The following is a 72,089-nucleotide window of genomic DNA, read 5'->3' on the forward strand; positions in this document are numbered from 1 at the left end:
GATGATGATTCTGTATAACTATACATATATATATACATATATATATACATATAAGTGTATATATATAGATACATATATATATGTACATATATATACATACATATATACATATATGTGTATATATATATATAGATACATATATATATGTACATATATATATATATACATATATGTATATATATATGTACATAAATGTGTATATATATATACAGATACATGTATATACATACACATGTAAATATATACATGTATGTATATATATATACATATGTATATGTATACACATATATATATATATATATATACATATATATATATATGTATGTATATATATATACATATATATATATATAGATACATATATATATGTACATATATATATATACATACATATATATATGTATATATATATGTACGTATATGTATATATATATTCATATGTATACATACACATATATGTATGTATATATATTGTAAGTTTCTGTGTTGCGGTCCTATCTCTTGTGCTAAAGTTTCACTGCTGCACCTACCACCAAAATAAAAAGTAATACTAATATCATTTAGAGAGAACATTTCTCCCTCCTTTTGGAGGATATTTATCCATTTTCGAATTAATTGTTTAACTAGCTCTCTCTCATTCTGTTCACTAAGCCAATCGATAAACTGTGGCGGGGTCAAAGCTCACACTTCCGGTCAAGGACAGGAAGTTCCCCTTCAGAATAAAAGCAACATCTCAGGTTTCAATCGGCATCCATTTTAACTATAAACAATAAAACATCATTCATTCTCATGCATCATACAGTTAATCATTACATTTGTCATCAACAAACAGAATAATAAAACAGTGATCCTCTCTTGTGCTTTATAATACATTCCTCAGAATATTCCTCAAATTAATTATCATAACTTTCTTTATGTATTAATTTAAAACAGACTCATTTACATATGCAAGTATATATAAAATCCACTACAACTCAAAAATATACATATGGATATATATATATCGCCGGAACGCAAAGCTCTCCATTTACTAGTCGGTCTACGTTCCAACCCTCACCTATGGTCACGAACTCTGGGTCGTGACCGAAAGAACGAGATCTCGGATACAAGCGGCCGAAATGAGCTTCCTCCGTAGGGTGGCCGGGCTCAGCCTTAGAGATAGGGTAAGAAGCTCGGACATCAGGGGGGAGCTCGGAGTCGAGTCGCTGCTCCTTCGTGTCCAAAGGAGTCAGCTGAGGTGGTTCGGGCATCTAGTCAGGATGCCTCCTGGACGTCTCCCATTAGAGGTTTTCCGGGCACGTCCAACTGGTAGGAGGCCCCGGGGAAGACCGAGGACACGCTGGAGGGATTATATCTCCCGGCTGGCCTTGGAACGCCTCGGGATCCCCCAGAATGAGCTGGAAAGTGTTGCGGGTGAGAGGGAAGCCTGGGTCGGCCTGCTGAACCTGCTGCCACCGCGACCCGACCCCGGATAAGCGGGTGATAATGGATGGATGGATGGATATATATATATGTCTGTTACCTGATAGCCTCTCAACTGTCCTGCAGTTGAGAAGCAGCAGTCAGTCTGACTGCTGCTTCTTCAGCTAGCTGTTACCTTGCTGCCCTCTAGTCAGTGTGTAGCTAACGTTGGTAGTTGACTGAACTGCCTCCTCCATTTCTTCGCCTTATCCATCACCACTTTTTCACTCAACTCCTTTTCATCATTCAAGCAAGCCCTCAAAACCCACCTCTTCAAACTCGCCTTCACCTGCTAACCCCTGCACCCTACCCTCCACTACATGACTCATTCCGCATAGCTTCTCCAGTTTTCTTTTCCTTTTTTACCCGAAATGTTCTGTTGGTTTGCTCATTGTCTTTCTATTTAGTTTTGTTCTGTTCGTCTATGTAAAGCGTCTTGAGTGTCTAGAAAAGCGCTATATAAATTCGAAGTAGTATTATTATTATTATTATTATTAGCATGCTGTGTTAGTGCCGGTTATTTGCATGTTCCCGGTTACTAACACGTGCCGCTCTTGTATGAGAACCATGTATGCTGTTCATCATCTTTATTATTAAATACTTTTTATTATAAATCATTGGATTCTGGACTTTCTCTTTGCCCGAGTCGCCCAAAGGTTAACTGGACTTAACCCCCTATCACACCAACAAACTAGCCGAGACCAGGCTAAGCTGGCAAAATTTGTCTTCGAAGGACAGCTGGGGCCTGTCAGAAATAACACCCCCGTTCAAGGGCAGATGGGGCAACATCAGACCATTCCCGGGAACTGGACATTTCGATGGCTTTGGACACATTGATAGTCGGCTGATCACCCTCCTTGGAAGTCAAGGATAACTTCCAGGGCACCAAAAACCAAGCCTGCCTGGGCCTGACGGCATCACGAAAGGGGTATTGCTTCAGTGGGACCCGAAAGGGAGGAAATTGGCACATATGTTCTCCACGTGGCTGATCTCAGGGACTCTGGCAGGGGCCTTGAAAAGGTGTCGGACGACACTGGGATAATGAGATATCAACCAATGGCGCCCATTACCATCGGGTCTGTAGTCTTGAGACTTTGAGGATTCTGACGTGTTGGATGGCTAGGGCCTGTCTTATACATCCTCGACAGAGGGGGTTTATTGCATCTGTGAGGTTGAGCAAGACGGAAAGGTGCTCCCTCGGGGTAGTGTTTGTCGATTTTGCGAAGGGCTTCGATACCGTTTAGGACAAGCACCTACTGAGCGCTCTAGAGTGGAAAGGGTTAGACCAGCACATGCATGAGTTAGTCAGAAACTTGTATGAGAGATGTGTGTGACAAAAGGTGCGATGTCTAGAAGGAGATACGGCGGACATCGCAATGAAGGTGGGAGTGAAGCAGGGGTCTCCATGTCCCCTCTTTTCTTTACATTTCTTTGGAGTGAAGAGAGCGTGTGTTTTAACTAAACATCTTCACATTAGCAAAGACTACCCAAATATATAGTGCACAGTTTATTTGACGGTATCGTCCCATTTGAACTGGCATTTTGTTTGAGTTTTCTGATCTCTAAGAAGTATTTCAATAGTTAACGCTAATCCTCAAATTTCCTCAAAGTGGAGTCTCAAAAAAATTCAATCTCACCACATAATCATACCACACAGCTATTCATGTAAGAATTAATATTCAAACTTAATACGATTGCTTCCATTTATAGTAGGAGATTTGATACCAGAGGGTGAGATTGATTGCCTGAAGAAAATTGTAGTTAGTTGTGGCACCCATTCACTCTGACAAGACAATTGCTTATCTTGACGTCAAAGTTTCTGAGCACAGACAGAGACAACTTGAGCTTAACCCAGACAGAAAGCGGTTACCCACATTAGGTGATTTGGGCCTCTTGTAGGAGTATGGGCGATGAGATTTGAAGTTAAACATAGCTTAGATTTGGAAGTTACAAATGTCTCCAGAGTCCAGATTGATGTTCTAAATAAGAAAGTTGTGTTAGCCAAAATGTCACCACTAGAGGAATTAATTACAGAAAAGGAATGCCAGTTGCATGTGGTTCAACTGCTGGAATGTCTTAATTTGCAGAGATTCGGCAAATGTGCATATTATGAGATGAGTTTCATTGTTTTCATTCATTCTATGCTTGGTATTGATCTTTTTAGAGCTTGAGTTGACTTTGTCACCAGGTAGAGAGGTTGTCCTTGTTCAGCTTGAAGAACTGACTGATAAGTTACAGTGCCCTGTATAAGTATTGAGTAGGACCAAATTTATTTTTTGTTTAGAAATAATTAAAGCAAAGAACCTTCTCTATTTGTATAACACTTAATGGGGATGAGAACATAACAATCATGTTAAAAGGACCAGTTACCTTCAGAGTCCTTTTTGGAGGTGAAGACGATGCAAGGAAAATATTCATTAAATCAGGGATGCCGATATCTGTAGATAAATTGGCTCTTGAAATAAAGACTTTATTTGGAGTGATGGAGCAGTTCAGGTTCCAGTACAAATATATGGACATTGGGAATGAGTCCCTCCAAAATGTCTACTCGCTCCACAGCGCAAGAACCAATGGATTCAGCATCAATTGACTGACTCCCATAGGAGCAATGATACCATCATATTGTTATCTCCTGAAGCCCAGTCTTAAGAGCCTTGCATGATCACAGATAAGTACACAGCATATCGAAAGGATGATCAGTCTGAAGAAGTTGCTGAGGCCTTGGTGCAGACCCACCCATGTTTGCGTGAGAAAGGAAATCACACTGTATATTGTGGATGGAAGCACTATATAAAGATCAAGATGATGAACTTCCGCACCAAACTTGGCCGAGCTGGACACCCTGAAGACCTTGTCAACTCACTTAACAAACGGAAAGATCAGGGGAAACCGGCTGCAAACATAAAGAATCCCCCGGAATGCACAGGTTAATTTATGTCCAAGCCATCCAAGAGGAGAAACCACAGAAATCCTAGAGGTGGAAAGGGTTGCTCTATTGCTCGAGGTAAAAAAAAAATTAAATAATGGAGGCAGTGATCCAGGAAAATGGCTGCCATTTATTTAAGCCTGACTATCAGCCACTGTGTTTTATGAATGACTACCAATACTCGTGCAAAATAGAGTGTTCACATGCACACTTGTGTTGAGTTCTTCTACGTCACTCAGACAAGTTCTAACCTACTGGAAATCAGGGGTGTCACCGTGGGCCACATCAGCATCATGGTTGCCCTCAAAGGGCTAGTTGTAACTGTAACAACTGTATAATTGTAACTACTCCCGAACATAGTTAAATAACTGCAAATTTCTCTTATTATAAACAGATCCATTTAATTTAAATATATTTATAATAACCCACATTACTGTGAAATACATTAACTTTGTTCAAAGCGTTTTTGTCACAGTTGAGAAGGACATAAATCTATTCCAACAAATAAATGTGAGCTGCTAAGAACATGTGTGACAGATGTGGTCTGAGGCATGTATGACAGATGTTGTCTGAGGCAGTGGTTCTCAACTGGTCTGGCTGTGGGACCCCCCATTACCCCTGAATGACAAGATGCGACCCAAATTGAGGAACATTTTCAACTGCTCAAATTGATTTAATGAAAAGAAGGTGCCATTTGAACCTGAGATGTTACAGAATCACAGTATGTCAACAAGAAAAAAAACTACTTAGAAATATTCCCTTTTACAGTCAATTAAAAACCAAAAGGTGCATCTTAAGGACACAATGTAATACAACCTATATAACAACTCAGTAACTTGAGACTTTCTTAAATACTCAATAGTGCTTACATGCACAAACATGAAATAAAGTAGTTTAAAAAAGCTTTAAAGAACTTATGGCTCACTCACTGAATCTATGACAACCAACGCTGCACTACAAGTTAGTGTCTTGAGGAGCAGCTTTTATCCACAAACTCAATAAATTAAACAAAAAGTGCAATTCAAGTATACAACATTAACTTTTCTTCTGGTTACCTTATCAGTATGTAAATACTGAAAAACATTGTGCTTTGAAGAAAAATAAGCAGCACTCACCTGAGGTACTGGTGAGCGCTGATAGATGCGAGTCTGGAGGAATTAATGGGAGAACTGGGGATATTTTCTGCATACAAAGTGGATGCGATTAACGCGTCATTTCAGCGTGAAAGACGCAGCGCTAAAAATGTGCCTCATTCGTGCAAGCTAATGTGTGAGAGGCTGTATTGTTAAAGCCAATCAGCGTTGAGATGCTCCGCCTGACATCACTGATGTCATGCCGTTGTTGAATCAGAAACTATGGGAGGATAAGTTGATCGTCTGGAAGCGGCCGTCATCCAGACGCAGTTCCTGGAGAAGCGGTGTGTGGCTACGGATAATATATAATATTTATATTATGAACCCAGACACGAGGGCTTATGTTTCAAGGTTTGTATTTCCACACCATGTACAAAGCAGAAATAGTGGATTATTTTCATGAAGATAAGCCACGCCTCCTCTCCTCTGCTTCTACCACGAATGATCACAAATAATGCGGCCAGTAAAGCAACGCAAAAGTTTGCTTCTTCTTTGGTGTGAATGCAGCATGAAGGAGTGTGAATAGACGGCACTCCACTGCATAACAAATTACCATAAATAAAAGCACAGGATTTCTTTCCTAGATTAATTTTTTGGACAAAGTTGATCATATGTCTTTCAAGCAGTTGCATGCCACATGAAATGACGTGCCAGGCCTTGTGTTTTATACCTGTGGTGTAGAGAGTGCAGGAGGCAAAATCTCCACTGTCATGCAGCCAGTTTGTAATTTGGTCACGAACGAGTCTCGTGCTACCAATTTTTGCACAGACCCTTTAGCAGTCGAGGTTCCCCAATCTTGTCTCTCCAATTACATATTTTCATTTGCGTCTTTGGAGTACATTATCTTTCTTCTCCACCCTAGAATGTTTAATTTTCCAGTTTTGCACCAGTCACATGGAAACATCATCCACACGCCCATTAGCTCGCTGTGAATTTTCCAGACAATGAACAGCTCTATTCAAACTTGGGCTTAATCGGACATTACATAAACTTTGTACCTGGATAGAGTCTGTTCAATTTCTGGTCCAACTGATTTTGACATTTGCTTTGCAGGTTCTCCTGGTAATGTCTAGATATACTTTCAGGGTAGCATTATGTGTGAAAAGGGCTTACTTGAACGCATCACCATTGCACGTCCTCAATGTTATGTGCCGATTCCCTCTTCAGTTCAGTTGTAGGGATCAGTACGTTGCTAGTCTAAGCGGTTACGTATTGTATTGGCAAAATTAGCCAATACAAGCACCGTACATGTGGTTACAGCAGCCTTTCGCTTACCACTGATCTGTCAGATTATGGTAAATGGACTTTTAATTGTACAGCGCTTTTTTCTCATCTACTCGAGGCGTTATTAAACTAAATGTCATTCACCCTTATTCATACACTGATGGCACAGCCTTCGGGAGAAATTTTGGGTTAAGTGGCATAGTATAGCATTGTTTCTTTGGCTTTTGGAGCCTTTTAATATACAGGGGCACCAGTGATGAGCTACAGTGCTTAAAGCTACTGATTTAGTCAGTAAATTGTTACAAATGTGTTTGTAGACTGAACCCCTCTAGTGGTTAGACAGGAGACGGGGGTCAAGAGTGTCGTCACTGCCAATTACTACGATCCACAAGCAAACTAAATCAAGTTTGATGCTATATGATGGGAGGGGGTCAGCTGGACTCCCCAAATCACGTTTGATTTGATAAATACATTTACAGGATTTTAAATCAATGAAAATTCCAAAATGATATACAGTATATGACAGACACTACAGAGGAACACCAGGAACAACAAACATATAAATGTCTTTGACTTCATTTAAAGTAAAAGTCTAAAGATCAAAGCAAAGACTTAAAGAGCCAGATAAAAGGGGGGCCATGTTGCGATATGTTTTTCGGCTGTGGGATGACCCACTTAGCCTCTGTGAACAATGACTCCACGCTCTGATTGAAGGAATCCTTCCAGAGGAGGCAGCTGTGTGGAGACTCACCCATCTGTTCAGCAGCTCTCAGCCTGCTGGAGTCATACAAAAAAATGATAAAATCTTCTCACTAGTCCCCAAGCGTGTTTTATTGGAATAAAATTAATTAAAAGATTCATTGGAACTTTTTATGAAGTCTCTGATAGGGTCAAAGACACGCTATCGCTTTCTGGTGTGTCTGACATCACTGGACTGCTTCTAATAAAGCAGCTACCTCGCCCCACACACTTATTCATCAGGTCAAGGTGGCCGGCTGGTTCATCCAGACATAAGTATAATTATAAAGTACAGCGTATCACCATTATAAATATGGTTACCCAGAAAATAAATTTCCCATTATCCCTGCTATACATTCAATTCAAATCAGTTTATTTTGTATAGCCCAATATCACAAATTACAAATTTGCCTCAGAGGGCTTTACAATCTGTACACATACAACATCCCTGTCCCAGGACCTCAAATCGGATCAGGAAAAACTCCCCAAAAATAACCTTTGACAGGGAAAAAAGGGAAAAAACCTTCAGGAGAGCAACAGAGGAGGATCCCTCTCCCCGGATGGACAGATGCAATAGATGTCATGTGTACAGAATGAACAGCATTACAAAGTTACATAAACACATTACATGAATATGACAATGTATGAATGGAACTCCAATCCATGAAACAGAAGGAGGTAGAGAGGAGGGGGGGGGGGGGGGGGGGGGCGGCGCGCATCAGCAGGGCCAACACGGGAGGCCGGCTCACCAGGCATCAGACACCTCCAGGTCCAATGGACCCTATGAGACGTGAAGTCACAACGACTCCGGGAAGGAAGCAGAGTTAATAAGGTGCAATGGAAAGATGTAAATTCATCCATAAGGAGAGAGAGAAGAGGAGATAGGTGCTCAGTGTATCCTAAAACATCCCCCAGCAGCCTATAAGCCTATAGCAGCATATCAAGGGGCTCGACCAGGGCCAACCTGATTCAGCCCTAACTATAAGCACTATTAAACAGGAAAGTCTTAAGTCTATTCTTGAATGAGGTGACTGTGTCTGCCTCCTGGACTGAAAGTGGAATCTGGTTCCATAAAAGAGGAGCTTGATAACTGAAGGCTCTTGCTCCCATCCTACTTTTTAGGACTCTAGGAACCACAAGTAGCCCTGCATTTAGAGAGCGCAGCTCTATAGTGGGGCAATATGGTACTACAAGCTCCTTAAGCTATGAAGGTGCATCACCAATCATGGCTTTGTAGGTGAGGAGAAGAATTTTAAATGTGATTCTTGATTTTACAGGGAGCCAGTGCAGAGCAGCTAATACAGGAGTAATTTTCTTAGTTTTTGTGAGTACACGAGCTACAGCATTCTGGATCAACTGGAGGGACTTAAGAGACTTATTAGAGCAGCCTGATAATAAGGAGTTGCAGTAATCTAGTCTGGAAGTAACAAACGCGTGGACCAGCTTTTCTGCATCTTTTCGGGACAAGATGTGCCTGATTTTTAATTGTTACGTAGATGAAAAAATGCAATCCTTGAGATCTGCATAAAGTGGGAGTTAAATGACAAGTCCCGGTCAAAGATAACGCCGAGATTCTTTACAGTGGTGTTGGATGCCAGTGCAATGCCATCTACAGAAACCACATCACCAGATAATTGATCTCTGAGGTGTTCAGGGCCCAGTAAAATAACTTCAGTTTTGTCTGAGTTTAACATCAGGAAGTTGCAGGTCATCCATGTTTTTATGTCTTTAAGACATTCTTGAATTTTAGCGAGCTGGTTGGTCTCCTCTGGTTTGATCGATAGATATAATTGAATATCATCTGCATAGCAATGAAAGTTTATGGAGTGTTTCCTGATAATGTTGCCCAAAGGAAGCATATATAAGGTAAATAAAATTGGTCCAAGCACAGAACCTTGTGGAACTCCGTGATTAACGTTGGTGGTCATTGAGGCTTCATCGTTTACAAATACAAATTGAGATCGATCTGATAAATAGGATTTAAACCAACTTAGTGCGATACTTGAAATGCCAATCGACTGATCCAATCTCTGTAATAGGATGTCATGATCAATGGTGTCGAACGCAGCACTAAGGTCTAATAAGACCAGTACGGAGATAAGTCCTTTATCTGATGCAATTAGGAGGTCATTTGTAATTTTCACCAGTACTGTCTCTTTGCTGTTTTCTAAATCCTGACTGAAACTCCTCAAATAACCTATTCTGATGTAGAAAGTCACACAACTGATTTGCGACTACTTTCTCAAGGATCTTAGAGAGGAAGGGAAGGTTAGAGATCAGTCTGTAGTTAGCCAACACCTCTGGATTAAGAGTGGGCTTTTTCAGGAGAGGTTTAATTACAGATACTTTGAAGGAATGTGGTACATGGCATGTTAGCAAAGACACATTAACAATATCCAACAGAGAGGTGCCAACTAAAGGCAACACGTCTTTAAGCAACCTCGTTGGGATGGGGTCTAAGAGACAGGTAGACGGTTTAGAAGTAGAAACGGTTGAGGACAATTGGTCTAGGTTAATGGGAGAAAAGCTATCCAAATATACACCAGGGCATACAGCCGTTTCCAAGGCCACTCCTCTTGACAGATCGGCAGTAGTTGAGGGCAAGAGATCATCAATCTTGCCTCTAATAGTTAAAATCTTTACATTGAAGAAGTTCATGAAGTCATTACTACTGATGTCGTAAAGTGTTAACTTTCGAAGAGTTCCGGTAATTTGAAATGTCACTTTCTGTCGCCAGAGACGGGGTTTGTACTACAAGAGTTTTAAAATTAACTGACAGCTGCATCCAGAGTATTTTAACGAACGCACATCAAACCCACGGGACTGCACCGCCCCGGACCAACAACACTGTTCCTACTGAAATGTTTTCTTTACTTTTTAGTTATTGGCTTTTACTTGTAATTCATATTGGTTCATACAAACACTCTCCATCAGGGGCGTCGTTAGGCCTATTTTAGGGGGGCTACAGAATGTGGCTATCGGTAGTTTTAACGATTCTTACCTGCTTACATTCAGGTTTACTTGTAAGTCCAGGTAGTTACAGAATGTGGCTATCTGTAGTTGTTATCAACTGTTACCTGCTTACATTTAGCTTTACTTGAGGCAAATGAAAGGGAAGTTAGAAACTGTCTCCATTGAGCGAGTGTGAACGAGCGAATTCGAAATACAAGAAATAACTACCGACATCTCTCTATTCTTTGCATTAATATAGATTAATATTACATTTTTTTCCATTGAATGGTATATTTGACACTGAACTAGTTCATCTTTATCTCAGTGATAGTGTCCAAATAAGCATAAAATATCACTGAGCGCGCAGCTAATTTTCACAAGGGTGACAAGGGGTTCACAAGGGTGACACTCCCCTTGGGGCTTAGCCCCCCCTTTCTTGGAATCCTACAAACGCCCCTGCTCTCCAGCCATTTGATACTGGCCCGTCTGTCAAATTTTAAAAGTCAATGTGGCCCCTGAGCCTTAAAGTTTGCCCACCCCTGGGCTAGAGGCACAACGTAGCTGCTGCTAGTGTAACTCATCTGATTCTTAGACCTGACAAAACTGTCAGTGCAGGGTTGTATGTATATGCCAAGTAATGAGATTGTATGAAATAAAAAAAGATTTTAGGGTTACTTAAAATTGTCTATTGCGACTCCGACGGTTTTAGTGAGATGAGCAATGCTAAACCACCACAAATCTTAAAAATGTCAACTGCTAATTCTTCAAATCTGTCTTAACTTCAAGGTTCTGCTGCCTTGTTTTTCATCCAGCCACAGCCCAGGAATCTGGAGATCATTTTCCTGCAAAAACAGGAAATGGAGAAGCGAGATGAAGTCAAGGACCCAGATTAAGCCGCAAGAAGGAAAAGGATAGTTACCATAAATCCATGTATATAGTGAACAGATGTTGATGTGTTTGTCTGTCATGCCATGAATCTCAGAACATCTCCTTTGATGAAACTGAAACAAAGAGAAGATTATAATTTAGGAGAGAGGTTACGGTTACAATAATGCATTAATTTGTCCAAGAAGCACACTTCCATCTCATATTCTCATGACACAAACGTATCCATGTATCTGCCACCCCCAGATTAATCATTTTCTTTTGCAGTCTCTGTTGAAGACATTTGTCGCTTTACTACAGCTCCAGGAATGTCTAATGAGGAACACTGATGGTGCTTCTCTAAAACAAAGTGTTCCCTGTGTGGCTGCTTAATCCTTTACCCGGACGAACAGGTGCCATCAAAAGATTAATTACACATTGGATGGTTCTGAAAAATAATCAAATGCTAGCATGAATAATTATTGATTTATTGGTGACAAGGGAGGAGCAGTGCAGACTACAATTATAAAAAAAGGAGTAAAACTGCCATCTTTGTCAACTTTGCTATCGTTTGGGTTCCCCACTAGTCTGTGATTACTCCCTTTGAGTCCTTTCTTTCTCCGGATACCTTTTCAGATATATGATGGACTTTGTACATTAAAGTGTTTGATTGCTTAAAGTCCATAATGTTCCATATACACCGCCCCAAAAAGGCAGTATTTTGGGCAAGTGTGCCGTGTTAAAATGCTATAAGATTACCAAATAAACAGTCTTTAGGGCATTCTTCATTGGAAGTACTAAATGAGTCATATCTTTGGACCATCATCCTCATCTCTGGGATTCATTTGCCACAGTTCCTTTTCTGGGAGATGGACAAGCACAGAAATGTACTATGGTCATCTCAATATTTCGTTTATTAAACATATCTCCAAGCTGTTCTGCCACAATATCCCAGATAGCAGTCAACTCCCGGGAAGATCTGCCGTACTGCTGCACTTGGTTCGGCCATGCGCACCAGATAGCGAACCGTCAAACAACGGATTCGATGCGGACCCCAGGCGGATCCACAAATCGAACGTGCCTTTTTTCACCCAGTTCACAACAGGGGGCAATAAAAGGGGGTGGGGTGTTCACCTGTGCCTTTCCTCCTGAATACAGACTAACCTGAGTGAGCAACTGATCAACCTCGAGGCCAGCCTTTGTTTGGTTACTGAATTGGTAGGTCTTTTTCTTTTTTTAAATAGGGTTAAGAGCATGATTTTAAGAGTGAACGTTTAGAAACATGATGTATTCTTTTTAGGTCATAGCATTAAATCGAAGGTGTGTGAGATAATGGTCAAATTCTATTATCAGCAAGAGTGGTGGTCTAGAAAGATAATTACATTTACATTGTTCTATCAAATGTTTGTAAAGGAATGTATAATGTATTGTTTCTTTTTAGTTTTAAAACAGACACTAGAGGAGCCAACCACTTTTGTTCTCAGGCTAGATGTATTGTGTTTTTGGGCTATTTTCAGTTTTCTTTCTTGTGGGGCATTGTGCTGTGCTCAAGGGGGGTGGTAGAGTTGCATGCAGATCTATTGTGTTTGTGTCACCTTAGCATGCTGTGTGCGTAAGTACATTCGATTTGGTAGTGGTTTAGTCATAATCGTACAATAGTCATAATTCCAGGCCTATTATATTTTTGTGTCATTTTTAAGTTAGTCAATTGCATGGGCCTTTTTATGTTTGTATTTTAGCTTGTGGGGGTTTGTGCTGGGCTGAAGGGGGGCACAGTGACTGTATTTTTGGTACGGTAGTCTCTGTGTGTTGTGCGGAATTTGTGATCTCTTCAAAACAGACCCCCGCATTTTAGGTAAACGTTAATGCACACATTAGAGGGAATTATTATAACCTTTTTATTTTCTAAAACTAGTTTTAATGGTTCGGCTTGGCGCTATAATGTCAAGATTGGTTTTAATCCCTTAAAATACAGTCTTAGTGTATAGAAGTGTTTTTGTGAAAAAACCTTGACATGCTATACAAGAACAAATAATTTTGTATATTTGCTTAAAGAAAAGACACAGTACAAACACTGGTTGGAATCCAGCTCCACCTTAAGACGGAGAGCACATCAAGATGTTGAAAAAAGACTTGAACAAATTAGGGAGGACTGCTTTACAATCTGTACACATACGACATCCCTGACCTAGACCTCACATCGGATCAGGAAAAACTCCCCAAAAATAACCTTTGACAGGGAAAAAAGGGAAGAAACCTTCAGGAGAGCAACAGAGGAGGATCCCTCTCCCCGGATGGACAGATGAATAGATGTCATGTGTACAGAGTGAACAGCATAACAAAGTTACATAAACACATTACATGAATATGACAATGTATGAATGGAACTCCAATCCATGAAACAGAAGGAGGTAGAGAGGAGGGGGGGCCGGGCGCATCAGCAGGGCCCACGCGGGAGGCCGGCTCACCAGGCATCAGACACCTCCAGGTCCAATGGACCCTATGAGACGTGAAGTCACAACGACTCCGGGGAGGAAGCAGAGTTAATAAGGTGCAATGGAGAGATGTAAATTCATCCATAAGGAGAGAGAGAAGAGGAGATAGGTGCTCATTGTATCCTAAAACATCCCCTAGCAGCCTATAAGCCTATAGCAGCATATCAAGGGGCTGGACCAGGACAAACCTGATTCAGCCCTAACTATAAGCACTATCAAACAGGAAAGTCTTAAGTCTATTCTTGAATGAGGTGACTGTGTCTGCCTCCCGGACTGAAAGTGGAAGCTGGTTCCATAAAAGAGGAGCTTGATAACTGAAGGCTCTTGCTCCCATCCTACTTTTTAGGACTCTAGGAACCACAAGTAACTAGAGAAACTTATTAGGGTCAGTTCCCTAAGTCATGTTGTCCTTTTTTTCACATTTTATTATTTTAAATAACTGGCATCCCAGTTGTGGCACCGGTTAACCTGTGTGGAAGACTCCAGTTCAGGGACAATTAAGTCAGTCTTGGAAATGTTGTTGTTTCAACATTCTGCTGTTTTTGGAGTTCATATTTAATTTCTGTGTTTGTATACTTTTGCCCAGATATTTTAATTGCTTTCAGTGCTGGAACGTTCTGGTTTACTGTCAAATTATTTGAAAACATATGTACTTTGTCAGTTACATAAGATACTTGTGTATGTTCAGAAATGCCTTAGAAGCAGTGTTATATTTTTACGAAACAAAAACATTTTACAATATGAAATAAGTAAAATTTGTATATCAAATAAAAACTGTTTAACATGATCAGATACATTTATTTTGGTGACAAAAATGGTCTTTATTTTACAGTATGTAAATGTAAATAATTTGACTTATACATTTATAGTATTTGAAGTCCACCCACTCTATAATTTAGAAAAAAGGCACAAAAGTAAGCAAGGGGCTAAGGGTTGAAACCACGCCCACTTCAGTATAACAAAAGCCTCGACGCAACATCAACAAATATGACATCTTTAGAGCAGTTCACTGACGGTTTTAATCCATTTCTAAACAGACAGAATAAATGAAAAATCCCCTCTATATTACATTATCTTTGATTTAATTGGTGTCTGTATATCATGCTTAAAGATACTAAAATTTAAATACAATAAAACTTATCGTAAATAATAGGTTTTATTTGGGTAAAATAAAAGCGTGACCTCAATGGTAACTCTGGTGTCTAAGCCTTTACTGACAGATATGTGTGTGGCATCCTGTGAGGTTCTGTAAGCTCACCGACTTACCAAGTGAAGTTCGAGTTTTGGGTCGCTTCAGCAAATCCACAGGCAGTCCCACGTCTGCCTGTTTCCAAAGCTTGGAGACTTAGCAGCCGTTAAAACAAAGAGCTCATAAAAAACACTGAATGCATTGTGCGCAGTGACCATACTGTTTAATCTCAGCTACATGTTATGGATATGAAATGAAAGTCACACGTCTGTTTTCAGGAGCCAAAAAGACGTCAATAACGACATGCCGCTCTTGAGGTATTTAATTAGATTTTATCAAAGCATAATCATCGTTTACATTAAAGTCTTACTTGCATAGTGTTCCTATCGGTTATAATGATATTGTACTGGTACCTGCTGAGATGTAAGGGAAAAAAAGCTGACAATCGGACATGTTTGGAACAAGCAAAAGATTATCCACTTTATCTATACCACTTTATCTGGAGGTACAACTAAAAAAAGTAGGGAGCCCAGCGACAAAAACAAAACCCGATTTTTACTTATAATGCAGGTGTTGCCTTGTGGCTCCAAGCATTTCATTTTAGAATGTGCTTCAGTGGTGCATACAATGCTAACACACTCATCTTTAATCGATTAATTTACCATGAACAAACTAGTGAACCTGCAGCCTTTGTGGCCCTGTGAGTCTGGGGCAGTGGATCTGCCCCCCCACCACCAAAGTTGCGTCTGTTTGTGTTTGTTACCCCATCAGACTTCTCTTTAGTGACTGACATCATTGTGTTAGCAAATAACTTAGTGAGCACAATATTTGTATTATTATTGATAGGAAAAATCCCCCAAACAAGACTCAATTCATAATAAATTTAATTATACTTTAAAACTTGGCATGTTTTTGCATAATACACAGCTGGACTGACATCATAATGTTTGAGAGAGGGTGACCAAAGACATAAGCAGCGATCAGCCCACTGGTGACTGGATTGTGTCTGTCTACTGAGAGCTGTAGAAGAGATGACAATGTTGAAAATAGGTCAGAGAGAGAGAGAGAAAGAGAGAAGGGAGGAGGGAGAGAGAGAGACCCCCTCTGAGAGCCACTCCCAGAGCCAGAACCTGGTTATGATCAGCACATTCCATTATTCAATATAATCACATTGCTCATTTACTGCCAGTGGAGACTTTGCTCAAGTATCCTGATGTTTTTTCCGTAACAAGCCTTTTTCTTTAAAATGAGGGCCCTTGGGGGGATCATGGTCATTTTTTAAATGACAGTATCCTTATTGTCACACCCACACCCCTCTATCCACCCACATTCAGTCCTCCATTGTTCTAAGGAGGTCCTCCTTAGAACAATCCTCCTTGTGGCTTTTAAATTCACTGCAGAGTCCCTAAAAAACATGTCAGGATTATGACCATCAGGAAGATGCTTCAAAGGTCCAGAGCAGTGATGTCATCATAAACACTATAACAGACCATAAACCCCTTCTCATATGTTTAACCCAAAAAATGAACTAGAGGTTCACTTACAACTTTTTTTCTGGAGCTTTCAAAGGCATTTCAGTGTTCTTGAGCGGATGTTCCCGGTCTCTGGCCGACAGCATCTGAACTACCACCATGCCCAGATGAAGACTGAGCGATGTAAAAAGCTACTACCTAAACCACAGGTTCAGAAATGTTTTGCCAAACTACTATTTCCAAGGTTATTAATACACTTTGATGCTGAACTCTTGTCATAGTTTTTAATTCATAATTTTTTAACACGTAACAGAAAAAAGACATCAGACGTTTCTCATATTTCCCAGTCTATCAATAAAACAAAGACAAATGGTTCTTGTGTACATTTTGGAATGCCACTTTGTTTCATCATGCATTAAATTGTAATTTACCCATTACACTAAAGGTGATTTAACTTGCAAGTGCCTTGTTTTCTTTATTTGTTTTTTCTTTGATCTATAAGATTCATACACCCTAATATCCAATGAGCACTTCACCAAAGAATTCAATGTCCCTTTCTTCCTTCATGTTATTAATAATTTTGGAATCTGAGATATGATTGTCGTTTTAAATTGTAAAAAATCTGATGTTGCACACGCAACTGCAAGGTGTTGCACTGACTGCAGTGTCATACAGCTGGATGTGATCCAACACGGCCATGCAACATTTCAGGGCTGGTAAAGACAAAACCTCAGAGGCTGTACTAATCCGTCAGGGTTACGAAGGGTGACCGATGGCCATGTCATGAGCAAGGCTAATGTCAACCACCAGCCCCTACAGTGTTCCCCGTGAACATCTGCTTGCTCACCTCTTTTTTTAAAAAAGGAAGAGAAGTGCTCTTAAACTGGACACGAGTGGGGGAAAAACACTCCCATGTGTAGACAGACATTCCATATAACCAGTTTTATGGCGTCCATTAAAAAATGTCATAGAATTATTAATTTGTTTTACATTTTCTTAATAAAGCGGCAGGTGACAAGTATAAAACAAACATAAATACAAAAAAAACCACTATATACAAATAAGGTTTTGGTCTCTTATCAAACATTCAACACAGTGACTGCTTTCCCAGCACTATCGTGTGACTGCAGAATGTCTTTACTCTTGAGGGGATATTTGCTAATAGTCTTCTTTCACCCACTGCTGATGTGAGGCATCTAAACCCCCTTTGACACAGTTGATAGTAGCAGTTATATTCAGTGATATGCAATTGAAATGAACTGAGCCTGAAGATGTTGCATGGAAGAAACCTCATAGTAAAGTTTTGCTACCGCAATAAAGCAGAATGGTTTTGCCATAAATTGGATCTGGCTGCAGCTGTTAAATGTTGAAAGGAATAAATGACTATATACATTACTCTGTGATTTTAGCAGACTACAAATGAAGACACTAATAGTTCATAATAATGTAGCCTAGTGCAATTATGAAGCAATCAGATCTTGTTTTGTGTGGTCAGTGTAAGAAATATCAAAGCAGTTTATACCACATAGCAACCCCATCCCCAAATATGACAGTGGTTATCAATGTCCCTTCTATCAATTGATACTTTGTTTACAGTGTCCACGTGTTCAAAGAGTGCGCAGTTCCACAGTCAGAGAGGAAAAAACATTTAATGTGCCCCTTACCAGGTCCATTATTCACTCCTGCTTACCTCTGAAGCAGGGTCTGTTTATGTAAATGTCAGTTTCTCTCCTCTCTGTTTAAACATGGGTCTTGACCCCTGCTGAGGGGTTAGGAGCTCCCTGTTTATCATGAGCCCCAGAGATCCAGTGGTAGCAGTCAGTGGCATTCTTGTTGCGAGAATGAACAGCACAGCGAGTGCAGTAGACAATGCCCAGTGCCACCATTACTACAATGAAGATGCAGATGGGCACAAGGAGGCCCACCAGAAGCCAAGTGCTGCTCTGCCCCCTGTCTTCCTGGACAAAATCCGGGATGTCATTGATCTCTCTACCCTCGCTCGGGGATGGCTGAGAAGGAGTAGGCTGTGTGGGAAAAGCTGGGTCTTGGTGTGTGACATTCACAAAGTCATTTTCCTCTTCCCCTAACTCCTCCTTTGGAAACTGAGAGTTTTCCCTAAGGGTGTAGTGTTCTTTTTCTGCTTCGGTGGGATAGCTGGAATCTGTAGGCATGTTGAGGTCTATGACTGAATCCTCTGGATTTCCTGGTTTCTGGATTGAAGTGGTGGACCCCGCCCACCAATTCCAAGCTCCCTCAGAGACTGTCGAAGAGGAAAGGAAGGGGAAAGCTGTGGTAGTCTCCTCCTCATCCTCGTCGTCATCTTCGTACCAGTCCGGGATAGTGCTGTAGCTGGTGGTGGGTGGAGACGTGGTGTAGATGGTGGTGGGTGGAGACGTGGTGTAGATGGTGGTGGGTAAAACTTCCAGGTCAGACTCAGATCTATGCCCCCAATGCAACCAGTCAGCTCCTGCATTTTCAATGTCTTCCTCATATTTCTCAGCCTCTTGTGTCAGAGGGTCCAGTGCTGAATCAAAGGGCAGCTCCTCCTGAGGGGCACTAGTGACCCAAATGACGTCAGGATCCAAAACTCTGGGTGGGTCAGTCAGCCAGTCAGTGTGGCTCTGCTGTGGGTTCCAGTTATAGTCCACAGGGTCCCAAACACGTCCAGGCTGGTGGGTGACCCAAGCAAAAGGAGGGGTGACAGCAGATTGGTCATCTCCTTCCCCTCTCTTGCGACATGAATAGTGATCAGACATGAGTTCATAGCCTTCCTCACAGTAGCACTCAAATCCCCCTTCATAATTCACACACATCTTCTCGCAGGTTCCGGGGATCTGGCACTCGTCGGTGTCTTGGCATTGGCTAGGGTCCTCAGGCACTGGGGAAAAACCCAGATGGCAGTGGCAGATATGAGAGCCTTGAGTGTTCTCACAGGCGTGTTCACATGGGTCATTTACACACTCATCTATATCCTCACAATCACCCTCATCATCCGGATGGTAACCCTCCCGACATCGACATTCAAATGTCCCTGGAGCATTCACACAAAGCTGCTCACAGGGACTCTGGAGGCACTCGTCTACATCCAGACAGCCACGTTCATCTGGTGCAAGCATGTATCCTTCAGGGCAGGCACAACGGTACCCACCTGAGAGGGGCAGGCACTCAAATTCGCAGTTGGCCCTTTGACAAACGTCAGACAACTCACAGTTTTTCCCATTCTCTCCTAGTTGATACCCATCAGCACACTCACAGTCAATGTGAGCGCCAGCCGGCCTGCAAAAGTGCTCACATCCGCCATTATTCTGATCACACCAGTTTTTTGATGTAGGGGGATCGGAGCAGAGGGGGGAATCTCTTGACCACGCCACTGAGCCATCGTCCTTTAGCACACACAAAACCGACTGTTCGTCCTTGGTGCCTGCAGGGCAGGGAAGGGCAGCAACAGATCCAAAGGGTAAATGGGTCAACAGTGTACTTAGAAGGTTAAATGGTGTAGTGTAGAGGGCATTGCCTGCCCCTTCACTCCACAAGGCTGGACACATTCCTTTATAGGCATAATGGCATAGATACCCATCTACAGAAACTGAGCAGGAACCATCCAGCCATTTGAAGTTATCATTCTGCTCCTGAGTGCTGTAGCCCATAACCACACAGCGTGGCACTGAACACATACTAGGGGAGTCCTCTTTCTGCCAGTTGGTATACTCGGTGTCCTGGTCACCAGTAGTCCAAGAGAAACCCCGCAATGGACGTGTGTTGGAACACTGGCGAGGTTGGCGCTGCAGGCCAATCCAAACCCGGACACTGGTGCGCAAGTCCAGATTGGAAAAGAGAGTGGCAATAGTGGCGGCATCTTCCCTGCGTTTAATGGTTGCTAGGTTGCCACCTTTGTCCTTGCAGGCCCTCCACGAGTCCAGGAAGGTCTTACCTTGGAAGTAGACCACAAAGCAGCCATCCGCATTGCATAGTGCATCCCTCTCTCTTAAATCCTGAGCCAGGACCGAAGAAAGTCCAAAGAGCAAAGCCAACAGGGAAGCCAAGAGAAGTGCAGCAGCACTGCTCACCAGAGAGCACATTTTTTTTTTAGAACTGAATATATCTCTTCACTCTTCCTCTGTCTCTTGCTCTGACTCCTCGGTTTCAATATTTCTTTTAGCTGTGGCTTTCTCTTTTGGCCCACTTTTGTTGTCTATCTGAACTTTTCTCTCTTCATTTGAACCCCTTTTCTCTGTCTGTCTGTGCTCTTTACTCTGCCTTGCTGAAACAGATCTGTGTTGGAGTTGAGTGCATGCAGATTGTTTCAGAGAGCAGGGAAGGAGGGGAGACAAGGGGAGGGAGGGTATACCAAGAAGGGTGTGGGCAGAAGGGGAGGGAGGGAGCTGAGGACTGTATGTTTTTGGAAGGGGGAACTTTGTGGATGTGTGTGTGTGTCAGAATGGGGGGCAGGCGGGCGGTGCGGGGGGGGGGGGGGGGGGGGGGGGGGGCAGAGAACTGTGCATTTCTTTTTTTTCAGAGCATGTCATATGGTTTTCATAAGCCCCGTTCACTGACATAGTTTGGTACTCTGCCATTTACCCGCACATACATACACACACACAGACACATTCATATACATCAACTTGTGGCACAAAAGGTTTTCTTGTCTTCAATAACTTAAAATGGGACTGAATAATAACTTGAACACATGCAGAAATTCCAGAAATAAATCAATTATCTTCTGTTTCTTCAATCTGGGCTTCAATCTGGGCTAGAACTCCTCTGTCTCCCTTTGTGACTTAGACCAGCACATTCTTAACATGCATACCTCCTAACGAGTGCAATACTTTTGACAGTATATGTTTTGTCTGCTTAATTTGATTTGATAGAGCGCAACATAAGGTTTTCCAACAGGCACTGGCCATACATTTTCAAGTTCACACAATTTGTTGATGACATAAACAATGTCTTTGAACTTTGTCATCTGTATATTTCCACACATCTGGCACCCTGCACTAACAACACAACCGAAGGCTAGAAAGAAGAGACTAGTTCCTGCACTAAAGGTCTGCAGCTACATTAAAAACAACAACGCTTGTCTACATGCTAATAACTCTCAGATTGTGATGGGGAAGTAGGGAAAGTTGTTGAGGTCACCGGTGTGGAGGAAGAGGGCCTCTGAGTTTACTGTGAAAACAAAGCCGCTTTGCTGTGAAATGGAGACTTATGTCTCTGAATGGGGAATGTTGAAGGGAAGAGTGTATATGTGCATCTGGGAGAGGAGGTTGATGAATGGGGGTTGTGGGATGTGGGGGGCAGTAGCAGGAGTCCTGTGAGTCTGTTATAAATCCAGCTGACTTTTGTTTGAGAGCCCATGCTGTGTAGTATGCACCTCATTGTTCCAGTGGTGTAAAGTTAAAGAGCACCCGAAGCTACAGTTAGTGCATGGAGGTAGGCAGGAAAATTATCCACAATTTCCTGTTTTGTGCCATTAGTTTGTGCATAAAAAGTAGAAAAACTACTGAAAGCTGGCAGTGAATTATTGCCAGATTCATAGTCCTCTCTTCTTAATCTTAAAACTTGATTTTGTGTTTCCTTTAATTAATGGTACTTACTGTAAATGAGACAGATTAAATATAGATGTGTAAAATGGAATGAAAGAGGCCAAGATATCCTGACTTGTAGTCCCTAGGTAAAGCTCAGATAATACTGGATCCTACACCTCCCATACTGCAACTGGGTGTTTTCATTAGAGCTACATCTTTCAAATGCAGGCTTTTTGACATAGATTAGTTGAAATGTTTCTCTCTTTCAGACTTTACAAAGCTCCTCCAAAGCCACAGATTATATGATACAGTTGTTTTCACAAATTACATCATACTCCCCATAATCAAGATCAGGTGGTGTACCCCTTTAAAATCAATTTATTTGGGTAAATTCTTGAACAGTACTTTATATTAACACAACATTAATGTTAAATGCATTTGATAAGTCTTGATTTTACTGTTCAATTAAATAATTATTTGCATTTTGAAAGGAAACATATTTAATTAAAAGAAATGGGTAACACCAAAATCTTTCCCATTGAGATCAACTTTGTGAATTTGGACTGTTGACCAATAGCAAACTATGTTGAGTGCTGACTGTTAATCTTCCACTCCTTCCCTCCCTGCCCTAGAGACATTTGTTTTTAAGGAGAACAGGGAATCGTTGGGGGCATTGAGCCAGTCAACATGCTACAGAGAAGTGAGAAGCAGCTCTGCAGTGTTGTTCAAGTTGTCAAGTTGTTCTACTTTAAACATAAACATTGTTTTTTCTTTAGGTGCCTATTCCTATAAATTTGTGATGGAAGTCTATGATGACATTTCTATGCTCAATTATGTCCCATTAGTTTTTTGGGGTTGTCGACATTCGGACAATTATCACCTGGAATCAAAACTGTAAACCTTGTGGTTAAGGAACAATAGTCTAACCACTGAGCTACCCTCACCCTCCTCATATTATTTAATGTTGAGTGGGGACACCTGCAGATGGACAGTACAAAACAAAGGAAGCTATCATGGTTTATTAGCTGTGTTGCACCATCTGCTGTTAAATCACCCTAAACTTTGCTCCACAAAAGAGACATGGTTTTAATTGGTTCTGATCACAACACAAGTGATATAGATATGTGGACAAATAATATGGTGAGACAAATGAAAATATTTTAATTTGTGCATATATCCGTCAGATTGTTCTTGTGTCCTTTGGCCTTGATACAATTGTATGTCACTCACACACCGACACACACACACACACACACACACACACATCCTCTGTCTCTGCTTAAAATGCAAACCAGGGGTGACTTGGGCCATTTATCCCCCGCTGTGGGGCATCCCTCACAAGGCGACCTCACCCGGCTGCCCGGTGACGGTTTGACGTTTTGAGGTTAACTGCTGTTTAATGATCATGACTAGCTTTTAACACACATTCACTAAAAACCTTTTCACATTTCCCTGCATGGCACTGTATCCTAGCATCTATCAGTTTTCCACAGTACCCAGGGCAGTGCTGGGGCAAACTGAATAAATACCATGTGTGGGCTGCTATCACAAGATTGGTGCTATGCTGCTGTGACAACATACTCTCACTACCAACGTGTCAAATATGATAGCTTGTTCAGTGGCCCTATGCCTGTAACTATGATGCTCTGTATACCCCTCTGGCATCAGTTTAGTGCCAGTGCCAGTGTCAGTGTCAGCTCATTACATGTATACACTGTCTTTTCCAAATAAACTTCTGTGTTCAAAGCAACCAACATTGTTAGCTTTAGGTTTACATACGGAACTTAAAATAAATCAATGTTGACAGTGGGCAGTGTTTTTTGTCCCATCCATTCACGGACTTTGACACTCTTTATGCTAGGTCACCGGACTTACGCCATTACTACAGTATTGTTTTTAATATACAAATGGTCCATATTGTGTCCTATTTTTATTTGCAATTTATAATATTAACCTTTTTCGTAATACAAAATGTATTTTTTATGCAGATGACACCATTATGTATACTTCTGCCTGACTCTTATTGAGTGCGATTGACAAACTATATTTAAAGTTGTTCAGAGAAATCTCTGAATTGTGACTTGTGGTTGTGTTGTGTATCTTATTGTTACTGTAAAAAAAATAGGTTTAAGTTATAAATACCTGTATTTTTCTAAGAAAGACAAACTGTCTTTTACATTTTTTTTTATCATACAGTGTTTTATATCTATAAATTAGGTACGACCTTCCTTAAACCTACACATGTTTTGGTGAAAGCAGCCTTTCACTGAATGTACTTGTCCTGACATGGACTCACAATACTTTGGTTTATGTCATTTGCTGTTTTGTTTTTTTAGGTGTGTCATTTGTGTATTTATGTGGCGCTTGTGAGATACTTTTACGCCGTCATTTTAGCCAGGACCCTCTTGCAAATGAGATTCAAAATGATCCTGGTTAAATAATGTTTAAAGCGAACACAGCCACTCACCAATCTGTCTCTAGTATTTGAACACATGGGAATGAGAAAGTGCTGGCTGTGAACAATAAGTGGGCAGAGGTGCATGACAGTCTGGCATCTGTCCAGAGAGAGCTTGCATTCACATACAGGCACCCAGTGACTTCTAGAAAGTGTGTCTCATGATTACATGATCATCATTTATTTTATAAACCCATTGCATTTTTTTAACAAGACAGCAAAAATGGGTGTACAAAGATTGGATCCACATTTCACAAGGCTATTCTACATTCTTTGTATTGTCATCATTGCCATGACCAATTGAATCTGAATATATTCTGAATATGTAGTATTTTACCAAACATTACTTAAAAAGGAGGAATTAGTGGATTTTTGGAAACTGTTTTCAGCAGCTAATTAATCCACATTTGGTGCTCAGGGAATATTTAGGGCAGCAGGATGGATTGAGTCAAAATAAAGTGTGTGTGTTAGTAATGAAGCAACATGTCACATGTGGCTCATTTTTGTGTTTTTCTGGTTGTAGTTTTTGTACAATAATGAATCTCTATGGCACAATGGAAGATGATATATACCAGGGTTAAATGTGCACACAATTCCTGTGTATAGAACCGCAAAGTATAGGAAATCCCCAGACCGATCCTTTCCCATACAATAAGCAGAATCTCCCCATACAACAAAAACACTTCCAAACACATTCCTACAGTATGAAAAAAACACAATTTAACACCTGATACACAATGTTTGCAATAAAGATTGACCTGGAGCACAGACCAATCAAAGAGTTTAGTCTGTCAGGAATAGGATATAAACCTCATTAATATTCTAAACACAAGGAGTAGTATGAAAGAGTAGAGTGAGGAATAAGCTGCTGGGCTTTGAAATGCGTTCATATAGTTGAATGTATTGTTGAAAGAGACACTGGAGGGATTTTCTGCTTTTTACCTTTGACGAAGAAGGTCCTTCTGTCAGTCAATGTCTGACTGACAGGCAAAGGCAGATCTCAACGCAACGATACTGATGCCATTGCAGAGGCAGTGCTGGAGAGACAGCGAAGCTACTTCGAGCCGCGCTTTGCTCGGATTCAACAGGTGGGGATCGACAACGACGAGAAGCTAATCCATGCACAACTAGCATCTCTTACTGCAAGCCTTGGCTCTATCAGGTCTGAGGTGGACAGCCTAAAAACTACGGTGGAAAGTAACTCAAGCGTTCTCGATGGCCATGACCACACTTTTGAAGAGCTGGAAGTGAAGCTAGCAGATATGGAGGACAGAAACCGATTGTGCAATATTCGTGTCATTGGTTTTGAAAGAGGGGCTAGAAGGCTCTAGTGCTACTCAATATCTTTCGCGCTCCCTGTCTGAGTGGTTCCCACAACTGGTGGCAGATCTTCAGATCGATATTATGAGAGCTCACCGAATCTACAGTGATCGGCGTGGGCCAAAGAAGAATGTCACTACTAATCGCACGTTGATTTTCAACGTGCTTCGCTACACAACCAGGCAGGCGATTCTTCAAGCTGCGTGGAAATCGCCTCCCATCATCGATGGTCGGAAAATTCGCTTCTCCTCGGATTACAGCAACTACACAGTCAAACGCCGCCAAGCTTTTCATCAAGCTATGGATTCAGCTCGCGCCAAGGCTCTTGATTTTTTCCTGCTCTATCCGTCAACCCTGAAGATCAAGGAAGGTTCCCAGTATAGACATTCACCTCCACTGTAGATGCTGAGACGTACGTGAATCGAGCTCCCTCTCATCCACCTGCTGCAACAGAGATGACCGACGCGTCAGCTGCTAATATGGAGAACGAGAACGCATTGGCAGAGGGGCAGGATTAAACCAGCTGCCTGACGAGAATGGTCCCTCGGTTTGTCTCAATATCCCAGTTCTAGTGTTATTACATTGTTATCTGCTTTATAGAGACAGAATGCCATATTGAACTGTTTTCTATAGCCTAGCCTACTCGCTAGGCTTGTTAGGCTAACATAAGTTAACTACTAGGCCGCTACCCCTTTGATTTTCTGTTTTTTACCTTTGATGAATAATTAATTTTATTTTACATTAATTTAATGTGGAACCAGTTGCTGAAGCAAACCAGGTACATATGGGCTAGGTGTTCCTTTTTACTGCCCCATATCCACTCTGGATCACAGACCTATTTTGAGTGTTAGCCTTTTGGCTATGTTTCCCCCCCCCTGCGCCCGCCTCCCCCTTTGTTTCATTGTCATGTCCGTCCTTGTTCCATGTCTTGCGTGACTTGTGTCGTGAGGGACCCAACTTTGGATGCAATATTGTTAGGATTTAACGAGGTGAAGGGCAGTAGCAATATGCTTCTCCACATGTGCCTACATTTAGAGTGCAGCCTTTTTGATAATGGGTGATCTTACATTTTTTGTTTGGAATTGTGGTGGACTGAATGCCCCTCATAAACGAACCAGCTCTTTAGGCTTACTAAAAAAGAGAAATGTTGACATTGCATTATTACAGGATGCCGGTATCAGGCTGATACCGGCCGTTTAGCCAATAGATTCTATCACACAATTGCGTCTTCCTCAGCGAGCACAAAAACAAAAGGAGTAGCCATTGTTGCTAAATGAAATCTCCCACTTAAAGTGCTGTCCTCTTGGTCAGATGATACAGGCAGGATTGTGATCTCCACGATAGAATTCAATACTAGGAAAATTGCTCCAGTGTCAGCTTATGCGCCTAATGTTTTTGATGGAAACTTTTAGAATACACTCACCAGACAAATGCTGGAGTTAACGGACTGTTCCTTCACTGTTGGTGCGGATTTCAATGCTGTTTGGGACCCAAATATTGATCGGTCGAACGCAAAGGCCACAGGGGAGCAGGCGCAGGCCACAAATGCTCTGAAATCATGGGCCAACAGTTTAGGGCTTATAGATACCTGGCGCGCAGTGAACCCCACCTGTAAGGATTACTCCTTCTTCTCAGGTAGACATAAATCTTTTTCCAGAATAGATTTTCTTTTTGCATCCCCTCATTTACTCAATTGATAAAGCGGTGTTACTTCCAATGGCACTGTCTGACCATAAAGGGGTCTTTTGTTCCACCACCCTAGGCCGACTGTCTCAACGTGCTGCTAGATAGCGTTTCAATACCTCTTTATTAAATAATGTCCTATGTCACACAATTTATTGCAGAATTCCAGATATTTGCAGAAATTAATGTTGGCTCTGTAGAAGACCCAAGGATTCTGTGGGAAGCAATAAAAGGTTTTATTAGGAGCAATACCATACTATTCTGCTCTTTTAGAACAATATTGCATCCAAGTTATCCGTCTTGATTAATGTTACCGTGCCTGTCACTCTCAGTGTTTTGATTCTAAATGATCTGTCAGACTTTCAGCTCTCTAAAATTCAAATGCGTGCTGCATTTGCTGGACTTACAGCTGCTAAGAGAATGATTGCAACCCGTTGGAAAACACCTCATGACTTATCTATTCGAACATGGACGCTTTCCTTCTTGGATGTTATATATATGGAGATCTCAACAGCTCGCATAAATGGAGCATCAGAAAAGACTTTGGACACTTTGCTGATTCTTTGAAAAATATGCTGTATATGTGTGCTATAGCCCCTTACTTCTTATTGCACATGTGTTTGGTCCCTGTCAATGTTATTTGTTTGTCTGTCTGTCTCTTGTGTTGTGTGTGTGTGTATATTTATGTCCCCCCCCTCTTCTTTCCTCTCTGTTTCATGGTTCTGAGACTCCTTTTGTCTCAGCATATTGTTTGTAATTTGAAAGGGCACCATGTCTTGGTGTTCCGCCATCCTGTGTGAAAAACATTTGATCGAAAAAAAACAAAAAACAGGCTGACACAAATATTCGGGTACGGTGCCTTCCACCATCACAAAGTCATTGTTTAAAGAAGTTAAGTTTTCAATTTAATTAACAATTTTGTGATTTCTGGCTCACAAACCAAACAACTTGATGCATGCCTTGGTTCTGGGTATGATTTATGTGTTAATGCCATTGAATGAATACTTATGGAATATTTGTATGTTGTTGCTTTTTTGGTTCAAAGTGAAATCATCCAACTTAACACTATAATTGCCTGTTTGCTAAAGAACGCAGCTGAAAAAGAAGATTTATTTTCTGACCGATTTGTTAATATCATGGGGAAGCGATCTATACATGGTGCACATGCAGTAAAGTGATCCTATTTAATTATATAACCCTGCAATCTGCTATTAGATCTTCACTGCACACATCTTCACAGCTGTATGGGTACTACAGATTCCAGCTGATAATTTAAAGCTGATATGTTTCCCAGAACTTCAGGGCACGATGAAGGTTTCAGATTCTAACCAGGAAGCTCTGGGTTTTAAAGGTTTCCCATGCAGAGTCCAGCACTCCCAGTCTGTATGTCAGGAGCACATCGCCTGAGTATCATGGAGGAGTACACACAGTCACTGTGTATCTCTTGTAAATGATGTTCATATGCGGTATAATTACATTTTTGAGGAAATGTAACTCCGGATTTTGCGTTTATTCTGTCTTCTATAAAAGACGGGCTGCTCTGGATTCAGGAGGTTTATGGATGTTATATCCCTCGATAATGCTACGCTTCTCTCCAACTCTTGCTCAACAGAAAATGTATATTTTTTCTTCCTCTGATCTGAAATTCTACGGTTGTATCCTCGGCTCCTCCAATTTGCATGTCGAAGTGTCCTTGGGCAAGATGGTGAATCCCCAAATTGCCCCTGAAAGGTGCTCCATCAGTGAGTGAGTGACTGTGCGTTGGCTTAGATCCTGATGGGCAGGTTGGCACCCTGTATGGAAGCCTCTGCCAAGTGCATGAATGTGTGTGTGAGTGGCTACATCTTGACATGTGTACGGTGCTTTGAGTGGTCGGAAGACGATGAAGGCAAGATTTCGGTTACGTTAACACTGTAATCAATACAGTATATAGTCCTGCTGAGATATGGGAACATATAACCCATCATGATTGATAACATGACATCTATTGCATCTCTCCATCCAGGGAGAGGGATCCTCCTCTGTTGCTCTCCTGAAGGTTTCTTCCCTTTTTTCCCTGTCAAAGGTTATTTTTGGGGAGTTTTTCCTGATCCGATGTGAGGTCAAAGGTCAGGGATGTCGTATGTGTACAGATTGTAAAGCCCTCTGAGGCAAATTTGTGATATTGGGCTATACAAAATAATCTGAATTGAATTGAATTGAAATAAAAAGAAATATGGCGAGGGAAAGGTTATTTGGCACTGCACATGTAATGGTTTTATTTAGTCTTGACGACGTGGAGCAAAGTAAATGACTTTATATTTGATTTGAGCTATACGTCAAAGTGCTAAATTCAGTCCATATGATGCACTGATATTGACAAGTACAATGGTGAGGTACGTTAAAGAAACAAGTAGATGAAAGGCCTGAACATTTAATGAATCAACCAAAAAAAGAACACTATTACTATAATTGGTGTATGATTATTAGTTCAACTTTAATACAAAGTTAAATAAAAAAGAAGTCGGTGAACAAACTTTCTTCAATATCCAAACTTAATTCACTTTTGTCAAATATTATCAATGTGGATGGAAATACTTTTGTAAAGGACACATGACACTCTTTAGTGTATTTCTTGAAAAGTATTTCTTTTACTATTTTTTTTGCAATTGACCAATTGGCCAACTTGTATCATCAGCAAAGGACAGTAAAAAAATATTCAGTATCCAAAGTAGGTGTGTGTGTGTGTGTGTGTACTTGTGTGTGTGTGTATGTATGTATATATATATGTATGTATATATATATATATATATGTATGTATGTATATATGTATGTATGTATATATATATATATATATATATATATATATATTTATATATATATATATATATATATATATATTTATGTATATTACCAGGAAATTGATCTAAATCTAAAAAAGAAATAGGCCAAGAATAGATCATTGAGGCATCGCTTATAAAAGATAAATTATTTACTCAGTAACTTCAAATATCTCAGTCAAATATATTGCTAAAACACCTGCATTCTAAACATTTTAAGCTTAGATATAAGAATATTATAATCATCTGTACCAACTGCTATTGAGAGGTCTGAAAAGTGCAGTGAAATTGTCTTGTTCTTTGGGTTTTAATAAACCTCCATACATAGTGTCTTTTATAATGAGAAAAGACCCAGCCACCTTTATAATAATGGGCTCCTTCTACATTTGACTTCCAGTATGTCTCAATAATCTGAGACATACTGGAAGTAAGGGCCGCCTGTATTGTATTCCGTCTGTCTTCCAGCTGTTCTGCCTCATTTCCTAATGCACCGTATCTGCCATCAATAATCTGCTGTGCTTAATGTATGTCCTTTTAAGCAATGGCTACATAAACATTATTTTAAGGGACTATTTGACACAACAGAAGGTTTCGAGGCTGTTTGTGTTTTGCATGCCAAGTGTCCAGAGGGAGTGTATGGGATCCCTGAGCTGATATTCAGGGTTCCCTCCCTCCACCTCCACCTCCACCTCCTTCCCTTCTTCATCACCTCCTGCTCCCTCAATAACAGCCAGGGTTTGATCTAGTGGGTGTGTGTCAGTACAACACCAGCACCATAGCTGTGGACATTGTCTGACAACACCTGGCCTTGTCTCACTAAGCTGGTTCTGCTGTCAGGATGGGACACAATCAGCTGTGGCTGAAGCTCTCAGGCTCAACGCAACCCTTCATCCTGTTTATGATACGGGCTATTATCTGGGGAAAAGTGAGAGCAGAGCAGCGACCGTTTCCATTACATTAAGTAAATGTTACAATGAAACATGTTGGAATATTGCAACGATACTCTGGAGGGTTATCTTTACATGAAGAGTATATAGTACTCTTACACAGTGGAAAACGTCTTATAGTTATCATGTATGTCTGGGTCAAATTCATCACTAAAAACTGAGGATTATTATTACCATGTTTTTTTTCTTCATTTCTCAATGAAACTGACATCTTTCTGATTTACTGAATTGTATTGACTCAGACATGGCTTGAGGCGTTCAAGGGCAGATTCAACAGTGGGCTTTCCCGGTCACTAGTGGACGACACACGGTAGGCTGAGGAACGCCAAGTATTGTGGGAGTAATATAATGACATAGAAGTGCCGTAGTCTACATTTATTTTCAAATGAAAAGACCCAAAATGAACACTGTTAGCGGACTAGGTGCTTACTCTAGGTGAATTATTTAAATGGCAAAGCTTCGATCACTATTAGCAATTTACAATGTAAATATGGTTGACCATGACATTTTGTGCATGTGTATTCCCCTTCAACTGGTATCAGCCGATTGAATGGGGGTTATCAGTGGTCAACAGGCTCAAAGATATGCGTTATAAAGGTCCTGCTATACCTACTAGTAGGTTCAGAAGGCTTTATTATCATTCTTAAGTTATATTACCTTACTTTTATTAGTTTACATACTTAACTAATGTCACTTAAGCAAGTTACAAACAATATTTATTGTAACCCCAGACCTTTTCCTAAACCAAGTAGTTTTGTTGCCTTAAAGGTGTGTTGTCAAGTTCCACTTTCAGAGTGGCAGTGTGGCCCATTTTAAGCATTAGAATAGTAGTAATAACCACTGGTAACGCCCTTTCTATGGACTGATAACTTTTGAAATAGCGAAATGTTCTTGTCTGACAATAGAGGTAAGTGAAGGACTTGATGGAACATACCGGGACTTGTTATTGCAGAGTTTAACCATCAAGTTCTCTAAAATAAATGAGAAGATACACCGTTGGCTCATGCCCTTTAGAATGACCCGTAGAAGCCTTTTCTGATCTGACGACCACAATCAGGAAGAAGAATTAATTAAGTCGGTGCATTTCAACTGTTTCATCTGCATCTACAGAATACAAAACCCCACTATAAAAAGCAAAAGTCATTCTCATCACTCGACTTAATTAAAAAAGTTATGAGTTCTAAACAATGACACAAAAACTCTGTTTTGAAACGTGCTCAATACTTTTGTTGTTAATTAACTTCTATACTTGGAAGGTTGATGTGATTTATTTGTATGGTACCAACCAGATAGGCTGGCATTCTCTCCACTCCATCAAGTCCCATTAGTCAATTGTAAGTTGAAATGTAATTAGGATAACTCTGGTTAGCTGACCTCATGCTTGTATCAACATTATATTAGCTATTTATAGCTGAGCGGCTGCCTAAAGACAGAACTTACCCTGCTCTCCTGGGAAAGTCATACCATGATAAGACTCCAGCACTGTGTGCACTAATCTGCTCCGGCCCAACCATAAACCCCAGCATAGACAATTCCTCACTTTGGATGTACGCCACATACCCATAAATCATGCCACTAATCTCGTTGTTTCGCTGGCGCTTCAGCCGCTTCACATCAGAGGACGGGAGATCAAGGTCAGCTCCCAGGTTTGTTTTCTCGGCCTCTGCATCCCGCTTGCTCTGCCGAACATCCAGGGAGCTCTAAGCAGCACAAAGCCCAGACACACCACGCTGACCCTCCTATATTGCTTCTCTGTGACCCGTTGACCTCCTACTCGTTCAACCCTCCATGCAATTACATCCACGACAACATCACACCTCAACACAAAACACAGTAATCTTGGTTCCCCTTGGTGTTTTTAATCCAATGCAATCAGACGGCACTAAGCCAAACAAGCAGTGTGAGGATAAAGATGTATAGAAACGCACGTGAAATCTATAAATGTAGTGGTGAATAAAGAGTCCTACTTGATTTAGAGGTGGCCTGCACCTTCGACTCGAGCCTAGTGGAAGCCTTTCTGACAAAGGTCATTAAATACCAACCATTACTACATATCATCTCAGATTTGGGTTATAGGTGCAGATTACTTGTTTTCATATTTGGCAGCCTAGGACGCACTCAGGTTGGTCGTAAGAGGGCTTCGGTCCCCAAAAACAGAGCTCAGGAGAGCATGCTGGTTTGGACTTTATTGTCAAAAAGTTTCTTTGATTTTCTTTGTAAACCTTGCTGTAAGGACCTGCAATGTAAATTGTATCTTTTGGCATGCTGAGTTTTTTTGTTTTGTTTAATTTTGGTAATGGACACACTTTAACCCAAAACAGTAAGTCCTGTTCAGCAAGTTGAAAAATTCCTGCAACAAAAATGTACAATGTAGAATGAAATGCTGTTTGGGGTTATTTTAAATCTAATAAGTGTGGAATATAAGTGCACAGTATGTTAAAAATTAGAGGTTATGTCTACAAATATTATTTTGGCCCTTTGATCCTGAATTACTTTTCAATGTTTTTCAAATCTTTGCTTGCAATATATATATATATATATATATATATATATATATATGGGCTTTAAGCATATGGGTTTGGTGGGAGAAACCCAGAGAATCCCGATTTAACCAATACGAACACAGAGAGAACATGCAAACTTCTTATAGAAAGGCCCTCGTTTAACAGAGGATCGAACACAGGACCTTCATAATACTTGCAGTATTCCTGGTTACTTTGTGACATCATTAATTCTATTTTTTTCTCAGAAATGTACACCCGTTCAGAGCAGGCCAAGCCCTGGGAATAGTCCAGAAGCACTCATCCCATCTCCAAAGGAGTGAACAAGAGTTGGGTTGTAACGTCCAGTATTCAGCAGTGAAAATTAATGTTCCACTGCAGTGGACATGGTCCACTCGGTCAGCAAAGCCATGAAGCCCCGCACCCAACACAGAGCCGTGCACTCGTTTAGTCAAAGTGTATTAATATTAATCTATTTCACAAAATTTGAGGCGACATCAGGACAGCAGAAAGTCTCTACATCTTCCGTCGCAAACTAAAAACACATCTTTTTCGACTATACCTTGAATAGTGAAGGTAGAGCCGTAATAGCACTTTAGTAGCACTTAAATGTCTCTTACTGATAGCACTTTGTAGTTTAACTTTATTGAATAAATTGTACTTGCTTGATTCTTATTGTTATGAGTTTGTACTCATGGTTTAATGCACTTATTGTAAATGACATGTAATGTAATGAGTGCTGTGTCACATTTAGCAAAATGTCAGGAAATCGCCAAAGTCAGCTGGATTTATCTTCTGGGGACCATGAATGTCTGAATGAATATCTATGTCACGCCATCTGAGACTTGAGATACTTTAGCTGCTAGCACGGCTAAAGATAACAGATAACCAAATAAAAAAGACAATTCTTATGCATTTTTATCTATTGTTCAGGCCTCAGAGCAAATATATTCATGTTCAGCTTGTTTCTCATCTCATAATGTTGCATATATTTGCTCTTTTTTTCTGCAGTTGCAAAACAAACCCTTTTCTCAAAGGTGAAAATGCGAACAATGCTAAAGTACGCTCTTTAATGTACCTGGACAGGCAGGGTAAAGAGTGTGAGAATTAATCAATTTGAATAATATTTCCACACTGCAGCTTGCGAGGGTCAGTGTGAGCAGCTCTTCCCTAGAAACCACAGATTTCTGAAAGAAAATGTGTTGCTGCTTATTTCCCATCCATATAATATAATTTATCATATCTTAGCAGAAGAACCCAAGACAAGCAGAAAGTCGAGGAGCAAGAGAAAAATTCTATATAATAATAACATTGCAGCAAGAAGATTATCAGGGTTTAACAGAGATACTAAATAGTTCCAGCGTCGCATTCTTCCCACTCACTCTTGGATTTGGGTTTCCCAGGATTGAGGTCAAGACCTCTTTTGCTGAGCACATTTTTACTTGGTGGCCACGCTTGGTTTTGCAGGTCACGCACGCACATTGACCTGCAGATACTTTCCCCATCCACATTCTCGTCTCATTGCCCACTTTACTTTACTAGTTTGTGTACTTCTACTCCACTACATATTAGAACAAAATATTGTACTTTTTACTCAATTATTGCAATTACTAGCAATTGTACATACGTATGATGACATAGATAAGCACGGATAAGCACGCTAACTGGTGTTGGTGGTAATAAGTGTTAACAAATATGCTATATTTTCATTCCACAGTATTACTTTGTAAGCTACATTTAGCACATGACTATACAATTAGGGAGTGCCTCAGTTACTGTGACAACTGTATTGATTCTACTTAATTTCAGTATTTCAACAAAACAAATTCCAGAGCAGAAAATATTCTTAAATTATTCACCAACTGCATTGTTCAATGCAACCTAAACTAACAAATGTGTTTTCATCATGATTGCAATGCTTATACAGCAATTGCTTAAAATATTATGTACTAGTACCTAAAATACATAACTTGAAAAATTCTCAGATGAAAAGATTTAGTTGTTTTTTTTTGCCGCCAATGAACGGAAGTGACCACATTTAAAATGCGGAGAAGTGACGTAGAGACTGAGGGAATAAATCAAGAGAGAAGTAGAGTCATTTATATAGACTTCTATACGCGTCAGGCCTAACACCCTTGAACAGTACATTATTGACGATACAGTACTGCCTCTCGTACCTTATTGCTTAATATGCTTAATATATATATATATATATATACGTTATTACTTCTCGTTGTAGGCGCACAATCGATTTTTTATTGATTTTATGGAAACTATGTGCTCCAAGACCACAGAGTGCCGACTTAAGTCGTGTTATCCTTACTTTTTTATCCCTGGACATTTTATTGCACATCACACTCCCCTGGCTTTGTGTAGCCTGATCTTCCCTCAAGCCTTTTATCTCTTGGACTCAGTCACCTCCAGTCAAATCACAGACTCTTTCCAAGGTCACAGCAAATTGGAGAGATACTGGAACTACTAACTGAACTTTGACCTTTTTTCTGACCCAATCACCAACACATTGAACATTCTTTATCGCATGTTCAATTCAATTCAATTCAATTCAGTTTATTTTGTATAGCCCAATATCACAAATTACAAATTTGCCTCAGAGGGCTTTACAATCTGTACACATGTGACAGTGTTCAGTTAAAGAATGCTTCTTCTTTCTCTCCTAGCTCTCTCTTCAGACCCGAGTCATGAGACAAAGTCGGCTTTCGCCTTCTCACTCACACCAGAAAGGTGTTTCACTTTGTGCTGTAGCCAAGGTTACCAGGCACACACACTCACTAACTCTCACACACACACACACACACACACCACTAAATATTCCATACACAGATACACCCAGCTATAACCTCTTACTAAATGTAGTGACTCGGTCGCTCTCAGAGAACCGAGAAATATGTTAAGTGCGTTTTTTTGCAAATGATTAAAATAAAGGTTAGAATAAAGTTAATCCTACTGTAATAAAAAGTCCTTGGACATGGTGTGTCCTCTCAGCCCCTGCTTCCAGCATCGGAAGCAGCAGGGCCAGTTCACTGTTCTTTATTGGTCTCGGTGGGGGTAGGATCTCAGTTCCTGCTTTTCCATTCAATATATCACACAACACAAGTGAAAGTAACCGGCAAAGGGTGTAGGTTTAGTTTCATGAGGGGGTCTGGGTGGAGAAGTCCGAGCTTTCATAGCTCCAAAAACACTGCCCGTTTCCTCTGTTCTGTAGCACCAAATCTCCAGGAGCCAGTCCGAGCCAGTACTCCATGGACTGCAGCAGCTGAATCAGAATATATCATATTTTGACCTTGTTCAGTCTCCTCTTCTCACCACACTGCCAATAACTTTGTTGAAAACATAGATTGTCCACAAACACCCATCAGTGCAGAGCATCTCTGTGATGACAAATCCTGTTCAGGTTCTGTGGGAAACCAGAAGGGGACATGCAAATCCTTTTTCCAAAATGGATCATTTAGTCATGCTGAATGAATTATTTCCCCTTCCAATGATTTCCCCCAAATCCACCAAAAGACAATTGGCTGAGACATTGTATTTACAACCACTTATATTACACAATAGTGTAGTTCCTGTTAATTCTCTCTTGCTTTGCAAATACCAGCATGAGGGTGTCATGCTGGTATTTGCAAAGCAAGAGAAGTACTTCCGAAGGTGCAAAGGCTAAATCTTTGTTTGTGACAACTATATTCATATTGACATTTCAGCACTTGACAGACACAATTGTGAAAAAACCCTGAGCCCCTCCCATCAGACGAGCATATCATGAGCTTCAGTAACCAGTACCAGTCATTCATACCAAACACTATGCCCATGGTGATCCCAAGGCTGTTATAAAGCCGCAATTCTAAAAGAATTCTAAAAGAATAACTATCCTGTTCTCTGTGCAACCTTGGTGGCCTGTTAAGGTGACAAACTGTTAAACTCCAACTTCAACATTGCAAAGCGTTTTAGAAATGGAGAGAAAATGTGATTTCGCTAAATTTTTCTGGCCGATATTGTATGACTCTTTTTTGATAAGTCCATCTTACCTTTTTAGGGGTTGCTTTGCTGTGCAGGAAATGTCCACAGTTGAATCAGGCTTTCACCATCTGAAGGGGCAAACCATATCTAAAATATGGTGGATGGTAGAAGATGAATTCACATTCTTATAGCCTAAGGAAATAAGCTGCTCTGTAGTCTGATACAGAGGCTGATATTTCTGTATCTCTTACCAGCTGACAGCAATATGCTGAAATTGCCTTGAATGATTTGCTTCAAGAGGCAAAACAATGCACGTGCTGTACAACTACACACTACTGTACTACATACAGCCATTGAGAAGGCGGGAGGGTGAGTTGTGTTGTTACAACCACAGAGGAGATGTCACGCGGGCCAACCATGGATGTATAAAGAGAACTGGATTCAGAGTCGGAGGCGGTGCCCAGTTTATTAGAAAAGTTGACATCTATCTTGAACTTCACAAGACCACAAGCTTATTATAGTGGTGTCCCCAGGGTGAACTCTGCTTGGACAGGATGATCACAAATCTATAAAATGGAAAGCCGACATGAAGGGTCAAACAAAAAGATGGCATTTGTTGCAGTATGGGAAATGTTGGTTCCGGTGTCTTTAAAGATTGACACCCCCGCTACTAGGAACTAAAAGTCAGTATACCTCAGCATCTGCTGCTTCAATTTTGAACTGAGAGGGGTGGGGGGTTTTGTTTTGGAAAGTCTGCTCCTCGGGCTGCAGCTGGTCCGGAGCAGGCTTGAGTCACTCAGGTCATTAGGTTGGCACATCAAAAAGGAGTTGCAGTGAGCTCTTATCTTCTCCCCGGGTGGGATCCAAAGCACTTCCTGTATCCTGTCAGATTCAAAGTAACCAGAAATCTGGTCTAATGGAGTAGAATTGAATCACTTTGTTGTTGACGATGCATGTCAGCACTGTTAGAATAACTTCTCAACAATTTATGACTGAACTCTTACTTTTACAGGAGACCTTTCATTAAGATACATGGGAAATGCACATGGACCAGCTGTTGTCAGAGAGCAGTATTTATGACTTAAGTGATGGATCTCTGACCTGATTTCCACCAACAAATGGCCTCTCCTGACCTGCGTCACTTTGTGATGAAAACATCTACATGACTGGGAATACATGTTGACGCTCAAGAAACTGATGAATATTAGCTCAAATACGATCGTAATCAAATGCCCCCCCCCCCCCCCTCCTTGTTTGTTTGACCCATCCCCTCCCCCCTCCTTTTTGCAGACTGTCATTCTTTATACAACTTAACCTAATTTCCCTCTTTTGCGCTTGTCTCTATTACAACAGCCACTACTAGAGGTTATCGCCCAAAGATAAACGTAAATATGAATCGTAATAAACTGCTTGAACAGACTTCCTATGAGGCAGTATTCTTGGAGATGGATACACTTTTAATAGAAAGCATGTGGAGTTTGAAACACATTGATTCAATTACTTTCCTCTGAGTAATTTTCAAACAGCCCCTCGGGACAATTTTCCCCAGATTTCCCAGTTTTCAACATCATATGAATGTCCATGGAAAAAGCCACATCTGGCCTAAAGGATTTGACTCCAAGTCTTATCACTACCATTAAACTTTCTCTGCTCTTTAGGCTTAGCAATGAGAAGTATGGAGCCAGCAGGTCAGACATGGAGGTTTGCTTTAATGTGTCATTGATAAGAACAAGGTCTTGGCTTCGCCGGGGTCGTCCTCCATCACTGAACGTAAATGGAGATAAGTCCTATCAGGCATTTTCCCACAGTCCCCACACTGACCCCTCAGTTCAATTACAGCTCAAAATCAGTCTTCTGCATTCAGCATCACAGAAAGAACCCAGGGACCACACACACCATCAGCTGTGAGGAAAGATGAATAGCCAGACTGCACAGTTTGGAGAACCAGCGAGCAGAGCTACTGCAGAGGCCTCCTCCGCTGTGTATTGTTTTTTCACAGTCCAATGGTGATGTGTGATTATGTTGCTGCAGGGCTCCTCGTGGGAATTTGTGTGTGTGTGTGTGTGTGTGTGTGTGTGTTTTGTGTGTGTGTTTATATGCAGAGAGTCAGTGAGGTGTCTGTTCTGTTTCAGGCCTGGCTTTATAAAGTCTGGCCAGCAGTGTGTGTTTAGACTAAACCGAACCAGAGCAAAGTTTCCCGCAGCAGTTTTACAACCAGTCACTAAAATAACCTTTTTTTATGTAGCACTTTTCTAAAAACAATGTTTGCAGAGTGCTTCACATGCAGTACCCAAAAGCAACTACAATAATGTTGAAATAAAAGTAATATTTTGGGTAAACAGATATAGCTAATCACAACAACAAACTGAGATACAATTTAGAAAATATCAAAACATTACTTCCAAAGTAATTTATCCAGAACATTCCAATGAACTATTTGACAAAAGTGCATATTTTAAGGTATTCCAATGTGATATTATTAAGGGTCTGAGTTACTATGGAACATAACTCACCAACTTCATCAATGATATCTGTTGACATGTTAAAGTTATAACTCAAACTATCCATAAACATCAATTCAATCTTACTGATGTCATTTCTGGTTCAACTTTGACCTACCCGCCTTACAATGTAGACAATGAATGAAACATTTTAGCTATACATCCTCCAAATTAAATAACACATATGTTGTTTGTCTATGCTCTCCAGAAGGACACATGTATCTGATCTGATGCTCCCATCAGTCGGATGATTTCATGCAGGGACACATCGTGATTTGGATTACTTCCTAAGCTTTGGGGACCTTTGTTGTCATGGTTACAATAAAAAACACCTGTTGCCCGTCAGTAGGAAACAGGAAATGAACAGCAATCTCTTGGATTAAAGTCAGATGGTCTGTTGATGGACTTTAGATAATATTAGTGACATATTCATCCACCAATTTCATTTTCAGTTGGCGTGACATCTGCAGTAGGTACCAAGCAGTTCATATTTCTCCAGCCTGGTCTCCTAAAAATGACGTTTCCATCAAAAGCAACCGCATCCTCAATGAAGTTTCTTGTGAAGTGTCTTTTCTGTGTGCAGAGGAGTTTGGGTGTGAACAGAAGATTTTCACCCAGGAGACGGCTGTTAATGTCCCATGTGAAACCAAAAGTGAACATTGATTTATTTTAATTCAAATCCTTAACTTAAATAATGTAATAAACAGAATTATTTGAAGCCAATCCATGACATTTTACTGAACATAACTAGGTAGTTTTGTTGCGTTTTGTTTGAATTGACAACGTTAACTACATTTTCCCCTTAACGTAATTGAGAATGCAGTTTGGTTGTATGGGAATGTAATAAGCCAAGAGTTTTTATTTCTGGAAGCTATCCGATTGGTCGCTTGTTTCTCCAAACTGGGAAACACCCAGTAATGAGCACCTTTTTTGAATTGCTGAACAAACCAGAGATACGGGTGGTCATCCACAGGTCTGGAGTGAGAGAGCAACACATCTCCATATCATGTAACAAAAGAGAGATTGTGATTATGTTTAAAAGATTATGAAGATAATAACCCTTGTACATCTACTTTGAACATATTCATGACTGCAGCCCTATATCAATATGCTACGCTTTCACTTTCAGAGGGCAGCCCTATATGGGGTCTAGGAATGTGTGATGGGAGGGAGGGAGCTGGAAGATGAAACAGAATCTTGGGCCACAGAAAATCACCAAAGGGAGCTGGTGGGCCAGATCAGAGGGTTTGCAGGCACTCGGGATGGAGCTCAGTCCAGGAGACTGGACTGCAGTGGCCCCTCGTCGTGATAAGGAGAGTCTGAAGAAGCCCTGTTCTCAATACATCACACAACGCCGATAAGTGAAAGCTGGAACGATGCCATTTCCACACTTCTCCATTAGCAAACCAGATTATAGGCAGATAAAGTGGCCTAGATTACCCCTAACAAGGTTATTTAATGCAGGACATTGACTACCCACATTTCTGGAGTCATGTTAACAATTGCTATGTGCTATATCTAATCATGCATTTGCAAACTCTCACATAAGTCTCGATTATCTAGTTGTAGGCTCACTTCTTCCCAAACACATGCATCTTCACTAAAACCTTACTAATGAAAACACTTCTGCATAAACACTCACATTTGAGTAAGGAGGAGTCCGAAGTGTTTTAAGTAGTAAGGTCGGAGAGAAGATGCATTCGTTTGTAAATTACGAGTCGTGTGAGAGTTTCTAAACTGGTGTTTTTATTTAGTTTTTACTTCAATACATACTTTTCTCTGTTTTCTGATTCTGTGCACCGTGGAGGCATGCAAGAAAAAATATCACAAATTCAAGGCATTTTGTGGGTGAAGTATTCCTTTAAAACTGATGTACTCTACAGGTACGACAATAATAGTATGAGGGTTCGAATAAAACAAGATATTTACTCAAAGAACAAAACAAAACGAACAATTAACTTTGATCATCAACACACAATCCAGAAAAATATCACAGTAAAGAGCCTCGCACTGCGAATGAATGAACACTGACTCCAGAATTCATGAGTCGATGACCTGACCTTTGGGAGAAGGTCTGAGTCTAATCAGGGTAGGTCCATTTCCAAATATGCTCAGGTAGATTGGGTCTCTCCTTGGCCTGATTCTAACCAGTTGGAATGTGCAGAGACACCCAAAGGAGTCTTGGTCCTGGCCTTTTCAAGGTCTTATCAATACTTGTGTTGTCTCTCAAAGGAAGTCAGTTAATAGTCACTTACTCATAATGTCATCATATAATGGGATCAGAGAATTGTTCTGAATTGAACTGTGTGCTAGTAGCTCTGTGATGCTGTACTTAGCTTGAAGCTAAATGCTAACACCAGCTAACATGCTGATGTTTAGCGGATAATCTTTACCAGGTTCAGAACCTTAGTGTAGTGTGTTGAATATCAGCAACTTTCAGAGCAATCCAACCAATTGTGGTCAAAATGTTTTACTCAAAACCAAAGATTTTAACCTCATGGCGGCACAAGAGGTAAAACCAGAACAGCACTAATGTCAGTGGCTCCACCCAATTTCATGCCAATTCATCCAACAGATATTTCAGTCTGGATCAAAGTGGTGCACCGACCAACTGACTGACTGACGTTGCTGTTCATCCATGGATCTGTGCTTTTAGCCACGCTTGCAGCAGAACGAATGCAGCCACTGGTCCAAGGTCAAGATACATCCTGAGGAAATAAGACCTGAATGGATCCGAGAGAAGGACACATGGTCAAATACAGATAATACAAAGACAGGAACATCTTTCTTCTCTTACAACAAGATAATGAAATACATTTAACTATATCCCAGTAGTTACGTTGAACGAAATATGGTCCCATTTCATTGCCGCCTACCAAAACTGGCCATTGAAAGGATGTTGAGTTTTTTACTTTTATTACATCCACATCATGTAGAGTAAAGTAGATCAAATACAAGTGAGTTTCTACCATCTAAACCTATATAAAGGAACTTAACAATTCAGCAGAAAAATCAAAGCAACTCAAGAGCATGCCGTAATTAAAAGTCTGGCTTGCAACAGAAGTGTCTCTCAGGCCTGGGTCACAAATGTCAGACTATAGATGGTGGGGTCAGCCAGAGTCTCCATGGTGATAAATGTGCTGCAGGCTGAAGAGATGGGGGTCTGATTGAATTATGCTGCTGAGGGTTTGTGAAAACAGGCCTCAACTGACAGACAGTTTTCCATTGCAAAGCTGCTGTCTTCAAAGACACACTTTCTATTTGACAGAGCAGACTGCATTTTAATTCAGTCTACGAACATCAGGGTGGGAGGTGAGGAGGAACGTTTGTTGTTCCAATATAACAAAGGTACAGGGCCAAGCATATATTGTATCAGTCAGTCCATTTCCTTTGCTGGTAGTCCTGAACGAATGGAAATAGATGGAAATGGAAACCAGTAATTATTTCTTCCCTGACAAATAATGTAGGTTGTGCCAATTAGTAATAAGATGCAGCATGTCACCAAACAGTCTGATGTGGTGGCTCAGAGAAATTAGTATAGATCGCTTTGCGTCTCAAGTCACTTTGGTGTATGAGTTTCGGACAGATTTGATCTCCAGTTAAACAGTTGTATATCACTTGGTAAATATTGGAACAGGGTTCCCACGCATTTTTAGCTGCGAATTTTCAAAACCTTTAAATAATATTGTACCCCATTTCGACAACTTTATTAAGTGTAAAAATAGGTTGGCCTCTATAGTGATCATAGGGCGCAATAATGAGTATTACTCCTACTGATATGGCAAAGTCCAGTTTGTTCCTAGACTAGCAGCCTCATGATGGCTCCCATCATCTTGTATTTCCACTCATCTTGCTTTGGTTTGTCAGCATTTGTTGCATTTATTAATTAAAACTTAATGAGACATAAATGTTATGTTATTGGCTCGACTGTGAAAGTTTTTCATTATTTGTTTTACTTATTAGCTTTTTGTTGATTCTGGCATGAAGATATAGGGAATAACTCACCATATATTTAATGTAATCTCACTGCAACAAAAGTAATGAAACACCTCTTCCAATCTGGAAAAATCCATCACTAGTTCCTCTGCATATAGTCAGGACCTGAGATGCAAACAGCAGTATTATCTGTCTTTTGTTTGGAAGCATTAGCCTGTGTGCATCCATGGTACATATTACTAGTATAATAAGGCAGAGCAGTGGACTGACACACTGATAATTCACCACTATTAGAGCCTTAATTAGAACTCCATTATTCTCCACACCCAGCAGCCGCTGTGTGATTGCCTTATCAAATTGATAAAGCTGTTTACTTCATTTGCTTTCATTTAGTCTATTTGCATGTTTCGAGTGCTGCAGGAATTACTTATTTTTGTAGGCAAAAGTTAGTCAGCATTGCACTGGTTCCCTCAACAAAAATCTAACTGGAGGTGAAAGAATACTAACTCATTTCTGGGTTTTAGGACTCCTTCTTGCAACACTCTATTGGCTCCCACTGAAGACGGGGCAGAGGCGAGGGTAAAACAGTCTGGCTGGTCTGGCACAACACAGAACGATAGCAGTGACTGTTCTTCTTCTTCTTTTTAATTTTTTTTACAACTTACAACTTTATTATCCTATTGGTTTATCTTTACTTGTCAAATGATTGATTTTGTTTTTGCAACATTGTTAACCATCTCCAACTAATTGGCTTGATGTCTATATTGTTAAAACGGAGGTTTCCTCCCATGAGTTCGTATTCCATTATCCCATGTCACTGCATACCTTCATATATCCTCAAAGACGAAAGGTGTGTTGGCTATCTATATGCATACATTGTAATTCCATCCCTGTCAGCAGCTGCTTGCACAATGTAATGAGAGTCAGTAAACAAATGCAGCCCATTACCAGTATGAATGGATGTGTTTGTCATGTGGTAATGGCTACAAATCCTAAAATCATTCTTATCTCCTCATGCAGCCAGCTCCATCCTGGATTTGTTTTTGTATGATAGCTCCCTGCTATTTATCTTTATGATACATTGAAATTATTTTAATGCTAAATAAAAAAAAATCAGGGCATCTGTTTTCACACAAAGATATCTAATCTACAAGATAAACTGGCACACAGCTATTTACCTGGTTCATGGTGGACTCTCTTGAAATTCTGGCACAAGTTTAGTTCATCACATACATTTGGTTTAATTTTTAAGAAAAGGAAGAAGACTTGAGAATATTTCTAGCAAAAAAAACTTTCTGCAAGACAAAAAAAAATATATAGAGAGGTAATAATAGAATGATTATTACTAAAAACATGCTGACCACTTTTAGGTTATATAATGCAATCCTAAGAATTGTAGCTTTAAAGTTGCCCCTTGAAGGAAAAAAGTATATATTGCTCTTGTTTGTAACCTTGTGAGAGCACTTGGTCTTTATAAGGTTGGAGGTACACACACGCACGCACACACACACACACACACACACACACACAGACACACTCTCTACTTGGGAAGTCTTTCCGCCCCTTCACACACAGCTTTAATTGCCAGAATGTGGAAAGCCCCAGACTGAGTTGTTGCTTTGTTTTTCCAGTCAGCGAGAGATGTATTATTGACTTGATGAGGGAGTAGCGGTTCAGTGCTGAGTGGTGGGAGTTGCCCCTTTGGTCACACTCCCATATACACCAGTACTGAGCGCCTATCATTTATACCTGATGTGGGCAAATGGATGGGCACAGAGCCGTTCATAAAATACAACCAGCCAGCTTGTATTCTGACTGTCGGGAACAAGACAAAGCAAGACTGTATAATCAGTGCATGATAAAGGTCTTTAAGCCTCCAGGTTTCCTCAAACCAATGATCTCAACATGCTAAACATCAAACAGGCTCTTACCAAGCAAGAACACATCAAAGACTTGTTTTTCTCTGCTTCTCTGCACACTAAATATCTTTGGCATTATTTTTCAGAAGGTGCACCACTACTTTAGCTTGTTAAAGATACATGAATGTACAAATCACACAGTATGTGGTTAACAAGCCTTAATGCACAAGCTTTTAAAAGTTCCTGTTTAATGAATTCAGTGTATTACAGTGGCACAATAAACATGTCATTGCAGCCATGCACAGCTAAACAATTACCATCTATGGAGCAATAATCTTGTTCTAATATTATGTCCCACGGCCCGGATTACAGGTACATGTAGAATATAAAAGAAAATTCAAAGAGATATTATAGCATGTGTGTAAAGAATGAATGTGAATGATCAAAGCAGTCTGCCTTCTCAATGTGCTGATTCAAGGTGGGCAATCACAAACTTAGGGCTCACACTGAAAACAGCCATCCATCCATTTTCTTTATTCTATTCAATTCAGTTTATTTTATATAGCCCAATATTACAGAGTTACAACACATTCAATGAGTATGACAGAATGTATGAATAATTTGTAGTGATCCAGACCTCCACAATCCATGAAACAGAAGGAGGTAGAGAGGAGGGAGGCAGGGCGCATCAGCAGGAGGCCAGCCCACCAGGCAGGAGGCATCAGACACAGACAAGTCCAATGGACCCTATGAGACGTGAAGTCACAAAGACTCCGGGAAGGAAGCAGAGTTAGTAATGTGCAATGGAGAAATGGGGCCTGGTTCTAAGGGCAGCAGCCTTAGAAGGGTATTCCAGATGTCCCTCTCACCAGCAACGCTTTCCAGCTCTTCCTGGGGGACTCAGAAGATAGTGAATCCATCCAGCATGTTCCTACCAGCTTGACATACCTGGAAAACGTGTAACGGGGGGAGTCGAGAAGGCACTCTGACCAGATGACCAAGGCACCTTAGCCGGCCCCTTTCGATGCCTCGGATGTCTGCGCTCCTCGTCATATATCTAGGGAGTTTAGTGACTCACTCCCAATGCACAGGGCTCAATCCACCGTTTTTCGTGGAGCGGCCAGGATAAGAGACAGTATGTCCAAGTCTGATGCCACTGTGGCATCAGACTTGGACATACTGTCTCTTATCCTGGCCACTTCACACTCGTCTGTAAACCGCCCCAGTGTATGCTGAAGGCAATGGTCTGAAGGAGCAAACGGACCAAGATCAAGACACAGTTCTGAGGTCCCCAAACCAGACTGCGCCTTGAGATCCTGTCCATAAAAACAGGATTGGTGATGAGGGGCAACCCTGGCGGAGTCCAACACTCATCACGTGTTTCACTTTGTGTGAAATATGGAGACAGCTCTCACTTTGTTTATACAAGGACCAGATGGCTCTCTTGTATATCTAACTAACCAACTATACAGTACATTGGTACTGCTTCGCCTCCAGCTCCGGTTCCTTCCAGAGAGGTGACGTTCCACATTCCTTGCACCAGTCTGCAATGCAAGGGGTCGACACGCCCAGGTTTAAGACTTTGCTTGCAACGTAGATATCATATTGTACTTCATTCCCATCATGCTGCTCAGAGTAATCCCAGTGTCCCCTAAACCTCATAGTGTAACATCCCGTTAGTCCCATGTGTGTGTCTCTAGATTGGACATTCCCTGCCCCTGGTGTTTCCCTCTGGCAACCCCACACATATATACTCCCCTGCTGTCCCTGGTCCGGTGCCAGATTGTCTTTGTCCTACCTACTGTGTTCCTCGTTCACAGCAGTAGTCACCCTTGTTTGAGTTTATGTTTTTTTTTACTCTGCATTACTCTCGGCTTTTGCATTTCTGCTTGTTCCCTGTTGGACTTGTTGCCTTTACAAACAAGCATGTTGGTTTCTATCTGTGTGTGCGGTGCCACTGCAGTTCTGTTCACTTTATGATCAGTAAACAAGTTCTGTTAGGGCCACCTCTTTTATGGGTTCAGACATCAAAGACTTGTCTTCCTCTGCTTATCTGCACACACACATGCTCTATAGTTTACTGTTCTGTTTGCTTTTACTGCACACTGTCCTGCCAGTATAGTCGTCTCCTGTTAATTCAATTCAGGTTATTTTGTATAGCCCACTATCACAAATTACGAATTTGCCTCAGAGGGCTTTACAATCTGTACACATACAACATCCCTGTTAGAGAAGGACGAAGCAAAAATGCAAATCGTTTTCTAGTTTCTGTCACTTTTGGTTTTAATCCAGTCTTAAAACATATAAAAAGGCTCTCCGTAATGCCAGAGCAGCCTATTACTCATCAGTAATAGAGAAAAATAAGAACAACCCCAGGGTTCTCTTTAGCACTGTAGCCAGGCTGACAGAGAGTCACAGCTCTGTGGAGCCGTGTATTCCTATAGACCTCAGTAGTAATGACTTCATGAACTTCTTCAATGAAAAGATTTTAACTATTAGAGGCAAGATTGATGATCTCTTGCCCTTAACTACTGCCGATCTGTCATCAAGAGGAGTGGCCTTGGAAACGGCTGTATGCCCTGGTGTATATTTGGATAGCTTTTTCTCCCATTAACCAATTGTCGTCAACGGTTTCTACTTCTAAACCGTCTACCTGTCTCTTAGACCCCATCCGAACGAGGCTGCTTAAAGACGTGTTGCCTTTAATTGGCACCTCTCTGCTGGATATTGTTAATGTGTCTTTGCTAACTGGCCATGTACCAAATTCCTTCAAAGTAGCTGTAATTAAACCTCTCCTGAAAAAGCCCACTCTTAATCCAGAGGTGTTGGCTAACTACAGACCAATCTCTAACCTTCCCTTCCTCTCTAAGATCCTTGAGAAAGTAGTCGCAAATCAGTTGTGTGACTTTCTACATCAGAATAGTTTATTTGAGGAGTTTCAGTCAGGATTTAGAAAACACCACAGCACAGAGACAGCACTGGTGAAAATTACAAATGACCTCCTAATTGCATCAGATAAAGGATTCATCTCCGTACTGGTATTATTAGACCTTAGTGCTGCGTTCGACACCATTGATCATGACATCCTATTACGGAGACTGGATGAGTCGATTGGCATTTCAGGTACCGCACTAAGTTGGTTTAAATCCTATTTATCAGATCGATCTCAATTTGTATTTGTAAACGATGAAGCCTCAATGACCACCAACGTTAATCATGGAGTTCCACAAGGTTCTGTGCTTGGACCAATTTTATTTACCTTATATATGCTTCCTTTGGGCAATATTATCAGGAAACACTGCATAAACTTTCATTGCTATGCAGACGATACTCAATTATATCTGTCGATCAAACCAGAGGAGACCAACCAGCTCGCTAAAATTCAAGAATGTCTTAAAGACATAAAAACATGGATGACCTGCAACTTCCTGATGTTAAACTCAGACAAAACTGAAGTTATTTTACTGGGCCCTGAATACATCAGAGATCAATTATCTGGTGATGTGGTTTCTGTAGATGGCATTCCCCTGGCATCCAACACCACTGTAAAGAATCTAGGCGTTATCTTTGATCGAGACTTGTCCTTTAACTCCCACGTTAAGCAAATCTCAAGGATTGCATTTTTTCATCTACGTAACATTTCAAAAATCAGGCACATCTTGTCTCAAAAAGATGCAGAAAAGCTGGTTCACGCGTTTGTTACTTCCAGACTGGATTACTGCAACTCCTTATTATCAGGCTGCTCTAATAAGTCTCTTAAATCCCTCCAGTTGATCCAGAATGCTGCAGCTCGTGTACTCACAAAAACTAAGAAAATAGATCACATTACTCCTGTATTAGCTGCGCTGCACTGGCTCCCTGTAAAATCAAGAATCACATTTACAATTCTTCTCCTCACCTACAAAGCCTTGATTGGTGATGCACCATCATATCTTAAGGAGCTTGTAGTACCATATTGCCCCACTAGAGAGCTGCGCTCACTAAATGCGGGGCTACTTGTGGTTCCTAGAGTCCTAAAAAGTAGGATGGGAGCAAGAGCCTTCAGTTATCAAGCTCCTCTTTTTTGGAACCAGCTTCCACTTTCAGTCCGGGAGGCAGACACAGTCACCTCATTCAAGAATAGACTTAAGACTTTCCTGTTTGATAGTACTTATAGTTAGGGCTGAATCAGGTTGGCCCTGGTCCAGCCCCTTGATATGCTGCTATAGGCTTATAGGCTGCTGGGGGATGTTTTAGGATACACTGAGCACCTATCTCATCTTCTCTCTCTCCTTATGGATGAATTTACCTCTCTCCATTGCACCTTATTAACTCTGCTTCCTCCCCGGAGTCGTTGTGACTTCACGTCTCATAGGGTCCATTGGACCTGGAGGTGTCTGATGCCTGGTGAACCGGCCTCCCGCATTGGCCCGTGCTGATGCGCCCCGCCCCCTCCTCTCTACCTCCTTCTGTTTCATGGATTGGAGTTCCATTCATACATTGTCATATTCATGTAATGTGTTTATGTAACTTTGTAAATGCTGTTCATTCTGTACACATGACATCTATTGCTTCTGTCCATCTGGGGAGAGGGATCCTCCTCTGTTGCTCTCCTGAAGGTTTCTTCCCTTTTTTCCCTGTCAAAGGTTATTTTTGGGGAGTTTTTCCTGATTCGATGTGAGGTCCTGGGACAGGGATGTCGTATGTGTACAGATTGTAAAGCCCTCTGAGGACAATTTGTAATTTGTGATATTGGGCTATACAAAATAAACTGAATTGAAAAATTTAATTGAATTGAATTGTAAACAAACGTTCCAAATGTACCTTCAACATGATTGACGGGTCATAATTATATATTTTTTTCAATTGCTCTTTTGAAAATCCACCTGTGACTGCTCAGGCCTGCCAGCTCGGTCCTTCACGCTACACATATATGCATACGTGTTTAAGTGTTCTGTGAACCGGCCTCCCGCGTTGGCCCTGCTGATGCGCCCCGCCCCCCCTCCTCTCTACCTCCTTCTGTTTCATGGATTGGAGTTCCATTCATACATTGTCATATTAATATAATGTGTTTATGTAACTCTGTATCTCTGTTCATTCTGTACACATGACATCTATTGCTTCTGTCCATCCGGGGAGAGTGATCCTCCTCTGTTGCTCTCCTGAAGGTTTCTTCCCTTTTTTCCCTGTGAAATGTTATTTTTGGGGAGTTTTTCCTGATTCGATGTGAGGTCAAAGGTCAGGGATGTCGTATGTGTACAGATTGTAAAGCCCTCAGAGGCAAATTTGTAATTTGTGATATTGGGCTATAAAAAATAAACTGAATTGAATTGAATTGTGCCAAGAGTAGACAAAGAGCTCGAGAGTTAAAACCCTAGATCCTTCCTCCCCGCCACACAGCTGACCATCACTTGCTGTTGCAACTGTAATAATTTATTATGGTGAACAGCTCAGGCTTTCAAAATACAAGGTGCACAACTAAGGATGTTAGATATTTTGCTTTGAAAAGAAAAATGTATCTCTTTAAAATAGTCATAACAGTAATAGAAATACCACAGTATATTAGGCAATAACATGCCATGCAAACACAGTCACAGTATAGATACTAAAGTAAGAAAAATAATAATAAAAATATTAGTGCATTCATGAAAAATGGAGTATTAGTAGTATGGATTGTCATGAGAATATATCATATAACATATAAAAGTTATAGTGTGTGTGTGTGTGTATATATATATATATAATTTGTAGTGATCCAGACCTCCACAATCCATGAAACAGAAGGAGGTAGAGAGGAGGGGGGCGGGGCGCATCAGCAGGAGGCCAGCCCACCAGGCAGGAGGCATCAGACACAGACAAGTCCAATGGACCCTATGAGACGTGAAGTCACAAAGACTCCGGGAAGGAAGCAGAGTTAGTAATGTGCAATGGAGAAATGGGGGCTGGTTCTAAGGGCAGCAGCCTTAGAAGGGTATTCCAGATGTCCCTCTCACCAGCAACGCTTTCCAGCTCTTCCTGGGGGACTCAGAAGATAGTGAATCCATCCAGCATGTTCCTACCAGCTTGACATACCTGGAAAACCTGTAACGGGGGGAGTCGAGAAGGCACTCTGACCAGATGACCAAGGCACCTTAGCCGGCCCCTTTCGATGCCTCGGATGTCTGCGCTCCTCGTCATATATCTAGGGAGTTTAGTGACTCACTCCTAATGCACAGGGCTCAATCCACCGTTTTTCCTGGCCGCTTCACACTCGTCTGTAAACCGCCCAAGTGTATGCGGTTTACATATACCTGTATGTGTACGTGTATATATGTATTTATGTCCATGTATGTATGTATGTATGTATGTATGTATGTATATATATACACATATATATATATACATATATGTATATATATACTATATATACATATATATATACATTACATTTTATTGTTGGTCTTTGGTGCTTATGTAAAGTTGTAAGTTCTTTCCTTGTATTTATTTCCAGCTTGAAATATTCAATGTTACTAAAATGTTATCTTGTTTGTTTATTTGATTGTGACAACAAAAAAGGAAAATCTGATCTGTTAGTGGAGAAACCATTACAAATAAATTCAAGTTTATCCAATGAAATTGGAAAACTACCCAATTAGCTCACTGCTGCTGGGAACACTTTCAGTGTGGAGAAGGCTTCTGTGAAGGCCCACACTTTAAGCTTTGGGCAGTACAAAACTGATTATATATTGACAAATTGGCTTTAATAAAAGGACACAAAATATTTTTGTTTGTCATATGCAAGAACTTAATTAATCTAGGACAGATGGTCTGTATTGGTCATGATACCAATCGACTTAGTGAGAACCCAATCCAAGGTAGTCCTGGGCCCCGTTCCTCATACCTGGCTCTCACCATTCTGAATAATGTTTTTGTGCTTAGTTTTTATTTGATCCCATGTCCTCTTGAAGGCTGGGTTGCATAGGGGTTGAAAGCACTCATCATTATATGCCAGTGTTATTGGTACACCATAGCATATCATTGTAGAAAATTATTAAGGTGGACTCATGAGAAGAATAGAGGGAATCAGACAATTTCTTTTCACTGCTTCAATTGATTGAATTTCCGATTATTAATTATACATACATACATACTCATCCTCCCATAGATTCGCACACACATATTCAAACTCCTAGTCCTATATGGTAATCTACACATCCATGTATATACATACAGTACATATATCCTCATAAGTATCTATTCATTTGTATCAATTAGATACTCTTTGGGCTTGTTTTTATCTACTTATTATGAAAGAGTTGAGATAATAATTTTTGCAAGCAAGATCTCATTGGATGATGCATTCCATTAAGCCGACTGCCAGCAGCATTTAAAGAAATATAATCGTATTGATTGGGGTGATGCATTTTCTCAACACTTACGCATTTAACGTGTCTGATATTTTGCCATGCATCTTGCCTCGTAGCGGTGGCCGTGTTAGAGTTTTCCATGATTATGGTCTGGAATTGCTCATATACGTTCATGATCATCTCCTGCTCGTCAGCGGAGAAAAAAATGGCTCTGAGTTTATTTGCCTTGGTGCTGTTAGAAAATCATGGTTTCAGTGATCGACGCTTCCCCCTTTTGAAGTAGAACGGGCCCGCGCAACTATCCTGAGTACTGACGTCTGGTTCCAATTAACCAGATTGTTTGAGCGCGGATCAGCGTTTAAGAAACTAAGAGAATAATTTCAATCATCGGGTTAATAAGACATTTGATCGACTTAGTTGAACCACGTACGAGGAACGGGGCCCTAGTGGCCCCAACACAAAATATTTGGAAATCTGCATTACAATCTAACAGACAAATTTAATGCACATACAAATGATCCCCATTGTTAGTATGCTGCATTTCTTTACAGCAGATTGTCAGCTCGGAACTACTCCAGTGATTGTCGGGGGAAAGAAATTGGGCCGGAGACGGCTTGAACTTCAACATGTCACGGGAGATGGGCATGAATAGGACCCAACCGCCGACAAGGAACAAAAGGAAACTTTATTGCTTGCAGCAAAAATCCAAAGTTCTACCTCTCCCCCGTGATCTATGGTGATCATAACAGGACAAACTGACAAAGGGGAAAGACAAACAGGGATTATATACACAGGGCAAAGCATGGCAGAAGAAGTCCGGGGGGGCGGGCCGGAGGACGACCACCAGGAGGAAAGACCTGCTCCGGGGGACGTTCAGAAGGACGGCCACCTGGCGGACGGATGGGCTCCGGGGGACGGTCTGAAGGACGGCCACCAGGCGGACCGACGGGCTCTGGAAAACCGGGCTCAGGGGAACCGGGCTCTGGAGCTGTAGGCCACGCCAAAGGAACCCCGGGAATAGAAGCCGGAAGCGGCCAGGGTGGCGACCGAACACGGGGAACCGGAGTCTGCTGGGGCGGCGACGGGTCAGGGGGAACCGGAGTCTGCCGGGGCGGCGACGGGTCAGGGGGAACCGGAGTCTGCCGGGGCGGCGACATGACACGGGGAACCGGGGTCTGCCAGAGCGGCAACGGGACCCGGGGAACCGGATACTGGCGGGGCGCCGACGAGACACGGGGAGCCGGGATCGGCCGGGGCGCCGACAGGACACGGGGAGCCGGGATCGGCCGGGACTGCGGCACGGAGGCGCCAGCAGGGACCGGCGTGGACTGCGGTGCAGCAGCGGCGCGGGCAGCGGCGTGGTCTGCGGCGTGGATGCAGCAGCGGTAAGTGGTGTGGACTGCGGCGTGGAGGCAGCAGCGGGAACCGCCGTGGATTGCTGCATAGCATCAGCAGCGGCGTGGACTGCGGCATGGTGACGGCAGCGGGAACCGCCGTGGACTGCGGCATGGAGGTGGTAGCGGGAACCGGCGTAGACTGCGGCGAATCAGGGGTCGGTCGGAGCGCCGACAGGTCACAGGAAGCAGAGGTCGGCCAAAGCACGGAGGTGGCAGCAGGCGGCGGTGTGGGCTGCTGCACCGGTGTGGGCTGCTGCACCGGGGCGACAGCGGGAACCGGAGTGTTCTGCGGCACGAGGGTGGCAGCCGGGAACTTCCACCGATGCGGTCCGGAGGTTAGGACCCCGACTCCGAGACCGGGACTGTGTGAACTCGGTCCCCGGAGCTACGAGGCCGCTCATAAGCCAAGTAGGTCTCCAGCCATGACTCTGGTGCCGAGACCCTATGGGGGGTGCAGTTCCCTTTCTGGAGGCTACGAGGGCCCCCATAAGTCAAGCGGGTGCCTGCAAAGGGGTTAGGAGCTGGGTCCACCTCGTACCCGGAAGATCTCCCTCCACGGCCTCGAGGTCCACCACGAGAGGGATAAGAGAATTTGAGTGGCTGGGTCAATTTTTGGTCAGTTCGTTCTGTCACGGGAGAAGGGCAAGAATAGGACCCAAACGCCGACAAAATAAGGAACAAAAGGAAACTTTATTGCTTGCAGCAAAAATCCAAAGTTCTGCCTCACTCCTTGATCTATGGTGATCCTAACAGGACAAACTGACAAAGAGGAAAGACACAAACAGGGATTAATTACACAGGGCTGGTGCAGGTGATTGGACACAGGAGGAAACAATCAGGGACATGGCAGACAATCACATGGACAGGAAGTGCAGGGAAAAAGAGGACACGAGAGACAAGGACTTCAAAATAAAACAGGAAACACAAAACAAACTACAGATCCTGACACAACAACATGCTGTGCAGTGTCTAATCCAGGAAACGAGTTCTCCCACTGCAGGACATTGGAGGCATGAATTCACCGAGTAATAATAAGAGAAAAGATTGAATTGATAGATGCAGTTTGTTTGTTGTTTGTACCTAACTAAGACTACTTCTGAGTTGATTCCCGGAAAGATAAATGACTGGGCTTTCTAAATGTTGATTTAATTGCTTTTGCTAAACTGGTGGCATTAAGAAAATGGAGATAAAAGAGCCTGATGAAAATGTACTAGATTGTCTTTTCATGATAGACATTGACTGAAAAAGTAAAGCACGTATTCAGAAAGCAGTAAAGATGAAGCAGGTACCAATTTAGAAAGGTTTTTAAAAAATGACGAATTTGTGACTGAATAAGTGTAAATTGTCGCCCTGTCATCGGCTCCTAAAAATCACATTGGAAGGTGTGAATTGCTTCACTGCTCCTTTTGTATTGTTTTAATTTCATGGTTCAAAGAATCAGTTCTGATAAACTGCAAATTCTTTTGTGAAAGTTAGGAGCACTTGGAAAAAGTCCTCATCGGGTTATTCTATATAAGGAACAGGTGTCAACTTCGTACACATTGTAACTGTACAAGACAAACTGAGTTGACTCGGTAATGTATTAAGAATAGTCTCTTTTGGCTTTCATTCGTATTATGTAATTGTGAGTAGATTATGAGACAATGGGCCCCTGGGCACAGACATGCATAATACGGCCCCGCACAAGGGAAAGAAAGACATAGTTGCTTTGGCTCTTTGTTGCTGTTTTGTGTCTCTTTGAAGTCGTTATTCATCTCTCTGTTTTTGTGTCACTTTGCAAATGTTTTGGTCTTTTTCCGGATTTGTCCATGGATGTAATGCATCACTCTGACTCTTTAGGAACTTTAGGATCACTGTTTCTGACAGAGGACAATGTGTGTGGAATGGTTGGGAGGTTTTATGTGTGTTTGTGGCCTAACTGTTAACCCCTAAAATAACAGAAAGGAGACCAGCCATTTCCAGCCACCCACAGTACACAACCACCACTAGGCTCAGCCGTCAGCGTGACAACCAATAATCTAACCAGACTGTGGTGCGTCCGCAAACCAGAGCCTGTAATGGACACTGTTTGAAAGCTCCAGAGTTTGGAAGGGGATGCAAGATAATACTCAGCCCAGAGGGGGCAGAAGACTGGTGTGGGAGTCCTAAATGTGAGCCAGCTTGGCTGTGGGAGAACTCTGGGAGATGTTTACCATGAGAAAAACCCCAGGGAGGTCCAGTCATTAAACCCCACTTTAAATTGGCCAATCTGGGGTCTGCTTTTTCAGCCCCCACAACAACTTCCTTTTGTTTCTGGGAGGCATAATTTGACTGAAGGCATGATGACTGGCAGCTGTAGATGGACGGTTCTGACTCCCAGTCCCAGTGACCCTCTGAGCAGGCTGGTCAATATGTTTAAGCCACCACGCTTACTGGTGCTACATACACAAGGACACTGTTGGCCAAAACGTTTTTTTTTTCTTTTGTCGGAAGAGTATCAATTGTATATCAAACATGACAAAATCTATTGAATCATATTTTAATCGTAACGAATGCCAAGCCCTGTGTCCTCACATCAGGGTAAGGTTCACAACAGAATGGTTTGAAGCTGTGTGTATGTTTCAAATACCACTGGGTTAGGACGGGCTGTCCCGAAAGCATTCTCACGCTCCAACTTGAGCCTTCCCCAAAATACAACAGGAAGTAGGGGGTTAGACCATGAGGACAGGGGTCAACCAGAGGGGGGTTGGCTAAATGAATGAGTCAGAAAAAGAAGGATTTGAAAGGACATAGTCTTCTAATGCCATATATGTCGGTATTTCTGTACGTATCTCAGTCCATAAGAAAATGTTCTCACCACTGGTGTATTTTTAGCATTCCTCTGGCTCCAGCTGAGTTGTATCCAGAGCTCCATAATTAACAATAGCAATAACACCAAAATGAAACTTTGGCCTTGAACCTCTGGGACATTATCTTTATCAGTACAAACTGGCCTGTGCAAACAACAACAATCTGCCCTTGTAGAAGAGAAAGCTTGGGGCAGAGAATCATATCTGGCAGCTGGTAGGCACCACACTGTGCCCTTAAAACAGCATGTATTAAATGAGTTGTAAACCGGGTGAAAGGAACAAATTTCGGGGAAATATTATTTCCGTCTTGCCTCAGTTTCATCCTGAATGGGCATTTTGCAGGCAATTTAGCATTTTGTGTTGCACGCATTCTTGTCCAGCAAAAACAAGTTTGAGGAGCTCAGTTGCAAATCAGATGCACATCCAGACACTCGGTAATGCTGCTTTCCAGTCCAAGTTGGAGGTCGCAATTTCCCAGTTAAACATGTTCAACTTCCGACCCCTGAGCGTTTCCGGCGCATGACCAGTGGCGGCTGGGAGGAATTGGGGAGGATAGGAGGAAAATCAAGCCACAGCCTCATATTTATTTGAGCTTGATATATGTGCTCCCATATTCCCAATAAGTGTATTTCATGAGTGTGGGGGTTATGTTGGTTTCAGATTTGTATTTATTTTGGACTAACTTGGACTCATGCAGAAGTCTGATGTTTGATTGACATCTGGGCTATAGAACATGGAGAACACGCAAAATAACATCCCCAAAAACTGACGCTTATAATTTGAGATAAGCCGCAGGAGAAGAGATTTGTAGATCAGTGACGACGTGCTAAAACGTTGGCCATGTTCCTACATGTTTTAATGTGTGCTCTGATTCAGACTTGTTACACGCTAAGAATTGGCAAACAAATATAACTGCGCTTTTATTTTATATTTTGGCAAACAAAATACAATATGTACGAGACAACTTTAGAGCCTGAGGAAAGCATGTTTTTGTCATAGACGATGAAGCCATTTCACCACAAATGTCCACCTTCTCGGCCTCTGTGGCTGAAGCCACAATAAAGGACCTCCACTCTCCTGTTTTGGGCATGAACCGGATCTTGTCATCCGGCTCTGGGAAAGAAGGCAAATGTGTTTTCAGAAATGTTCCATTTGAAGCTGCAGCCTCCCACATAGACAGGATATGACCTTGAAACCTGTGGACAAACAGTTTGGAGAACAGAGAATGAGAAGCACATGAAGTCAGGATCCCAAAGGGAGTCACTCCTCGAGGTGTTAATGATGAGACCCCTGTCATGTTCAATTCAATTCAGTTTATTTTGTATAGCCCAATATCACAAATTACACATTTGCCTCAGAGGGCTTTACAATCTGTACATATACGACATCCCTGACCTTTGACCTCACATCGAATCAGGAAAAACTCCCCAAAAATAACCTTTGACAGGGAAAAAAGGGAAGAAACCTTCAGGAGAGCAACAGGAGGATCCTCCTGTTGCTCTCCTGAAGGTTTCTTAAGTCCTTATGTCCTAATGTTGTCTGGCGTTAGTGTGCATTCAAGCATGGACATTGGTTTAAAGGGACGACATGTTTGTGACAATGCCCAAACAACAACAGTCTATATTTTAACGGGCAACTTATAAACGTGAAACCAAAGTGATGTGAATACATCAGACAGAAACATAGATATACACTTGTTCCTGCTGTCGACACGGAGGCAGCCCTCTAGTGAAGTGCACTGACAAATCTCTGTCCTAACGAATCATTACCAGCCGCGCCGGCAACACTGATATTGTTTTCAACTTATGAGTCATCATGACAAAATGTGGTCCTGGAGACTCCTACTGTAGCAGGAACTGGTGGACAGAAATAGTGTCGTAGTTGATCGGGTAATATGATATCTGAAAAGGACTACATTTTTGTAATTGGCTGACCATGTGCATCAGAAATTTGAAAATTAGAGTTTCATATTTACATAAAAATTATATATTGATTTAATTAAATATATAATTTGAAATTGGCAACTAAAAATGTATTTTATGAAATTGCAGTTTCAGTTTTTAAATGTGAAAATTGTAATTATGACAAGAATGCAAACATTTTTATCTAAATAAATGATTTCATCTCAATATATTGGTATAATGAATGGAGGTTCCAAAAAATGTTGCTTGTTTTGAGGTGTCAGACACAAATGAGAACTCTTTTATATTATGCATACACTTGCACAATACCACACTATGCAAACTATGACATCAGTTTTGGACGCATCCAGTCCCTTTTCAAAATAAACTTCCAACGTAGATTTATTTCGTTTTTTTAATTCAGCTGTGCAACAAAACTAATTGGGTTGTTAGGCTTAGGACAATATTGTGGTTTGGATTAAAACAAGTGTTTCTTACATTTGACCTACCTGGCATTAAAGAACAGAAGTTCAATTAGGACATGAACAGCGGTATCCTGGGTGAAAGTCCTTTTAGTTGTTTGAGACATCCAACCTCCATTCCCTCCCACCCTACACATACTTTCTTATTATTTATACGTCGTCAATCACTCGTCTAATATTAACACAGATAAAGGTATCTGACTCCGAGGGGCACCGACTCGGCAGCGGTGTTTGGAGTGAGAACGTGTTGGACGTACAGATGTAACTATATGCTGAATTACCTACATACTTAAAGTCCAAATCTGATCATTATGAGTGTTGGTGATTCCTGAAGTATTCCAACAGAGACTAAGTAATGAGTTTGAGTCAGAGCGATATCAGGGAAACATTATTCATCTCCACATGGCTGCTTAGTTAGGCCTGAAACCATGTGGTCCCAACAGACCCTGAGATAATGCTGGAATGATTCTATGATGTGACAGAAATATATATGACAGACATATATATACTATCTATCAGCTCAGCTATATGCCTTTCCAAACATGGTCTCCAAGCTAAATCAAATGATTGATCACGTCTACATTGGCAGTTAAAGTATTGGAGACAGATGTTGAGCTGAGGTCACCGTGCCTCAGACTTAAATGGAGGGGGAAAAAATTATTTGACGAAAGATTACATCCGTTCAATTTGCCACATTCTCTGCCCCTATGATCTATTGCAGGGCACATGGGACTCAAAGTCACCGCCAAGAAAATATGCTGGATACTGGATATTTCATGTTCATGACATGCCTGAAGTGGAAGGGAGTTCAAAACCAAAAGTAATCTCTAGAGAGGATGACAGGCTGCGGTTTCACCATTTCTCAGCAGTATTTGTCATCCGAATGTAGAGAGAAGAGGAGGGTTGAGAGCAAAAGAGGATCCACTTATGGGAGACGGTGATGGAGAGAGTGGGGAAGAAGGGTGTCCTCCATCCGGTAAGGAGTTGACCTCACTTGCCCCCTAAGCCACTTTTGGGTAAAACTCCTCCGCTGTGAAGCACCAGTTGTCATGCCGGAGCCTTTGTGCACTCTATAAATAGCTGCGTATACTCTGGCTGAGTGGGAACAAGCTGTACCCGTCACCCCGACGGTCCGAGAGCAGAATGGGAAGCACGAAATCCCAAGGATCCCAAACGGGATTCACGGCCGCAGTTGAGGATCAACACAAACTGGTTATTTCTGGCCTCCTCTGTTATATTTATCAGTCTGCTTCAATAACTTCATGTGTTCAAATTGCGTAATGTTGGTACTTTTTCAATTGAGTTTAGAGTGACATTAAAATGATGACTACATGCTCGGTGTATAGTGCATATTATTCAAGGCTCCCTTTCCCTTGAGAGTTTATACGTGATGACACTTCCTTTGTAAAATGTAACTATGAAGCCAGAAATCTGTCGGTATGTGGGCATGTCCTTGGCAGTGATGTGCAGGGACGCACTAACTCTTTAGGAGTCACATTTCCAAATAAATGAACCCAATAGAGTAGCTTAAATCACCATTCAACCGGCAGCTTGCACATTGAGTGGTTGTTTTTCATATTTCATATCGGCTTTCTTTACCTACACACAAGGCACATGCATATAAGGTACATATTCGACTCCACCAATTTATAGCGGCTCAGAGAGCACATTTCAATGCAATGCAACAATTCATACTTATTCAATACAAATAAAGATGGTCCATAAAGCTCGCTGCAGTGTATGCATGGTCTGACCGCCTGATCTTGAAGGCACAAACAGTCACGGCACAAACAGTCAGGCATTGCCATCCAAAGCCGAGGCTGGCTGTACCGGGGCTGCTGTCCTTTGACATTTTAGTGATGTTCCAGAGATGAATAGTGGAGAAACATATCAAATAATCCACAAGAGGTTTAGGAGTGCAAGACACTGTAGAACCGGAGTTTTCAAAGTCTGTCATTCCAAACTATAGTCTCACTGAATGAGGATTATATGGAGCGTCTTTGTCCAATTATTTGCGATTGTCATTGGAGATAGTCATATCCCCTGACCATGTCAGTCACACTGAATCTTAATAATACATGAAGGGTGTCTGTGTTCAGATATGAATGAGTTCTGACTCAGAACAAATGCAATTTTCTGGTGCTTAGAGTTTTGAAGTTCCTGAATTGCCTCCATGGGCCGTGTTTCACAGCCACTGCTGCCACTTCAACTATTGACTGTGTTGGTGTTTGGGCAAAACTACTTGTCTTCAGAGCACCTGTCCCTTTCTCCTCATGCGGTGGCTCTCCTTCTCTGAACTCCTAACATTAAACATCCATCCATCCATCCATTTTCAATACCGCTTATCCTCATTAGGGTCGCGGGGGCGCTGGAGCCTATCCCAGCTGACATAGGGCGAAGGCAGGGGACACCCTGGACAGGCCGCCAGTCCATCGAGGGCACATGTAGGGACATACAACCATTCACTCTCACATTCACATTAAACAGGGGAACAAAAATGAGCCATGAGGCAACAGTCGCCATTATTTACTACATGATTGTGGGTATTTTATTATAGTAGTCTATTCTTTTAATTAAATAGAGACAAAAATATATAAGATGCCTTTTAGTAGAGGATTTATCATTTACAATGTAGCGCTACCATTATTGTGTGATATCAACTGCTTCTTCATAAAGTTGCAGTAAATGGGTTTGGGTGGCATTCCAGAGTCATCTGGAGTGCAGCTCTATTAATTCAATCCTAATAGGAAAAAAGCAAGTTAAACTATGGTAAGCCTTTCTGTATTTTGTGGCATTTTCTTTGGTTTCATCCTTTATATTTGCAGCATGTTTTTGGATTTGGTTGTTCTCTTTCCATTTGCATGTGTTTTCTTTATTTGCAGTGCGTTGAGTTCTCAGGGCCACTGTACATAAGGGTCAGAGTTGGACTCTGTACTACAAGTGTGGAAGCAACATAAACAAGAGTTTGGTCTGAGCCGAGGATTCTCAACGCTACACTTCATCCACTGCAAGCCAGCTACAGCTCACCTCTGGAGGAAAGCAAATGTCTGATTCATCTACATTATGTGTGGTTGTCTTAACTGAAACAAACATGTTGTCCACTCCACAAAAGATCTGCTCCACAACATTTCAAGCACCAACATTCTTTGAAGCAGAATAACAAAGGCAACATCTGCAGAGCCTTGGATCAGACCCAGGAGCTATCACCTCCTTTCTGTTCCCCATAATGGTTAATCTCCTTTCATTAGGGTGAGTCATTATGACTTAAATGCCTAAGCTTGCATAGTTACAGTGATGGAGGACAGAGGGAGGCCAAACCACAGCAGAATCCGTCTGCTGATGAACGTCTCAAACATAGAGCGGAGAAAATGCAGATGTGTAGTGTTGCGTCTTCTTTAATGAAGTGAGGAGCTAGATCCAGCTGTTTTCTCAGCAGGGCCTCGGTCCCAGCTGTTTAACAATTAGAAGGACCATGAAAAGCGTATCTGAGATGTTTCTAATGGAGAATACTAATTTTAGGATCAGGTCGTATGCTGGTTGCCTGGTTGGTTGTTTCTCTGCTGCTGTTGACAAGCTTTTCATTCTGGTTTATGTGGAAATGCACATTCAATTTGTGCGTCATTCCAATGATGATGGACATTAGGTCCTGTTCACAAACAATGTATGGATTAAAGTATATTCACCACAAAGGTGTGCAGTATGGTTGGATAAGGAGTTTGAGATATGCAGTCACATTACTATGAAGTGTGTCCTTGGCATTAGAATATCTTGACAGATTTACGTCAAGGCATTCCAAAAATAAATACATTTTATATTTATTAATATGTGGCGATAAAGTATGTCTAGGAGACTTTGCAAAAGCCAGTTTTAGAATAAACCTATGACAAGGAGAATGAAGAAGTATATTCCACATTGTTAAAACGTTTTAGTATAAAGTATGTCAGGCTCCTCTGACATCCTGTGTAAACCGACAGGTCGCACCTAGAAATTGATGTATAAAAAGAACTGGATGTAGTGTTGGACCAGTCTGCAAGTTTCTCAGTGGACCCATGAAGCAAAAGAAGTTTGACTTCCAAGTATGACATTCAGACTAAATCACCCATCGCTGGGCACTAGCATTTAATTTAACACCGCCAGCTCAGTCCAGCCTCGTTCTCTGGTTCATTAACTCGTAACTAAAAACCTTAATGACTTAATGATTTAAATAAAGTGTTTGCACCGGGATATTAATTCACCTAAAACGATCTTACCATCTGGGCCCAATGGCGTCACGTTACTGACGTGGATAATGTACATGGATAACAAAGATGCCACATAATAAGCTCCGACAATGGTCTATAATGGTATATACTTCCTATGTCCCACATAGTGTAAGACATGTATAACTATATAGGAAGAATTCATTCATTCTCATTTAATATAAATAGGAAAAAAAATAGGAGCCATGAGCAGCATTGTCAGGCTCAATCTCACCATGAGGTTCATTTATAGATGTGCTGAAGGGCAGTTTTTTCTTAGCTTTTAGTAAGTAGGGCTTCTGAGGTGGACCTTGAGATGAGATTCTTTTGTCAACAATACACAGGACTGTGTTGTTGACAAATATATGAATCTGGCTTTAATATCAGAAGAGACGGGCCAGTGAAGTCCTGTTGCTGAAAAGGGAAGATGAAGGCAAAATAAGAAAAGAGTCCTGATTAACAAACAGATAAAGTTGAATGGGAGGCTGTACACACCGCCGGAGCCTGTGTCCACAAGATAGCTCTAAAAACAAATAATTCCATTCATGTGAAAAGTGCTGCCGTTCTGTTCGTGGCGAGCTACAAGTGGGATGAAAGAACGGTAAGGAATGAAAAAGAGAGATCAACTACATGCTAACATGGTTTTTACGTGTACACAACATTTAATCCTGACTTGCTCCAAATCCATACAATTATGACAATCTGATATGATTGCATGAGTCTCAGAGCGGGATAGTTGTCGGAGCCTGGTTTGGGCTGGACGACACTGTGCTATGATTGGCCAGTCTGCATTCGAGGGACGGGGACAAAGTAAAATAACTACTAACACCAAAGCCTGATAGAATCACATACAAAATAAGATCACTTGAATGAATATGATTTTTCCGACATGAACTCTAGGCTTACTAAAATGTCCTACCCGCTGCCAGTTCTTTCCCACTAATACATATCTAAAGCTTAAAAAAATATATTGTTCCAGGCAGTGTCACATTCTCTAAACGCCACTGCTTGTAATCCATCTGAAACTCAGTGGCACTTTTAGTCGCTTAGTCAACCACGCATGAAGACAAAGACGCGTTGTTAAGGACCTTCATTGTTAAACTGCCATTTAGTAAACCGCAGAAAATAATCTGGAATAAAGGCCAAAGCAGCAAGACAAAAAAGAAAATCACACACTGTGTCTCAGGATGACAGGTGGGGGACATTGTTTTTCATAAAGATGGACTCCCCTGAATCTTATCCCAAGCCGTCATGCTCCACAACAGCAGTGAGCTGATGAACGATAACCATGAGAAATGAGGCTGATGCTCCAGCGCTGACAAAGATTCATCTATCTGGAAATGACAGCGCCGGGCCTCTTCGTGCCCGGCATGGAAAACCAACTGTGAGCCGATTACAGTTTGCTTCTTCGTCTAATAACAAATAATGATAAGAGTAACTGTGGAAGTGAGGTGTCAGATCTTCCCCGCATGGTGCCGATTACTTCAGAAATGTTTACAACAAATGACAAGGGCCAGATTGAACTCCAGGGGGCCCATGGCCAAATGAGTTGTGGACTCATGAATAATTGATGGTGTTTTTGCATTCTGAAGAAGGAAAGTTTCTCTGAGTTTACGTTGAATCTCAGTTTAACATGCGTACGTGCAAGCAGAATTTATGACGCCAATCATGAAGCAATATGGCATGTGGAAACTTCAAGCCTCCAGCGTATGGAGAAATCTAGGTGTTACATTTTAATTGAAGCTTTGAGCCAGTAGCTGAGTTTATTTACTTGCCCAGTTGCCAAATTTACTAGTCTAAAATATAAACCTATTAAAATCAAATTAGGGATTTGGACAATTGGACTTCAAACACCAATGTTACTGTCAAATAAAGTGGTTATTATAGCATATTTTCAATAATCTTCTCCTTAGTAATGGATATTTAGCAAATACGTATGTTAGAAGTTTGACCCCAAGTGGCCAAAGACATCAATGAATGAGCAGCTTTCTTTTCCCTCACAAAGAGTATCTATTTATCAAAACTAGTATTGATTATTATCATTATTACACATGAAATAAAAATTGTGATTATCATATCTGATTATTTTGTTCATACTTCAAAGAAGTCTGTTTGTTTTTTTAAAAGTCCAATGACATGAAAACATAATGCCAACACGGTATCTAAAAAAACAAGATTTGGTCCTCAACAAAGAGTCAGCTTTCAAGTCTGCCCCGCCTCCAGAGGACCGGCCAGGTCCGGGGCCAGAACCCCGGAAGGCAGCGTCCAATGTTTTTCCCTCTACCTTCCAGCCTTTGCTCTCTGCTTCCGTACAAGGAGTTCACACAACTTTTTCCGATTGAGCTGAACCTTCGGGTATTGCCCGAGGATACAGATCTCTGGAGAACCTCAACTGTATCGGCAGTAGACCTTTTCACCGCCCGTGTTATGTTCTTATCCATTTCCGTCAAGGCCATTGCTGACGGCAAACATTGATTTGCCACAAAGATCTTCCTTAGTGCGGCATAGTCACAAAACAATGCCACCTTTTTTACCGGGTCCAAAAGTGCCTGTTTAATTGCCGTGGTCCATTTCTGGGCCTCGGCAACCCAATCATGAGAGAAGATCCCCCGCCATGGGTTCACCTCAAATACAAGGTATTTTACCGTTTTGGGTCTGTTGAGAAATGACTGCTTTCTCCAAGCGAGTTTCCCCATCTGAGCGTTCCACCGAACAAAAAATAAGCTGACTCGATGGTTCCAGTTACAATAATAATAATAATTGACATGAAAAGAAGATTACAAATTGAATAACGCTTTTAAGTACTACAAAGTATGTTCCATGAAACAGGGCCTTAAATACATCCCATCTCCCAGCACATCGTTGTCTGTTCAATGGTTCGTGAGAAAAGCCGTCGATTCTCCACAAATCTCACGTCTTGTTTCTTTGAGAAAGTCCTCCTCTTTCTCTTTGTCCCCAATTTCCAGTTCCATCCATCCATCCATCCATTATCAGCTCTTATCCGGGGTCGGGTCGCGGTGGCAGCAGGTTCAGCAGGCCGACCCAGGCCTCCCTCTCACCCGCAACACTTTCCAGCTCATTCTGGGGGATCCCGAGGCGTTCCAAGGCCAGCCGGGAGATATAATCCTTCCAGCGTGTCCTCGGTCTTCCCCGGGGCCTCCTACCAGTTGGACGTGCCCGGAAAACCTCTAATGGGAGGCGTCCGGGAGGCATCCTGACTAGATGCCCGAACCACCTCAGCTGACTCCTTTGGACACGAAGGAGCAGCGACTCGACTCCAAGCTCCCCCCTGATGTCCGAGCTCCTTACCCTATCTCTAAGGCTGAGCCCGGCCACCCTACGGAGGAAGCTCATTTCGGCCGCTTGTATCCAGTTCCACAATTGGATATTTAATCTTTTATTGCTCCTCTTCAACTGTTTTCTTACCAGTCCTGTAGTGTCCTGTTTTGTCCTACATCCGCCTCTTTATTGCACCTCACATTCCTGAGCATGTCGTCTTCTCTTTCACAGATCATTGTCTGACTCTGCCTCGACATCACACATTCAAAGTTATTCACTTGTTTATATTTGCATAATACATTTTGTGCTCTTTACTTGATTTAATTGATTATTACATTCAGTGCTCTCCACCTGGTCTATTTGCATAATACATGTCCCATACATTCAGTATTACTTTAATATAATTGCATACATTCAGTATTATTTCTTTGCAATACTCAATAGTTGCCACTATGAGCGCTATTTAGACTTGGTTTTCTCACAGGTCTAACCAGGAGGATGGTGCACTGCCATTGTTCACTGAGTTTGTCTTTCCGGTTCCTTTGGTAAAGAATGCATGGCACTTGTTGAACTGGACCTTCTTGCTCGTAAACTCAGAAATCCTCCAGGATTACCAGGTTGCCATTCCTTTCAAAGAACTGCTGAGGATGACTAGATGTCTGCAAACGCAATTGTTGTAATGGGCTCTAGATCTGAGGTGAAGGCCATTGCGTTCAAGCGTCTGCACCAGTGGGTCGAGAGCAATGTTAAAGAGAGGGGATATGTAGTCCCCCTGCTTCACTCCCACCTTCATTGCGATGTCCGGCGTATCTCCCTTTAGATATCGTATCTTTGTCACACATGCCTCATATGGGCTCCTGACTTACCCCTGCATGTGCTGGTCTAACCCTTTTTGCTCCAAAACGCTCAGGAGGTGCTCGTGGGAAACTGTATCGAACACTACGCCGGGGGAGCAGTGAAATTGGTTCAGGGAGGTGCCTGCGCAGAGTCTACTGTAGAACTTTTATTTATGCTTGCCGCATCCGCAAAGGTTGTGAGTGTCTGCATGGGAAAAGGTGACATAGTCCCTCGTGGGTTATGTGCAGTAGGTTTTCCGTAACTACACTTATTCGTATGGGCGAAGAAAATGGGAGGACTTTGAGGGGCATTGTAAATGGCGGTTTGCACGGAGTATAAAAGATCAAATTATGTGTGCGTAAAGCATAACCATGGCTTAACAAACCAATGTATAATAAAAGATAAAACCAACTCTGCAACAGCCTGTTTACCTAATTGCCGTCTAGCAAGCTATACAGAAGTGTCTCATCTTCTGTACTCATCACAAAATGTATTGCACAGTGTGTTGTAAAATGACAATAAATGAACATCATAACCTTGTCCAAAGGACAGATTGGAACCAAATAAAATTTGTTTCAATGAATGATAAAACATTACATTACATTACATGTCATTTAGCTGACGCTTTTATCCAAAGCGACTTACAATCATGTTACATTCATACACTGTAGACACAGCTACAGGGAACAATTCAGGGTTAAGTGTCTTGCTCAAGGACTTGAAACACAAAGCCCTGTATGCCAGTGCTTGAAAAACACTACAGACCTAGTTTCAGCATAAGATATTCAATTCAATTCAATTCAGTTTATTTTTTATAGCCCAATATCACAAATTTGCCTCAGAGGGCTTTACAATCTGTACACATACGTCATCCCTGTCCCAGGACCTCACATCGGATCAGGAACAACTCCCCAAAAATAACCTTTCACAGGGAAAAAAGGGAAGAAACCTTCAGGAGAGCAACAGAGGAGGATCCCTCTCCGCGGATGGACAGAAGCAATAGATGTCATGTGTACAGAATGAACAGAGTTACAGAGTTACATAAACACATTACATGAATATGACAATATATGAATGGAACTCCAATCCATGAAACAGAAGGAGGTAGAGAGGAGGGGGGGTGGGGCGCATCAGCAGGGCCAACGCGGGAGGCCGGCTCACCAGCATCAGACACCTGCAGGTCCAATGGACCCTATGAGACGTGAAGTCACAACGACTCCGGGGAGGAAGCAGAGTAATAAGGTGCAATGGAGAGATGTAAATTCATCCATAAGTAGAGAGAGAAGAGGAGATAGGTGCTCAGTGTATCCTAAAACATCCCCCAGCAGCCTATAAGCCTATAGCAGCATATTTAGGGGCTGAATCAGGTTTGCCCTGGTACAACCCCTAACTATAAGCACTATTAAAGAGGAAAGTCTTAAGTCTGTTCTTAAATGAGGTGACTGTCTGCCTCCCGGACTGAAAGTGGAAGCTAGTTCCATAAAAGAAGAGCTTGATAACTGAAGGCTCTGGCTCCCATCCTACTTTTTAGGACTCTAGGAACCACGAGTAGCCCCGCATTTAGTGAGCGCAGCTCTCTAGTCGGGCAATATGGTACTACAAGCTCCTTAAGATATGATGGTGCATCACCAATCAAGGCTTTGTAGGTGAGGAGAAGAATTTTAAATGTGATTCTTTACAGGGAGCCAGTAAAGAGCAGCTAATACAGGAGTAATGTGATCTCTTTTCTTAGTTTTTGTGAGTACACAAGCTGCAGCATTCTGGATCAACTGGAGGGATTTAAGAGACTTATTAGAGCAGCCTGATAATAAGGAGTTGCACTAATCTAGTCTGGAAGTAACAAACGCCTGAACCAGCTTTTCTGCATCTTTTTGAGACAAGATGTGCCTGATTTTGGAAATGTTACGTAGATGAAAAAATGCAGTCCTTGAGATTTGCTTAACGTGGGAGTTAAAGAACAAGTCCCGGTCAAAGATAACGCCTAGATTCTTTACAGTGGTGTTGGATGCCAGGGCAATGCCATCTACAGAAACCACATCACCAGATAATTGATCTCTGAGGTGTTCAGGGCCCAGTAAAATAACTTCAGTTTTGTCTGAGTTTAACATCAGGGAGTTGGAGGTCATTCATGTTTTTATGTCTTTAAGACATTCTTGAATTTTAGCGAGCTGGTTGGTCTCCTCTGGTTTGATCGATAGATATAATTGAGTATCATCTGCATAGCAATGAAAGTTTATGGAGTGTTTCCTGATAATGTTGCCCAAAGGAAGCATATATAAGGTCAATAAAATTTGTCCAAGCACAGAACCTTGTGGAACTCCGTGATTAATGTTGGTGGTCATTGAGGCTTCATCGTTTATAAATACAAATTGAGATCGATCTGATAAATAGGATTTAAACCAATTTAGGGATATCTGTCCTGCCACATTGCAATGAATTTAAGTGTCTGTGGAGGACACTCAAATGCAAATTTCCTTCCAATTCATCTGCAACCAGAAGGCTGTTTTCTACAAAGAGACATCATTTAATTCATGGGGAGGCGATGTGAGGTCCTGGGACAGGGATGTCGTATGTGTACAGATTGTAAAGCGTTCTGAGGCAAATTTGTAATTTGTGATATTGGGCTATATAAAATAAACTGAATTGAATTGAATTGAAATTACTTCATTATGTGAGAGGTGGGAGGCTTGTTATCTCAAAGGATTAGCGTTACATTGTCCCAGAATCATGGCCTCTTATTAGAATGATGAACATAAATAATTTTACTTTTATTTAATCTCTCTGCATGAAATGAATGTTTCCATATATGAAATAAATGGGAAAAAGTGCACATAAGTTAAGCAACAAGAGCATGCTGTAGAAGAATTTGACTACATCTATCCAACTACAAATATATATATATATATATATATATATATATATATATATATAATGAATTAATTTGTCCCCCAGCTGCTAATCTGGGGCCAGAGATTGTATATCTATGGGGAAAATAGTTTACTTCACTTATCACTTTTCACAGCTCACTGCACACACAGATGACCGCATCGCCGGCACTCAGCCGCTGCTCTGAGGCCAGAGATAGTTATTTCGCATCAACCTCATGTTAACTTGCGTATTGTCTTAAAAATAGACTTGAAGCCCAAATAAACACTTCAAGTTGTGGTTACGCCACTGAAACAGAGCTGAGATGCTGTTGTATAAGCTGTACGAGTGAAAAACACGCCTGTTACACGTGTGGTCTCGACGGGGGGGGCTTAGCCAATTGTCGGTTGTTGTCGTTGCAGACATACCTTACACCGAGAGCACTTTTCTAGGTGATCCTGTTATGTGTCAATGGATGTATTAACATGGTTTAGGAATGCCCTAGATCTTGCCCCCTACCACTAGTGTTCCACTGGGACATACTACTTACAGACCCTTCAGCACTGTGCAGAAAGCTGATATTGTAGTTGCTACTACAACAGCAATGCAGTGCTGCTTAGATCTCTGTTCAAGCTTCCGCAGTGGTTTGAGATTTTAGCCTGGTGGATTAAGTTACCACAATGTGTGGTTGTTGAGGAAAGCCTCGTCTTTACCGTGTATGTACTTAATGCCTCCTGAGATCATCGGAATGACACATTTTTGTCTGGTCCTCCAACTGTCTGGCCTACATAATGTCAGATGTTAGCAGCCCCAACAATTTGAAAAGCATGAATCAAGCAGAGGCCCTTCCTGTTAAGACGAGGAATGAACCCCAGAGGAAAGGGTCAAGGTCATCTTTACTGCATACTAGAGTGCGCATTCTCTCTAAATTAAATTAGCATGAATGCGGTTCCATATTGCTCCAG

At 41.5% G+C, this 72,089-nt stretch overlaps 1 protein-coding gene across 1 annotated transcript; it reads right to left on the reverse strand.

The window, feature by feature from the left end:
- Nucleotides 1-16,770: 16,770 nt before the first annotated feature.
- On the reverse strand, nucleotides 16,771-20,533 carry cd248a (CD248 molecule, endosialin a). Its single transcript, XM_034557310.1, has 2 exons — nucleotides 19,438-20,533; nucleotides 16,771-19,332 (listed from the first exon to the last, which is right to left on the reverse strand). Exons 1-2 carry the CDS (start codon nucleotides 20,531-20,533, stop codon nucleotides 18,194-18,196), a joined length of 2,235 nt encoding a protein of 744 aa, XP_034413201.1. The 3' UTR covers nucleotides 16,771-18,193.
- Between the last annotated feature and the right edge of the window lie 51,556 nt (nucleotides 20,534-72,089).

The sequence above is a fragment of the Cyclopterus lumpus genome, chromosome 18 (assembly GCF_009769545.1).
Source record: "Cyclopterus lumpus isolate fCycLum1 chromosome 18, fCycLum1.pri, whole genome shotgun sequence".
In the NCBI taxonomy this organism is placed as follows: domain Eukaryota; kingdom Metazoa; phylum Chordata; class Actinopteri; order Perciformes; family Cyclopteridae; genus Cyclopterus; species Cyclopterus lumpus.

Bases quoted from the DNA above. Each gene is read 5' to 3' on its own strand.
- cd248a (XM_034557310.1), bottom strand. From the start codon at position 20,533: ATGTGCTCTCTGGTGAGCAGTGCTGCTGCACTTCTCTTGGCTTCCCTG. The intron at 19,333-19,437 runs GTGATTGTGAGG...GTTTTTCCCCAG, and splicing joins TTACCATCCGGATGATGAGG to TGCCTGAGGACCCTAGCCAA.